This window comes from Lolium perenne, chromosome 7, assembly GCF_019359855.2.
Source record: "Lolium perenne isolate Kyuss_39 chromosome 7, Kyuss_2.0, whole genome shotgun sequence".
NCBI classification, from domain to species: domain Eukaryota; kingdom Viridiplantae; phylum Streptophyta; class Magnoliopsida; order Poales; family Poaceae; genus Lolium; species Lolium perenne.
The window spans coordinates 44,111,329-44,183,417 of NC_067250.2; the positions used below are offsets into that span (position 1 = coordinate 44,111,329).

The window sequence follows — 72,089 nt, forward strand, 5'->3', positions numbered from 1 at the left end:
CAGAGGCGTTGGGGACGAACGGAGGTGGCGGTGAAACACGGATCGGCACGGACCGAACGGTGCACCATCGTTCGGCCGTTCGATTGCGACCAAACTCGTCGCCGGCGATGGCCGGAGGCGGCCGGAAAATATCGGCGAAGACGGCGGCGACCACGGCGTCGCCAGAGCTCGTTAGGGTTAGGGTTCGGACATGAGCGAGAGAGAGAGGGAGAGAGTGAGTGGGTTGGGCCGGACCAGGTGGGTCGGCCAACCTAAACCGTTGGGCCACCCTGATAGGTGGGGCCCAAGGGCAATTTGGTCTTTTCACAATTTCATTAAAAATCAGAAACTTTGAAATCAAATAAAAAATTGATAAAGACTCTAAAAAAATAATTAAAAATATGAAAATTTATCAGCATAAAATTCTCTATCTAAATAAAATATCAAAGAGAAATTTTAAAGACAAATAAGTATAAGTCTTAATTTGATGATTTAAATAAGGATTTAAATCACACATATTATTTTCAACAAAGAAAATAAGTCCATTAATGGCATTGGATTTTAAAAACATCTTGACAATATTTCAAGATTGTATTTTACCCTAAATTAAGTATCTCCAAATTGTTCTTAGTATTAACCCTCACATGAAATAATAACGACATCGGAAGGGGGGAACAAACCCTAAAACTGGAATCATGCATAATTGCTTCTTTAACCATTGCCCTTATCGGACAATGATGCTATTTTTCAGAGACAGAGGACAAGGGTCAGTCCACACCATCCAACTACAAAACTTTGCAGTGTTCAGGCAAGTTCATCACTTGCTCATGTCATTTGTGTATTTCTATCAAATTACTTGCAAAGTACTATGGTTATCACTACTGCACAAAAAACCAAAACCACTATTTTCATAACTATGAATATGACTAAGTGGTTGGCAATGGAACCATGGATTGTGTTGATATGGTGGAGGTTCCATTGCAAAGGGTTTATATCCATCTAGGATTAACAACCAATGTCGCCAGTGATTCTTGTGCCGTAATACCCGTGTTAACCATAAGATCCGGAGTGGGACGGAGTAGTCAAAAGTGTTTCCACCTCTCGTTCATCAACGGACGCGCTTTACCGTAGTACACTTGTAATCCAAGGGGGCAAGCTGGTGAGGCTGGGGAGTCCTAAGTCCCCATGGCGTTGTCCGTAGTACACTTGTCGCCCGAAGGAGCAAGATGGTGAGGCTGGGGAGTCCTAAGTCCCCATGGTATTGCGGTCTATGATTGGTTGCAGCTACCGGCGAAGGAGTTTGGTTCGATCCCAGACTGTCGTCGTGGTCGGGGTCCACCCTGAAATATATGGGAATAATGGGACCGGCGAGGACCCAGGGTCGGGGCATGCAACAAAGGGTGGGTGTTCGAGGTAGCGGAGGAACATGATTGGCTAGACCTTATACCGGGCCTCACACCGAAGGAAGTGTGGACGGGAAAGCTGCCCGGTTGGCACCAAGGTTAAGATCTCTTATGGGTAAAGCAACACACCTCTGCAGAGTGTAAAGAACCGTGACCTGTCACTCCCTGTTCCGGGATATGGAACTGCGAACGCGGCCGGAAAGGAGCTCCATGAAGTTCTAGTAAACCGGTGAAGGCTGACGGACATAGCTCTTGGAAATAAAAGCAATCTCTTGAAGAAATGTTTATCAAAACTTGCATTGGTATTAGACTTTCTGGTCTAATATCGTAGCTAGTGCATTAAACACCTCTTCTCTATAATGAACTTGTTGAGTACGCTCGTACTCATCCCAATCTTAAATCCCTTGCTTAGATTGTCTGAATCGTCTGGAGGAGGACTACGACCACACTGAAGGAGCCGAGATCATCGGCTATGAAGAACCAGACCTCTCTGGAGGTGTTGAAGGCGTAGACTATCTCATAGTCTACGGAACCGGGGAGGCTTCCGGAGGAGATCAAGCCTAGAACATCAAGTAGTAGTAGTAGTAGTAGCCGAGCAGCCCGAACTCTTAGTATTTAGCTGCTCGAGAGAATAAATGTACAACTTAATGAGACATCTATATTGTAAGCTAAGTTGGGTTCGCCTCGAACCCAGGAGTATTCCTCTTAGGACCCAAGAGGAGCTCCGAGACGATATGTGTATGATATTTTTAATATTAAATGAATGAGTTATGGACCTGCTATGTTCTGTTGTACTATTCTGAGGGATGTAATATTTGCGGAATGGTACTTCGTGAATGTTATATCAACGACTGGCATACTACAACATGCAGTGGTATGCAGGGTCACCACATGGAGTCCCTCCGGGACTCCGCCTTCCTTAGTGGTTTCTTCCGGACTTTTCTAGAACCTTCTAGAACCTTCCATAGAACCTTCCGGATCATTTTAAATATTATAAAATGACTTCCTATATATGAATCTTATTCTCCGGACCATTCCGGGACTCCTCGTGATGTCCGGGATCTCATCCGGGACTCCGAACAAATATTCGAACTCCATTCCATATTCAAGTTCTACCATTTCAACATCCAACTTTAAGTGTGTCACCCTACGGTTCGCGAACTATGCGGACATGGTTGAGTACTCACTCCGACCAATAACCAATAGCGGGATCTGGAGATCCATAATGGTTCCCACATATTCAACGATGACTTTAGTGATCGAATGAACCATTCACATGCGATATTTTACTTGTCCGAGGTTTGATCATCGGTATCACTTTATACCTTGTTCAACCTCGTCTCCTGACAAGTACTCTTTACTCGTACCGTGGTATGTGGTCTCTTATGAACTCATTCATATGCTTGCAAGACATTAGACGACATTCCACCGAGAGGGCCCAGAGTATATCTATCCGTCATCGGGATGGACAAATCCCACTGTTGATCCATATGCCTCAACTCATACTTTCCGGATACTTAATCCCACCTTTATAACCACCCATTTACGCAGTGGCGTTTGGTGTAATCAAAGTACCTTTCCGGTATAAGTGATTTACATGATCTCATGGTCATAAGGACTAGGTAACTATGTATCGAAAGCTTATAGCAAATAACTTAATGACGAGATCTTATGCTATGCTTAATTGGGTGTGTCCATTACATCATTCATACAATGATATAACCTTGTTATTAATAACATCCAATGTTCATGATTATGAAACTAATCATCCATTAATCAACAAGCTAGTTAAGAGGCATACTAGGGACTCTTTGTTGTCTACATATCACACATGTACTAATATTTCGGTTAATACAATTATAGCATGATATATAAATATTTATCATAAACATAAAGATATATAATAACCACTTTTATTATTGCCTCTTGGGCATATCTCCTTCAGATATGAGATGAGAGAAATAAGGAAAGGATAAGATAGATGATATGAGAGGAAAGAGGAATCGTGGGCAACTTGTGCAAGGATCTAGGCATCAATTTTTAATTGGATAAAAAGCAATTGTGAACAATGTCGAAAACTCCAAAACGCTGAGATTTTAGCAGATGGGTTCACAATCAGAATCATTTCCATATGAGCCTATGTATGATGATACCATATGAAAAGTGCCGGCCAACATATATGAAATAATAGTATGAATAGAATCTGTAGTTGTGAAATCTAAAGAAAGACATTTCCAGCATGTCCACACAATCTCGTGTCTTAATTGTGAGTTGTTGCAAAATCCACATCTATTATCTTCCAAAAAAATATTCTAACACTGCAGCAGGCCTCATGTATTAATCCTATCAGTGAAAAAAGCTAGAACAACAACAGTTTAGATGACTGTATGATTTTCATAGAAAATGAAAACTTATGGGAGGATAGTGTCATGGGAGAACTTTATATATACCTTCGGGATGCTAAAACCTGAAGTTTTCTGAGACGAAGGCTTTGTTGAAAATAATAGAATAGGAGCATCGCAGGCCTCCTCTAAAAGAGGAACAGGCCTCCTCTAAAAGAGGAACATGGAAAATATCACAGGAGTTATCACAGTTGAAGACATGCTGGACTGAAAAAACATTAATCTTTCACAAAGTAAAATATGTTAGGGCACTATTTCTTGTTCTTAAGAAATCGCCGATCCAAATATCAAGACAGCTAATACCAGATTTCCCATTTTTTTCGATGCAAGTAGAGCTTCCAAGATAATAACTGAATCCCTCTCTCATAAGTAATAAGCGGCAGTGGTAGATTTTTGGCACCAGGAGGCTCCCAAATCAGATTCACCAAAGGTAAGCCATGATGATAAAATAAAATGAAGCAAGTTCTTCATAACCATGTCATTTTTCACTTTTGATAGCACCAGCAGGACTGTCAGCTGACTCACATTCCACCCAGAAGAGGAAAATTATCCACCAGAAAATGACCCAACAACTCTCCCATCAGAAGTACCATGGAAGCAGCAGACATACATCTTCCAAGCGGAGATGGAGCATGCAAAGCAGAAGATGGAACCACTGAGGAATGCCTCCCGGCCATGGCATCAACAGTGGCATGGCAACCTACAACATCAATCAATCAGTAAACAACATGACATTGCTGGTAAATTTCTATGATTAATATAAATTTCTATGAGTCTCCCGCTACACCGCCTTGGAAGCTTTCCCTCTTCATCCGACCATCGAGCACACAGAGCCAGCAAGGTCCATCACCACCAATCCCATCACCGCGAACAGCTCGCCTTCCAGAAGGATCTAGGGCAGCGCTGTGAGGTCTGGCCACGCATCACCGCGAACAGCTGGTCCTCCAGCGGAAGCCGAACGACGGTGAGAGGTCTGGCCGACGCTGAGGAATACCCAGGCAAAGCTGAAACTGCAGAGATCGATAGCATGGCCGGAAGGGTTGGAGGATCCTCCATGGCGGCAGGGAGAGAGGAGTCCGGTGGATGTAGATGTGAAGATCAGCCAAAGGGGTCGGTGGAGACATTCAATACTCCTCCTGGACATCAATGACCACAAGGTTTCTTCTGGATCCGGCGAGGTCTGACGGAGATGACATCGACAGAGAAGATGAGACCGGACCTCGTTCGCTGGCTCGCCGCTGCGTGCATCTACATGACGGTGCCGGAGGCCGTTGAGAACATCTTCAAACGAAACCCTCCATTATCGCGATGGTGCTGCACGCAGAGGGTGACCGATGCTCCTCCGTGCCGCTAGTCCCCTTGGGAAGGAGAGGAGGGGTCCGACCTTCTCGTCAGCCAGCCGCAGAGAGAAGGCCAGGCAGGGAGAGGAGATCGCCGGGAAGGATGTGGGCGGCGGCGTTGGGAAGGAGGAGAGCAGTCAATTCCTATTTTTTCTTGGCATGGCAAATTGGAGCGGTGGAGACGTGCAGATCGATGGTTGCTCGATGTGGGGTCTCCACGCCGCTTTGACCGTCGTGAACCGGGAAACCGGGGATTGTGAGTATAGAAGAGAGAGAAACCTGTAAGAAGGGATGGGCAACCCGAAACCATAAGGAGTAATACCAGAAGAAGCCGGTCAGATCTGATTTTTTCACGCGAGAAAAAGGGAAAGGAAGTCCCGCACGTCCAGAACTATCAGCTCGTGAATAGGGGAAAATGCAATCGTGCCAAAACCTGATTGGTGGAAACGGGACCATCAACATCAACAGTACCCAAAGTAATCTCCTTGCGGCAGAAAGGGTTAGCTTTGATATAGTTTATTATTATTATTATTATTTATTTATAATAACCTATATAAAAGACAATCAGTTTACCATGTCTCATATTAATTTAGCCCACTGTAGATGTGCTAATTTTGCTCACCTTCCTTTAGTAGCTGGGTGACACGTAGACATATTCACGTTCAATTCCTTGCCTATTTTGTTATTGAAATTTCACATTTTTTTCTTGACTGTTTATTGCTTTCGGTTGGTTTCCGGTTGCCGGTCATCCCAAATCCCCCATAAAAGCGAATCCCCTCCCTGGCAATCGAGCGCTCGAGCAATCACTTTCTGTGGCGCGGAAGCGCTCGCGCAGCGAGTCAATTCCCTTTTTATCACCTAGTGTTTAATTGCGTTCACATGTGTTCACACTAACAGCTTGTATTACTACTTTGCAAGTTGCATGCAGTAAAGAGCGTTCACACTGCATGCATGCACATGCACAGATCATCTCATTGATTTGCATTTAATGAGCTAACTTTTCAGCATGCTTTCGTAAGTTGTTGCATGCATACACATAGCATCTCACTTTTTTTCTTCAGCACGAGGCAGATTCTCAATTCTCTTTTTGCAATTCCCTTTTGGTTTTTTTTCGTACGGTAATTCATGTTTAAGGGGATCCTTTTGCAATTCCCTTTTTCGGGCCAGTGGTTTTTAAGGGGGGGAAAATAACGGGTGGGAAGATCCACTTGCAACTCAAATGAACTACCACTTGCTACTCAAATTAAGTATTATTTTTAAGCTGTAAGCTAACAAAAGTTGCTAAAATATTCTAAATGAAATTTACTTTTTTAGGGTTGCTGGGTATTTATATTTACCGTTGATAAATAACGGGGCACCGGGTTGATAACTTGTAAACAAAAAAAGTGTCGCTACATATTTTAAATTAAATAAAAAAATTAGGGTTGATATTTATTTATATTTACCATTGATAAATAGCGGATCATCGGGTTGATAGCTTGTAAACTAAAAAAGAGTCGCTAAAATATTTTAAATGAAATACTTTTTAGCGTTATTATTTATTTATATTTATAGTTGATAAATAACGAGGCACAAGGTTGATAGCTTGTAAAATAAAAAAATGTTCGCTAAAATATTTCTAAATGAAATACTTTTTAGGGTTGGTAGTTATTTATAATTATCATTGATAAATAACTAGGCTCAGGTTGATAACTTGTAAACTAAAAAGAGTCGCCAAAATATTTGAAATAAATTTAGATTTTTAGGGTTGGTAGTTATTCATATTTACTATTGATAAATATCGTAACACCTGGTTGATAGCTTCTAAACTAAAAAGATTCGCTAAAATGTTTAAAATAAAATTAACTTTGGGGTTGATAATTTTATACATTTACCGTTGATCACTCAAGTACGGAGGGGTTGATTATTCCAAACATAGAGGGTTGATAACTTTTAGTCCGAAAAAAAGTTGCTCGAAACATATCAACATGGGTGCTAGTTTTGAAGATCTCGTCAGAGACGGATTTATTGGTGAAAGCGAATCTTAATTTGGAGTTGTCGTTTGAAAGTTAAAACGTTTTGAATTTTCAAATTTGGAAAAGATTCCACGTGACATCAAGCAGATTCGTCGATTTGTGCATGTATGCGTAACTTTCCTCAATACCCTGCACCAGGTTGATAATTTTATACATTTACCGTTGATCACTCAAGTACGGAGGGGTTGTTTATTCAAATAGAGAGGGTTGATAACTTTTAGTCCGAAAAAAAGTTGCTCGAAACATATCAACATGGGTGCTAGTTTTGAAGATCTCGTCGAGACGGATTTATTGGTGAAAGCGAATCTTAATTTGGAGTTGTCGTTTGAAAGTTAAAACGTTTTGAATTTTCAAATTTGGAAAAGATTCCGCTGACATCAGCAGATTCGTCTATTTGTGCATGCATGCAGAACTTTCCCTCAATACCCTGCACCAGGTTGATAATTTTATACATTTACCGTTGATCACTCAAGTACGGAGGGGTTGGTTATTCAAATAGAGAGGCTTGATAACTTTTAGTCAGAAAAAAAGTTTGTCGAAACATATTAACATGGGTGCTAGTTTTGAAGATCTCGTCGAGACGGATTTATTGGTGAAAGCGGATCTTAATTTGGAGTTGTCGTTTGAAAGTTAAAACATTTTGAATTTTGAAATTTGGAAAAGATTCCGCTGATATCAGCAGATTCGTCTATTTGTGCATGCATGCAGAACTTTCCCTCAATACCCTGCACCAGGTTGATAATTTTATACCTTTGCCGTTGATCACTCAAGTACGGAGGGGTTGATTATTCAAATAGAGAGGGTTGATAACTTTTAGCCCGAAAAAAAAGTCGTCGAAACATATTAACATGGGTGCTAGTTTTGAAGATCTCGTCGAGACGGATTTATTGGTGAAAGCGGATCTTAATTTGGAGTTGTCGTTTGAAAGTTAAAACGTTTTAAACTTTTAAATTTTTTCTTTTTGCATGCATGCAAATGTACGGCAAGATAAAACACGTTTGCTCCTAATCATGTCTGAAACCGATCGCTCACTAATCTCCTAGCGATCGAGCGCCAGCTAAGGCAGCCCCCATAAAAGACAAAGAAAGAATACTCTGGTGATTCTTCCACCGCTTTGACTAGACCTCTCTAGAATAGACTGACTGGTTTATCTCCCCACGTCTTCTCAATTTCCGCCTGGCCTTCTCAAAGAAGATAAAATTCCACCGCCGCTCCTCCTCGGCACCTCCTTTCCTACTGAATTGCGGCCAGGTCGCCAGCCTCAGAACCTGAGATCAGAGATGAGAACGGCGATGGTCTGGGCTTCAGCAGTGCGAGAATCGACTGAGCGGCCGACCATGGCGCGAGGGGAGTGGCCAGGCCGCGAGTCGGAGCGTGGTGCCGGAGTCGGGCGGGCGCAACGAAGGGCCAGAGCTAGCGGGTTCTGGAGCTGGAGGGCGCAGAAAGATGGAGCAGCCGGCTGCGTCAAGGACGGCGCGGACGCGGAGTCGGCGGAGTGGCCGGGCCGCGAGCTGGAGCGTGACGCCGGAGCCGGGTGGACGCGGCGAAGGGGCGGAGCTGGCGAGTTCCGGAGCTGGAGGGGGTCAGGCGCATCAAGCGCGGTGCGGGCGCGGAGTCGACGGAGCGGCACGGTCAGCGCAGCCGACAAGGGCGTGGTCCGGCACGGCGCGAGCCAGAAGGGAGCGGCACGGAAGTCAGAGGCGCGAGTGGAGCGGTGGGGCTCGCCGGAGCCGGAGCTTGGCGTGGAGCATGTGGAGAGGCCGGAGGGCACGGGGGGAGGACGTCGTGGGAGCAGGACGACGGTAGGGCGATGGAACGCGAGCCGGCGCTGGCCGAGGAGCGAGCGGAGCGTCGGACTTGGGCGCATGCGTGGCCGGAGCGGCAGAGGTGCGGGACTCTCGAGCTGCAGACGTATTCCGGGAGCAGGGCGCCAACGGCGGGCGCGCGGCCATGCCGCACAGGGGAGGAGCATGGGTGTGGTATCAAGCACGGTGGCGCGCTGAGGGTGCGAAGGGCGTCGCGGGATGCAAATGGCGCGGGTCCGGAGGGGCGGCGCAGGCGGCGTCCTGACGGACACGTGCCGTGCGGGCCAACGCAGGTGAAGGAAGATGCATGATGACTTGATGAGGCTCGCTCGAGGGAGTGTCTGGCCGGGAGCCAGAGGAGGGTGCTCCAGGGGCGCACGCGGGAGCCGCCGGCGGGGTTGCGGCCTCGCGCAGGGCTAGAGGAGGTTGCGCAGAGCTACGCAGGGCGGCGGCCGGCGCGGGAAGAGCAGTTTCGCGGGTGCTGGCAGGCGCGCAGGAGAGGAGGGAGCCATCGATCGTGGCGTGGCTAATCCAGAGCGGAGCAGGGGAGGGAGGCGACCACCACACAGCCCCACGGCCCCCACGGGCGCCGGCCGCGTCGTGCTGCACCAGTGAGGCAAAATCCTCCTATTCTCTCTAAGTTGGTTCTCATTTCTGTGATTGAATTGGTTCTTTTGGGATGCATGCTTTAGGCTCCATTGTAGATATTTATTTCATATCGTCAATGGAATGGAGAGATGTATGGACCGCGAGTTGAATTAGCCAACTGGACCAAAAAAATCAGGTTTCAGTAATAACAAGATTTGTCCATTTGTACTCAATAGTTAAATTGAGGATAAAGGTTCTAAAATGCAAGCAAACCTCTATGATAATCACATCAACACCATGATTTTACTCCAATATCAATGTATAAACATGGACTGATACAGAGTAACTTACTAAATCCATTTTTATCCTGATTTGGGTTTGTCCAATTTTCTGGCCTGACTTTCATCTGCTACCATTTTTTAACCTTCTCATTCTATTTTACTCAAAGGTTACCTATTTGCTAAGTCGAAACACTTCCTATTGCTGTTAGCTGAACGCATTTCTAGGTGCTATGCAGGCATTCTAGGGCTTCATACAGCGAAGGTATGTTTTGTTTATTTCACGAGTCAGTTTAGATCCTTACTGTACATGTGCCAACATGCTTATTTCTTATAATTTCTGTAGAAAGCTTGCTATTTCTGTTTGGTATCAGAAAGCTCATCTATCTCAAATGGAATAGTTCATGAGAGGAACAAAGAACAAAAGGACGATAATATTTCTGTTTCATATCAGAAAGCTCATATATCTCAAATGGAATAGTTTATGAGAGGAACAAAGAACAAAAGGACGATGATATTTTTATTTTTTTGGTTTTGAATGGTCATTTGTATGCTTACAATATTATACCAAACGTGTTACAGGAGAATGAGAAATGACAGGGTTTATTCAAATCAGTAGTTTTTCATGTAATATTAGACTGAAAAAATGGTAAGCTACTATCGTATATACAACTGATGACTGATCTCTACATTTGCTCACAACATTACAGGGTCTGTGACTGAACCTGAAATGTGCTCACCGCATAGTTGATTTGCACGGACAACTTTTGTTACATCGGCTGCAAGCCATGTTGAGAGAGAGTAAACGTATCTAGACTTAAATACATTCTCTATGTCTGGATTAATTTGTTGAGACTTTCCAAGGTATGCTCCTACATAATAATATATGCATTGGCATTTCAATGAAAGACGTACCACAACCTGCAGTGTTTTTCTTTTTCTTGGCTATTCATTTTTTCGCATTATGCCAGACTCAGTTCGTACAGTTCACATTTGCCATAAAGTAGTTTGAAGATATTACCGACAAAGATGAATTGGTCCCTATGGCCAAAGCTAGGTTCGTTGAGCTGTCCACCAGTAAACTAAGTACGGAATATTTTTGCTTCCAGGTTCAGTCCTTTCAACCAAAGACAACCAAAGACCAGTGCAACAACGCGACAACCAAAATAACACCACTGATAAACATGCCAACATGCTCTCACCAATACAGCAGAGCAACCAACTAAAACTACACCTGTGATAGGCACACCAATATGATCCTTCACTCAACAGGACTGGAAAATATATGTTCTTCTTTAGCTTGGAGTTATATCGGAACTTTCTTCGCTTATAGTTATATCGTTTCTTCTTTCGCATGGAGAAATTTTGTAATATTAAACATGGTGACCACATAAGAATTCAGTTGATGAGTTCATAATATTTTGACCAAATCTGAGGCAGGGTGATTTTCTCTTATAAATTGATCTTCATGAGTTTATAAATTGACGTTTCTGTATTTAACTGAAAGGTTCATGGTGCTTAGTTTCCAGGTGGCCTTTTTGATTTGCCAAATTATTAACAGAAATATGTATACTTAAGGAGTCATCAATTGCATCGACCAAGATGCACTTCATCCGCTACCTTACTCTGGTCACAATATCGGAAACTAGGGTTCATTGTACATATTTACTTCCTGATGTAGCCATTTGGTAAAATAGTAGTAGCATAATATCATCTGTTTTACTTTTCCCTACTGAAAACAGTCTGTTGTTTTTACCAACCACTGTACATGTTCAGAACTTCACATGTTAAAACATGGATAGGCATTAAACCATTGTCTTGCTTAATTGAGGAAATTTCCCATTTTGCTTATCTAGCAATTTGCGTATTCATCTTGCTCTCTGAATTTCTTTAGTATGTCAGTGTTTTCTTTCAGATGTCCTTTATTTATCAAAGATCTCTGCCAATACATTTCAAAATTAGTACATTAATTGGTCGCATTGTTCACAAAGAACCTTGGTTCTTTTCCTTGGTCCAATTGTGTTGTGCTTGCTTAGCTGATCACTATTCTGCAGAACTAGGCCAAATATGGTTTGGGTCGCAACAAAAGAAGAGTCTGTTTGCACCTCACAATTTTCAAAGGATATGTCTTCAGATCTTTAAGCTCTGTTTTCCCAGATGACAAGATTCATCGAGCTCACCTGAAAATTTTCAAAGGATATGCCTTCAGATCTTTAAGCTATGTTTTCCCAGATGACAAGATTCATCGAGCTACCACATAATTTTCAAGTAACAATGATGAAATGGGGCAACAATACATATCAGGTCGTCCAGGCAGCAGCTGAAAACAGAAAAGGTAATTGTTTTAAGCAGATCACACAATAACTAAAAAGTTTGCATACTCGCCATTTTTTACTTCGTTTGGATAAATGGACTTGCTTCTTATTTATTACGATCATGTAATTAAAGCATTTAGGTATTTCGTAGAAAGGAATTGATTATTTTGGTCTGACAAGTAGTGAGTTAGTTATGGGTTACTAACTTTTTGCACAAAAACTTTAGGAGCATATGGGAATTGATTACCTCCTCCACACCTGAGGTTGTCTCCGTCAACAACGCTCTCGACCCATAAAGCCCTGGCGATGGCTGCGCCAAGCTCAACTTGCCCATCGACCTACTGCTCGACCTTTCACAGGGATGGAAGACTCAGACTATCAACGAAGCCGCAGGTGCCGTACAAGCACTGAAGGTCCCCACTCAAGCAAGGAGCAATGCCGTCCGCGGACCCAACACAAAATGCCTCCAAAGAAGACTGTAAGCATCCCCTCATCTGACAAAGAGGACAACAATGCATATTATTGATGAGCTTGACACCAACTATCCGCAACAAAGTATGGCTAATTTTGGTAATCAGCTGCACTGTCCTTCTGAACCACCAAGCTCTCCATCCTCTACGGAGCAACATACCTCTCCCGACTGATAGCCCATATATAGAGCAGGCTATGCTCTGCTTTTGTCATCTGAATTTTGCTACTCTATAGATAATCGGTAGATGGCACAAAGTACTATCGATGACTAGAAATCATGTAGTGTGTAAATGCAGAAAAACCCAAAGAATGTACTATGTAATGCATGTCTCTATCTTACGATGCTTTCTGTTTGTATCCATATCAATAAGCAATCTTCCGCAATGATCTGTCCATGTTACTGATACGTCCAAAACGTATCTACTTTTCCGAACACTTTTGCTATTGTTTTGTCTCTAATTTGTGTATTTTGGATACAACTAACACGGACTAACGCTGTTTTCAGTAGAATTGCTCTGGTGTCTCGTTTTTGTGCAGAAACTCAACTTTCAGGAAAATCCCCGGGATTAATTCCAATGGGCCTATTTTCACATAACATAGACGAAATCGCCAGAAGACATCCAGAACACCGCCGCCATCGCGAAACTCCGTCTCGGGACCAGAAACTCCGTTCTGGCACTCCGTCGGGACGGGGAATTGGAGGAGATCATCGCCATCATCACCACCGACGCCTCTCCATCGACCAGCCATGTTTCCCCCATCCATGTGTGAGTAATTCCCCCGCTGTAGGCTGAAGGGGATGGTAGGGATTGGATGAGATTGGTCATGTAATAGCATAAGATTGTTAGGGCATAGTGCCTAGTGTCCGTAATTGGTACTTTTATGATATTGTTGCAACTTGTTATGCTTAATGCTTGTCACTAGGGCCCGAGTGCCATGATCTCAGATCTGAACATGTTATCAATTCATGATGATATTCATTGCTTTATGATCTTACCTGCAAGTTGTATACACATATTGCTGTCCGGAACCCGAGGCCCCAAAGTGACAGAAATTGGGACAACCGGAGGGGAAGGCGGTGATATGAGGATCACATGTGTTCACGGAGTGTTAATGCTTTGCTCCGGTGCTCTATTAAAAGGAGTACCTTAATTTCCAGTAGATTCCCTAGAGGCCCGGCGGCCACCGGCTGGTAGGACAAAAGATTTTGTGCAAGTTTCTCATTGCGAGCACGTACGACTAAATATGGAACACATGCCTATGGATTGTTTAGTACTTGGATACTGTTTTATTACTATCTGCAAATGCCCTACCTTGATTGTTACATGAGTTTCTCTCATCCATGCAACGCCCGTTCATCCATCCCTGTGCCTACAATATTTTAATCCTGCTGTTTACTATAATCACTACTGCTGTCTTTGTTACACTGCTGCTGATATTTCACTACTGCTACTGCTATTAAACTGTTGCTACTGATAAACTCTTGCGAGCAAGTCTGGTGCAGCTGAATTGACAACTCCGCTGTTAAGGCTTACAAATATTCTTTGGCTCCCCTTGTGTCGAATCAATAAATTGGGTTTTACTTCCCTCAAAGATTGTTGCGATCCCCTATACTTGTGGGTCATCAAGACTATTTTTTGGCGCCGTTGCCGGGGAGCATAGCTTTATTTACAAGTTCACTTGGATTGATATTGTTCGCTGCAAATTCTCCATCATGGGTAAACCTCACGATACTAAAGTCGCCATATTACCATCCACTACAAGAAAAGGTACAACTCTGAGTACCTCTGCTGCTCTCACTACAAGAGATGTGATATTTGTTGACGAAAAGCCTGGTGATGAAGTTGCATACCGTCATGGATATGTCCTAATAGGTGACGAATTCATCTGGCGTCAAGCACTTAAGTTAATGCTTGACGGTTTGCTTTTTCGTCAACGAAAAATCGTCACCCATTACCAAACCCGGAAGGGCTGCCATCGTCTCTGTTAATAGGTGACGAAATGAAGATCGTGGTGTATGTAAACCGTCATTGAATATAATACGGATCCACATGTCAGGTTATAAATAATTTATTATAATTTTATTTAATTATTTCTTGTGGGACCCACTAGTCCAGAAAATATTAAATTTTATAAGTTTTCAATATCATGCGTGACCCACTTGACAGGAACAGAATTAATTCAATAAAAATCGTGGTTACAAAGAATCGAACCCATTTGTTTGGATTGAATGACGTGGACTGTTACCGCTGAGATGTTTCTGAACTAATTATTTATTTCCGTAACTAGGCTCAATAAAAATATTAGAAACCCACAATTACATGTAGGACCAGCCTGCCATATAGATAGCATTCATTTTGCATATTAAAAATCAAGTGCAGCAAGGAGGAATCGAACACAAGACCTCCACCAAGTAAGGGTGTTAAGAAACCAGTGCACCAATTGACACAATTTGATTTAGTTGGATACGGAATAATTTTCTAGTTTGTATGCAGCGAGGCAATTACTAGAAAATGGAATAAAAGTTAGAGAATTGGGGACTCGAACCCAAGATTTATTTCCGTATTAGCCTCAATAAAAATATTTCCCACTTGATCTCAGTTATTAGAAACCCACAATTACATGTAGGACCAGCCTGCCAAATATATAGCGTTTACTCGAACCCAGGACCTCGGCAAAGAAAGCATTACAGCTTAACCGCTAGACCACCGCACACTTCATGATTCAATAAAAGCGGGACATATAAGTAATATCTATGCAGCATGGCAATAAATAAAAAACAATAGATAAATCCCATTCTTTTGGCATAGTTTACGATAAAGTTCCCATATTTGACACATAGGTGTATCTTGACATGAGAAACAATGTTGCCAAAGTGAATTTTTATATTATTTATAGAAAATTCATTTTTTGCATTTTCTAAGTGCCAAAAATGACTTTTTTGTGAAGCAAGTACGAAAAACATGGCGCAAAATGGCACCAGTACAATTTTCACGGATATTAGTCCATATTTGAAGGATCATCCCGAATTATTAGGATTTTTCTCTCTTTCTACCTAATTTCGCTTATTTAAATGACTTTATGTCAATTTTTCAAAATTAATTCAAATTTGAACTACAAGCGTGTGATGGTTTCTCTTAATTTTTTGAAAAAATAATTTTAAGATACGCAAGTAGTGATTATATCACAGAACCATTGATAGTTTTGTAAAAATCGACCCTTTTCAATGAATAGTTATCCTAACCATTTTGACCATGCTTTCAAAAAAAAAAAGTGAAAACAAACTCAAAAAAAATAAATCCTTTGGCATGGGGTCCCTTTATGTGTAGTAGAAGCTAGGATAAATGATAAACATCAGTTTTGACAAACCTTTCAAAAATATTATTCACAAGAAGGAATATCATGTATAAACATCTATAGGTTTTAATCCAAATGACCAAGGTATGGCCATTCTTGTGGCATAGTTTGTGATAAAGTGCCCATATTTGGCACATAGGTGTATCTTGACATGAGAAACAATGTTGCCAAAGTGAATTTTCGTATTATTTATAGAAATTTCATTTTTTTTCATTTTCTAAGTGCCAAAAATGACTCTTTTGTGAAGCAAGTACAAAAAATGGTGCAAAATGGCACCAGTACAATTTTCAAGCAAAGTAGTCCATATTTTAAGGATCGTTCCTAGGATTTTTCTCTCTTTCTATCTAATTTCGCCTATATAAATGACTTTATGTCGATTTTATGAAAGTAATTCAAATTTGAACTACAAGTGTGTGATGGTTTGCTTTAAATTTTTTCCAAAAATCACTTTAAGGTACATAAGTATTGATTATATCACAGAACCATTGATAGTTTTGAAAAAATCGTCCCTTTTCAATGAATAGCCATCGTAACCATTTTGACCATGTTTAAAAAAAATCAAATAAAGTGAAAACTAACTCAAAAAAGAAATCCCTTGGCATGTGATCCTTTTATGTGTAGTTGCTAGTATAAATGATAAACTTAAATTTTGACAATGTTTCAAAAATATCATTCACAAAAATGACTATCACCTATAATCATCTATAGGTTTCAAACCAAATGATTAACGTATGGTCATTCCCGTGTCATAGTTTGTAATAAAGTGCTCATATTTGACACATATGTGTGTCTTGGCATGGAAAACAATTTTGCCAAACTGAATTTTCAAATTATTTGTTAAATCCTTGATCCAGCGTCATTGTGTCGGGCCAATCAGAACGCAATGATTTGCCTCCCACGGATTGCCCCCCAAATACGCCATCTGAACGTCCGCCCTAACGATCTTTGCGTCCCATCCGTCCGTACACATAGACGCAGTGCCGCACCTAAACCCTAAAGCCAACCACACCCACGATCCTTCTGCGCCACCACTCGTCTGTTCTCCCGCCGCCGCCACAACTGCCCCACTCTGCGTCCGCCTCCGCTCCTCCCCTCCAGAACTAGCCTCCCCCTTGCGCTCCTCGCCCCAGCTGCCTCCTTCCGTCCTCGTGTCTGAACACCAAACCATTGTCCTGGCTCAGCCTCCTCTCCGCCCCACTACTAGCCATCGAGACTGAGCTGCGTACATGCTGCCGATGAAAGCCTGCTACGAGGGGATCCAGGGCCGGTGGCTCATCCGGTCGTTGCCGGCCTCGCGTCCCTCAGATCTGGCAGCCCCGGGCCTCCCCAGATCTGATTGGATTTTTCTGGATCTCTCATCATCTCCTTCCTCCTCCCCACGCGAGTGATTGGATCGTTCTGCTCATGGTTTTTGTTGAAATCGTGCAGGGGTATGTGGCGTGGGAGTTTGTGAATCAGGGAGTGCAGCCAGGGGAGCTCACCATCATCCCCTTCCTCCTCATCTCTCTGCTGTAGTGAATTCCAGATTTATTTTGCGGTGTTCCCCTTTGTAATTCTAGGTATATTTTCTTGCTGACATGCTTTGGAGGTTCAGTACACTGTAAATTGTAAATTGCTAGCTAATGACTTTTCATATATATCAATACTAGACTAATTGTTTGCTAATTTGTCCACTGCATAATTTGAGACGTTGTTACCTAGTCAGTTTAGTAATCTGAATACTTACTACTACAATTGGTACTACTGCTATTGCCATATCTTGTGGACCTCTTTAGACTACTAGCTCGTCACCATCAAACCTATGTGATACAATAGAGGTATTGCTTTCCTAAGGTTTTCGTTCAGATTAATAGAAATAAGGTTACAAAGGTCGCTTACTAGAGTGCATTTGTACTCTAGCCTCTAGGCTAGATCCATATAAGGAAGCAATTTCCCCTTGGTATATCTTGATGTATATAAGTTCTGCCTGATTTGCCATTGGCAGGTCCTCATGCTGGCTGAGCGCATAAACAAGATGCACATCCCCATCCATCTGATGTCCTCAAAGTCAGGTATGCACAGGCCCCTCTTTATCTACTCTGTACAGAAGATGGAACAAACTGCAGCTTGTTTCGTATGCATGAGCTCCATCTTAAGCATGTTCATATACCTATTATAGCATGCGTTCGTGATATCTATCTGTAGAGTCACGAGGAATTAACCTCCTGATTTCTACTGTTTTGGTAACATCATTAAGTTCAAATACCTAGAGGCTGCTTATTGTACATAGTGTGTAGCATGGTCTAAAGAGAACTGCAAATCTGTAGAGTCATGAGGAATTGACTTCCTGATTTCACAGTGTTTTGGTTACATTAAGTTCAAATATCTAGTTGTTGCTTATCATACATAGTGTATAGCATGTTCGGAAGAGTACTGCAACTCCAAAGTAGATCATTTAAACATATGTTGTGCCTTTTTTTCTTGGTAAATATGTACTACTACATTTTTAGCTATTTGCAAGACAATTGTTTGAGTGAGACATGAACCTGCAGTTGCTACTAAGCTAACATACTACAGATTTAGACCTCGTGTAGTTTGTGGTTCACGAATGATAGCACTAGTATTCATTGAGTACATGAGTTGCATTATTATTTTTCCTTAGTTAGCATAGATTTCTTGACCACGTCTATGCATGCATCACTCGATCCTAGACACAGTAGTGCCAGGTTGTAGTAGCATTTTCCTGTCTGTCCAACTAGGGAACTACTTGACTGGTATTGTCATTCTGAATTATTGTGGGAGGGCGCTGCACGCCGGCCACCAGGGCATGATTGGGGTGAGTTTATAAGATTTCGCCGGATTGGCTGCACATTGGAGAAGACTATGGGTATTCGTTTCAAAATCTCACCAGGTACTAAATTGCAGTATCTCCGCCACATATGTTCAGTTTATTCTTGTCAACATAGAAAATGCCAGCAAGACTCATTATTTTCTTTCTTTCTGGAAATAAAAGAAGAGAGATATAATCTGTTTATTCTTGTGCATTATCTAATCTGGTAATGAATACGTGTGCAGGTACTAGCTAAATGTAAGGTTGCTGTCAAGAGGAATTTGTTGAGAGGATCATGGCTGCATGCAAGCAAGCTGATATTTTGTTGTTAGATGCTTAGATGCTTGAAATACTAGTATGATGTCAAGCGTTCATAAGTTTTGGGGACCTGATGTAGTCTCAGGCTGTAACTTTATGTGTTTGTAAATTTTTTTTGTGAATATCTGTCGGTTATATGTTGCATATTTGACTTCATATATTTCTAGATTTTCATTGCGTCAAAACATCTAGTTGGTTGAAAACAAATCCAAAAATACCAAAATAACGTCATGAATAAAATGCAATAAAATGCAATCTCGCACCGTGTGGGTCTCCAACATGACATAATGCCACGTCACTACCATTTGGACCCACATGCCAGCATCCACTTAAGTGATGTCGGACCCACGTTGTCAGCAGCCACATCAGCATGATGGGATCCACATGTAAGGCCATGTCAGATTTTTTGGACCAATCAGATTCTTCCTAGCATTTTGATATTGACGAAATTCCCAATTTTTAGTGACAAATCTGTCTGTCAACGATTAACACTAAACGTTGACGGATTTCTAAGTCGTCACAATCAAACGTTTGACGTTGACGAAAATGAGCATACCGTCACCCCCGATATTTTATGACGGAGCTTCTGTGACGAACCCCTTGACGATCAAAATTCGTCACCCCAATGTAATCGTTGACGAATTTTGGCTTATACATGACGAAATTGATTTGTCAAAAAATATATTTTCCTTTGTAGTGTCTTGATTCACCATCTGTGATAAGTCAACTTGTTTCACCACCACAAGCTTCACATGCTGGTACTTCTGCTGAATCTGAAAATTCTTATAATTTTGATGATGCTTCTGCTGTGCTTGATGATAGTGGTTCGTTAGGATCTTTTCTAGATGCTACAATTGCTATGTCTAGACAAATTGATAATACTGAAACTCCTAATGAAAATATTGTTACACCTGTTAATTCACCTGAGTCTGTTGAATACTCTAGTGATGATAAGATTATGTGGAACTTGATGATGATTTTATTGTTAAATGCAATGCTACTTCTGATGCAAGTAAAATTAAAAAGCTTCTTGCACAACATACTGTTAGATATAAACTGTCTCCTGATCCTAAATTTTCCACATCTCCTATAAACATTAAGGATAAGGATTATGATTTTTCTCTTGATTTATCTCATATATCCATTGTTGAGAAAACACCTTTTTGTGGTACTGAAAAAGAAAGTGTTGTAGAACACATGATTGAGCTGTCTACTCTAAGTAGCTTGTTTTCTGATGATGTCAAGAAGCGTACTTATTTTGTTGCTAAATTTTTTCCTTTCTCATTAAAGGATGATGCTAAAACTTGGTATAATAGTTTGCCTCCTGATTCTATTGATAGTCCAAGTGGTTTGCTTGATGTTTTCTTTCGGAAATACTTTCCTGCTAGTGCTCAACATATTGCTTTGCAGAAAATTTATAGTTTTGACCAGGAAGATGGAGAGAAATTGCCTGAACCTTGGGCAAGATTTTGCTCTCTTATCAGAGCTCGACCTGGACATGATCTGGAAAAACATGATTTACTTGATATATTTTATAGTGGACTAACCATTGAGTCTAGGGCATACCTGGATAGTTGTGCTGGTTGTGTTTTCAGGAAAAGAACTCCGGACGAAGCCGAAAAATTATTGGCTAGAATAGGCCGAAATCATGATGATTGGACTACACCTGAACCAACCCCGACACCAATATTGAAGAAGAGGGGTTTGATTAAATTAAATGATGAAGATATGACACTACAAGAAAAGTTGCCATGGCCGACGAAGTTGAAGTCGCGTCGTGGTTGCTGGTGTACCATGGCCGACGATTTTGGGTCTGTCCGTTGTGCATGTCAAAACGTTTTTTTTCTCGTTTTTGAGGCCACCTAGCCCGACGAAAACGGCGAAAACGTTGCGTATGGTGGCCCGGGACGTGGTGCATCTCGAATTCTCGGGTTCGCCGGCCGAGTCAACGCAAATCCGCACCGCCGAGGGATGTAGGGCCCAGATGGCAGCCTCTCTGGCATTGTTTTTTTTCTCGATCGCGCCATCTCGTTCAACGTTCTCCGATCGAGCCGTTTACGATGCAGGATCATGGGTCCCACATGTCATCCTCTATGAACCAAAATTCTTTATATTCTTGGATTTTTTTGACCCCCTAATTTCTGGCTACTTCCTTTTTCTTTTGATCCCTTGCCGCCTTGGAAACGTTGAGACCGCTACTGCTAATTGGGACCCGCATGTCATCCTATATGAGCAATCAACTTTCTTTTCTTGGAGATTTTTTGGCACCTCATATTTGGTCACTTGCCTTTTTCTTTCGATCCCCTGCCGCCTCTCAAACACTGATACCGCTGCTGCTAAATGGGACCCGCATGTCATCCTCTATGTACTATAAAACTTTCTTTTCTTGGATTTTTTTGGCACCTCATATTTGGTCACTTACCTTTTTCTTTCGATCCCCTGCCGCCTCTCAAACGGTGATACCGCTGCTGCTAAATGGGACCCGCATGTCATCCTCTATGTACTATAAAACTTTCTTTTCTTGGATTTTTTTGGCACATCATATTTGGTCACTTACCTTTTTCTTTCGATCCCCTGCCGCCTCTCAAACGGTGAGACCGCTGCTGCTAAATGGGACCCGCATGTCATCCCCTATGTACTATAAAACTTTATTTTCTTGAATTATTTTTGGATCCTGATATTTGGTCACTTGCCTTTTTCTTTCGATCCCGTGCAACCTCTCAAACGGTGATACCGCTGCTGCTAAATGGGACCCGCATGTCATCCTCTATGTACAATCAAGTTTCTTTTCTTGAATTATTTTTGGATCCTGATATTTGGTCACTTGCCTTTTTCTTTCGATCTCATGCCACGTTTGAAACGTTTAGGAACCTGCAGGCTCATGGGACCCGCATGTCATCCTCTATGTACTATAAAAGTTCATTTTCTTGGTTTTTTTCACCCTCTGATTTTTGGCTATTTCCTTTTTCTTTTGATCCCCTGCCGCCTTTGAAACGTTGAGGACTCTACTAGCTCATAGGTCCCACATGTCAGCCTGTATGAACAATAAAACTTTCCTTTCTTGGAGTTTTTTTACCCCCTAATTTCTGGCTACTTTCTTTTTTCTTTTGATCTCAAGCCGCATTTGAAACGTTGGGACCGCTGCTGCAAAATGGGACCTGCATGTCATTCTCTATGTACAATAAAGTTTCTTTTTTTGGATTATCTTTGTCTCCTGTTATTTTGTCACTTGCCTTTTTCTTTCGATCTCATGCCGCCTTTGAAACGTTGAGTAAGCTGCTGGCTCATGGGTCCCGCATGTCATCCTCTACGAACAATAAAAATTTCCTTTCTTGGAGTTATTTTTGACCCCTAATTTCTGGCTATTTGCCTTTTTTCTTTTGATCTCCTGCCCCCTTTGAAACGATTAGGACGCTGTTGGCAGGTCGGTCCCACATGTCATCCTCTATGAACAATAAAAGTTTCCATTGATGGATTTATTTTGAACCCCTAATTAATTTCTGGATATTTCCTTTTTTTTCTTTGATCCCCTACCGCCTTGGAATCGTTGAGGATGCTGCTGCCTCATGGGTCTCGCATGTCATCCTCTCAGAACGGTAAATGTTTCTTTTCTTGGATTTTGTTTACCAAATGATTTTTGGCTTATTTTTTCTTTCGATCTCCTGCCGCCTTTAAAACGTTGAGGACGCTGCTGGCTCACGGGTCCCACATGTCAGCCTCTATGAACAATAAACGATGAGGATGCTGCTGCCTCATGGGTCCCGCATGTCATCCTCTCAGAACGAAAATGTTTCTTTTCTTGGATTTTTTACCAACAAATTTTTGGTTTATTTTTTATTTCCATCCCCTGCCGCCTTTAAAACGTTGACGACGCTGCTGGCTCATGGGTCCCCGATGTCAGCCTCCCCGTACAAGAAACATGTGATATCTTGATTATTTTGCAGACAATAAACAGTGTATTGCGCTCTGAGCTATTTCAAACGGATAAATTAAATCTTTATTTTTACATAAACAAATTTATATGTTGAATCTCCTTGTTTTTTGTTTTTGCGAAGCATATGACTTTCCTGTTTTTTTTAGAAAAATCCGAACTTTCCTGTTTTGGAGTGGGCTGAAATTGTACGAGTCAAAAGGCCCAGCAGGATAGTTCGCAGGCCCAGATGTCCAGATGCAGCCCAATTGAAATATTCCTTTTCTTGGATTTTTTGACACCCTTATTTCTGGCTACTTCATTTTTCTTTTGGTCCTGTGCCGCCTTGGAAACGTTGAGACCGCTGCTGCAAAATGGGACCCGCATGTCATCCTCTATGTACAATAAAATTTCTTTTCTTGGATTATTTTTGGCTCCTGATATTTGGCACTTGCCTTTTTCTTTCCATCCCATGCCAAGTTTGAAACGTTTTGAGGAACCTGCTGGCTCATGGGACCCGCATGTCATCCTCTATGTGCTATAAAAGTTTATTTTCTTGGATTTTTTTCACCCTCTGATTTTTGGCTCCTGATATTTGGTCACTTGCCTTTTTCTTTCGATCTCATGCCACGTTTGAAACGTTTTGAGGAACCTGCTGGCTCATGGGACCCACATGTCATCCTCTATGTACTATAAAAGTTCATTTTCTTGGTTTTTTTTTCACCCTCTGATTTTTGGCTATTTCCTTTTTCTTTTGATCCCCTGCCGCCTTGAAAACGTTGAGTAAGCTGTTGGCTCATGGGACCCGCATGTCATCCTCTATATCCATCAACTTTATTTTCTTGGATTTTTTTACCCCCTAATTTCTGGCTACTTTCTTTTTCTTTTGATCTCAAGCCGCATTTGAAACGTTGGGACCGCTGCTGCAAAATGGGACCCACATGTCATCCTCTATATACAATAAAAGTTTCTTTTCTTGGATTATGTTTCACCCTCTGATTTTTGGTCACTTTCCTATTTCTTTCGATCTCATGCCGCCTTTGAAAACGTTGAGGAACCTGCTGGCTCATGGGACCCGCATGTCATCCTCTATGTACTATAAAAGTTCATTTTCTTGGTTTTTTTTCACCCTCTGATTTTTGGCTATTTCCTTTTTCTTTTGATCCCCTGCCGTCTTTGAAACGTTGAGGACTCTGCTGGCTCATAGGTCCCACATGTCAGCCTGTATGAACGATAAAACTTTCCTTTCTTGGAGTTTTTTTACCCCCTAATTTCTGGCTACTTTCTTTTTTCTTTTGATCTCAAGCCGCATTTGAAACGTTGGGACCGCTGCTGCAAAATGGGACCCGCATGTCATTCTCTATGTACAATAAAGTTTCTTTTCTTGGATTATCTTTGTCTCCTGATATTTTGTCACTTGCCTTTTTCTTTCGATCTCATGCCGCCTTTGAAACGTTGAGTAAGCTGCTGGCTCATGGGTCCCGCATGTCATCCTCTACGAACAATAAAAGTTTCATTTCTTGGAGTTATTTTTGACCCCTAATTTCTGGGCCGGCCCTTTAACAAGAAAGTGGGACCCACCTGTGTTTTTGGCCCGACCCACTTTCTTGTTGGGCCGGCCCACTTGCTATATGGTGGACCCCACATACTAAATGGGCTGGCCCTTTAAAAGGAAAGTGGGAGCCACCTGTGTTTTTGGCCCGGCCCACTGTCTTCTTGGGGTGGCCCACTAGCTATATGGTGGACCCCACATACTAAATGGGCCAGCCCATTAACAGGAAAGTGGGACCCACCAGTGTTTTGGGCCCGGCCCACTGGCTTGTTGGGCCAGCCCATTTGATCTATTGTGGACCCCACGTAATAAATGGGCCGGCCCGATAGCAGGAAAGCGGGTCCCACATGCTAATTGGGTCGGCCCAATAACTTCTTGGGCCGGCCCACTTGCTTTAAGGTGGACCCCACTTTGTAAATGGGCCGGCCCGATAACAGGAAAGTGGGTCCCACATGTCTTGTGGGCCGGCCCTTTTGCCTGTTGACCGGTCAAACGAGTGCATTCGGCCCATTTAGTTTTGACCAGTCAACCTGAGAGGTTAGGCCCGGCTGACTGCCCAGGACTGGCGCGTAGTTGACGAGGGAGGAAATGGTGTAGCTTTCCTTCGTTCCCCGGCAACGGCGCCAGAAAATAGCTTGATGTCTACGCACGGCTCTTTTCCTGTAGACAGTGTTGGGCCTCCAAGAGCAGAGGTTTGTAGAACAGCAGCAAGTTTTCCCTTAAGTAGATCACCCAAGGTTTATCGAACTCAGGGAGGAAGAGGTCAAAGATATCCCTCTCATGCAACCCTGCAACCACAAAGCAAGAAGTCTCTTGTGTCCCCAACACACCTAATACACTTGTCAGATGTATAGATGCACTAGTTCGGCGAAGAGATAGTGAAATACAGGTGGTATGAATATATATGAGCAGTAGTAACGGCACCAGAAAATAGCTTGATGCTACAACTGGCGTTTGGTTGATGGTGGTAATATTGCAGGCAGTACAGATGCAGTAGAATAGTAAACAAGCGATGATTGCAGTATTTGGGAACAAGGCCTAGGGATTATACTTTCACTAGTGGACACTCTCAACATTGATCACATAACATAATAGATAAATGCTATACTCTACACTCTCTTGTTGGATGATGAACACCACTAATTGTGTAGGATTACACGAACCCTCAATGCCGGAGTTAACAAGCTCCACAATATTCGATATTCATATTTAAATAACCTTAGAGTGCATGATAGATCATTGCAATTACACCAAGTACTAACATAGCATGCACACTGTCACCATCACACTATGAAGGAGGAATAGATCACATCAATACTATCATAGCAATAATTAACTTCATAATCTACAAGAGATTACAATCATAACCTACGCCAAGTACTACACGATGCACACACTGTCACCATTACACCGTGGAGGAGGAATAGACTACTTTAATAACATCACTAGAGTAACACATAGATGAATAGTGATACAAAACTCATATGAATCTCAATCATGTAAGGCAGCTCATGAGATCATTGTATTGAAGTACATAGGGAGAGAGATTAACCACATAGCTACCGTACAGCCCTTAGCCTCGATGGAGAATGATACGTCTCCAACGTATCGATAATTTCTTATGTTCCATGCTACTTTATTGATGATACCTATATGTTTTATGCATACTTTATGTCATATTTATGCATTTTCCGGCACTAACCTATTAACAAGATGCCGAAGAGCCAGTTGCTGTTTTCTACTATTTTTGGTTTCAGAAATCCTAGTACGGAAAAACCACGGTACGAGAAACCTTCCAGAGCCGCCGCCATCGCGAAGCCAAGATCTGGGGGACAGGAGTCTCTGTTTCGGCACGCCGCCGGGACGGGGAAGTGCCCCCGGAAGGCATCTCCATCGACACCACCGCCATCTTCATCGCCGCTGCTGTCTCCCATGAGGAGGGAGTAGTTCTCCATCGAGGCTAAGGGCTGTACCGGTAGCTATGTGGTTAATCTCTCTCCCTATGTACTTCAATACAATGATCTCATGAGCTGCCTTACATGATTGAGATTCATATGAGTTTTGTATCACTATTCATCTATGTGTTACTCTAGTGATGTTATTAAAGTAGTATATTCCTCCTCCACGGTGTAATGGTGACAGTGTGTGCATCGTGTAGTACTTGGCGTAGGTTATGATTGTAATCTCTTGTAGATTATGAAGTTAATTATTGCTATGATAGTATTGATGTGATCTATTCCTCCGTCATAGTGTGATGGTGACAGTGTGCATGCTATGTTAGTACTTGGTGTAATTGTGTTGATCTATCATGCACTCTAAGGTTATTTAAACATGAATATCGAATATTGTGGAGCTTGTTAACTCCGGCATTGAGGGTTCGTGTAATCCTACACAATTAGTGGTGTTCATCATCCAACAAGAGAGTGTAGAGTAGAGCATATATCTATTTATTCTGTTATGTGATCAATGTTGAGAGTGTCCACTAGTGAAAGTATTATCCCTAGGCCTTGTTCCCAAATACTGCTATCACTGCTTGTTTACTGTTTCTTTGCATCCGTATCGCCTGCAATATTACCACCATCAACCACACGCCGATTGTAGCATCAAGTATTTTCTCGCTCGTATTCTTGCTGCTCATATATTCATACCACCTGTATTTCACTATCTCTTCGCCGAACTAGTGCACCTATACATCTGACAAGTGTATTAGGTGTGTTGGGGACACAAGAGACTTCTTGCTTTGTGGTTGCAGGGTTGCTTGAGAGGGATATCTTTGACCTCTTCCTCCCTGAGTTCGATAAACCTTGGGTGATCCACTTAAGGGAAAACTTGCTGCTGTTCTACAAACCTCTGCTCTTGGAGGCCCAACACTGTCTACAGGAAAAGGAGTGTGCGTAGACATCAAGCTATTTTCTGGCGCCGTTGCCGGGGATCTGAAGAAAAGTTAAACCACAAAGATCTCTAACTCCCATGTCAACTACACGCCAGCAACTGTTTTCTGGCGCCGTTACCGGGGAGATCAAGACACGCTGCAAGGGGAGTCTCCACTTCCAATCTCTTTACTTTGTTTTTGTCTTGCTTTACTTTTATTTAGTACTTTGTTTGCTGCACTAAAACAAAACACAAAAAAATTAGTTGCTAGTTTTACTTTATTTGCTATCTTGTTTGCTATATTAAAAACACAAAAAAATTAGTTACTTGCATTTACTTTATCTAGTTTGCTTTATTTACTATTGCTAAAATGAGTAATCCTGAAGTTGAAGTCCGTTCGTTTAAGCAACACGGGGAGAATGTTTAAAAGATGCTTGGTATAGAATTAGTTATGCCCATAATAGGTGCACTAAGAAACACTCCACCACTATCCTACTCAGGAATCTTTATGTTGGTATCTCTAGCTGGAATAGGTATGTTCTTGATCGTCTCGCGGGAGGTAACTTTCTAAGTACTCCTGCCTTAGAAGCTAGTTGCATTATTGAGAGTCTATTTGGAATACCACCTGTTAATAAAGTTAAAATTGAAATCTCTCTTGAAGATGTCATGAAAAAGTTGGAGACCATAGAGCAAAATCTTCCAAGTATTGAGACTAATTTGGGAGCATTACTTGATAGCACTGATAAACTTGATAAATCTCTAGGTGGAATTAATGAGAGAATTGCCATCTTAGAAGCTTGTGCTATTCATGATAATCAAACCCAAAGGATTAGTGAACTTGAAGAGGCTATGGGAACATTGGGTTCAACCTTTTCATCTATTAAGTTTAGAGAGAAAGCTTATGTGGGTAAGGAGCAAAAGTTCATGTATGTCTCTAAGGTGCCTAAACCAAAAAACCATTATAGGCCTAAAATTGACAAAGCTCTCAATACCACTATTGATAATGGAGCATCCAATGCTTCGTCTCTTGATAATACTTGATACACACTTTCTGCGCCTAGCTGAAAGGCGTTAAAGAAAAGCGCTTATGGGAGACAACCCATGATTTTACTACTGCACTTTTGTTTTATATTTGAGTATTGGAAGTTGTTACTACTGTAGCAACCTCTCCTTATCTTAGTTTTGTTGCATTGTTGTGCCAAGTAAAGTCTTTGATAGTAAGGTTCATACTAGAATTGGATTACTGCGCAGAAACAGATTTCTTGCTGACACGAATCTGGGCCTAATTCTTGGTAACTCAGAAAATTATGCCAATTTACGTGAGTGATCCTCAGATATGTACGCAACTTTCATTCAATTTGAGCATTTTCATTTGAGCAAGTCTGGTGCCTCTTAGAAATTCGTCTTTACGGACTGTTCTGTTTTGACAGATTCTGCCTTTTATTTCGCATTGCCTGTTTTGCTATGCTTGATGGATTTTTCTATTCCATTAACTTTCAGTAGCTTTGTGCAATGTCCAGAAGTGTTAAGAATGATTATGTCACCTCTGAACATGTGAATTTTGATTGTGCACTAACCCTCTAATGAGTTGTTTTGAGTTTGGTGTGGAGGAAGTTTTCAAGGATCAAGAGAGGAGGATGATACAATATGATCAAGGAGAGTGAAAGCTCTAAGCTTGGTGATGCCCCAGTGGTTCACCCCTGCATATTTCAAGAATACTCAAGCGTCTAAGCTTGGGGATGCCCAAGGCATCCCCTTTTCATCGACAACATTATCAGGTTCCTCTAGTGAAACTATATTTTTATTCCATCACATCTTATGTACTTTGCTTGGAGCGTCTGTTTGTTTTTGTTTTTGTTTTGTTTGAATAAAGTTGGATCCTAGCATTCATTGTGTGGGAGAGAGACACGCTCCGCTGTTGCATATGGACAAATATGTCCTTAGGCTTTACTCATAATATTCATGGCGAAGGTTGAATCTGCTTCGTTAAATTGTTATATGGTTGGAAACGGGAAATGCTACATGTAGTAATTGGTAGAATGTCTTGAATAATGTGATACTTGGCAATTGTTGTGCTCATGTTTAAGCTCTTGCATCATATACTTTGCACCTATTAATGAAGAAATACATAGAGCTTGCTAAAATTTGGTTTGCATAATTGGTCTCTCTAAGGTCTAGATATTTTCTAGTAAGGGTCGAACAACAAGGAAGACGGTATAGAGTCTTATAATACTTACAATATGTCTTTTATGTGAGTTTTGCTGTACCGCTTCATACTTGTGTTTGTTTCAAATAGCCTTGCTAGCCTAAGCCTTGTATCGAGAGGGAATACTTCTCATGCATCCCAAATCCTTGAGCCAAACACTATGCCATTTGTGTCCACCATACCTACCTACTACATGGTATTTCTCCGCCATTTCAAAGTAAATTGCTTGAGTGCTACCTTTAAATTTCTATCCTTTATCTTTGCAATATATAGCTCATGGGACAAATAGCCTAAAAACTATTGTGGTATTGAATATGTACTTATGCATTTTATCTCTTATAAGTTGCTTGTTGTGCGATAACCATGTTCCTGGGGACGCCATCAACTACTCTTTGTTGAATATCATGTGAGTTGCTATGCATGTCCGTCTTGTCTGAAGTAAGGGCGATTTACCATGAGTTGAATGGTTTGAGCATGCATATTGTTAGAGAAGAACATTGGGCCGCTAACTAAAGCCATGATCCATGGTGGAAGTTTCTGTTTTGGACAAATATCCTCAATCTCATATGAGAAAATTAATTGTTGTTGAATGCTTATGCATTAAAGAGGAGTCCATTATCTGTTGTCTATGTTGTCCCGGTGTGGATGTCTAAGTTGAGAATAATCAAAAGCGAGAAATCCAATGCGAGCTTTCTCCTTAGACCTTTGTACAGGCGGCATAGAGGTACCCCTTTGTGACACTTGGTTAAAACATATGTATTGCGGTGATAATCCAGGTAATCCGAGCTAATTAGGACAAGGTGCGGGCATGATACGTCTCCGACGTATCGATAATTTCTTATGTTCCATGCCACATTATTGATGATATCTACATGTTTTATGCATACTTTATGTCATATTTATGCGTTTTCCGGAACTAACCTATTGACGAGATGCCAAAGGGCCGATTCTTTGTTTCTGCTGTTTTTGGTTTCAGAAATCCTAGTAAGGAAATATTCTCGGAATCGGACGAAATCAACGCCCAGCATCCTATTTTTCCACGAAGCTTCCAGAACACCCGAGAGTTGCCAGAGGGGAGCCCTGGTGGGCCCAGGAGGTAGGCCGGCGCGGCCCAGGCCCTGGCCGCGCCGCCCTATCATCTCACCGCCTCTTCGACCCTCTGACGCCGCCTCTTCGCCTATTTAAGCCCCCTCGACCTAAAACCTCGAGACGGAAAAGCCACGGTACGAGAAACCATCCAGAGCCGCCGCCATCGCGAAGCCAAGATCTGGGGGACAGGAGTCTCTGTTCCGGCACGCCGCCGGGACGGGGAAGTGCCCCCGGAAGGCTTCTCCATCGACACCACCGCCATCTTCATCACCGCTGCTGTCTCCCATGAGGAGGGAGTAGTTCTCCATCGAGGCTCGGGGCTGTACCGGTAGCTATGTGGTAAATCTCTCTCCTATGTACTTCAATACAATGAGCTCATGAGCTGCCTTACATGATTGAGATTCATATGAGTTTTGTATCACTATTCATCTATGTGCTACTCTAGTGATGTTATTAAAGTATTCTATTCCTACTGCATGGTGTAAAGGTGGCAGTGTGTGCATCATGTAGTACTTGGCGTAGTTTATGATTGTGATCTCTTGTAGATTATGAAGTTAACTATTACTATGATGGTATTGATGTGATCTATTTGGTTATGTTGATCTATCTTGCACTCTAAGGTTATTTAAATATGAACATTGAATATTGTGGAGCTTGTTAACTCCGGCATTGAGGGTTCGTGTAATCCTACACAATTAGTGTTCATCATCCAACAAGAGTGTAGAGTCTAGCATTTATCTATTCTATTATGTGATCAATGTTGAGAGTGTCCACTAGTGAAAGTATGATCCCTAGGCCTTGTTTCCAATACTGCTATCGCTGCTTGTTTACTGTTTTACTGTGTTTTTACTGCCTGCAATATTACCACCATCAACCACACGCCAGTCCTGGGCAGCAAAGCACTTTTCTGGCGCCGTTACTACTGCTCATACTTATTCATACCACCTGTATTTCACTATCTCTTCGCCGAACTAGTGCACCTATTAGGTGTGTTGGGGACACAAGAGACTTCTTGCTTTGTGGTTGCAGGGTTGCATGAGAGGGATATCTTTGACCTCTTCCTCCCTGAGATCGATAAACCTTGGGTGATCCACTTAAGGGAAACTTGCTGCTGTTCTACAAACCTCTGCTCTTGGAGGCCCAACACTGTCTACAAGAATAGAAGCTCCCGTAGACATCAAGCACTTTTCTGGCGCCGTTGCCGGGGAGGAAAGGTAAAAGGCACTCATACTCCGGTTCCGTAACAAGATGCTTTTCTGGCGCCATTGTGTTTGTGCTCGAAGCTATTTCCTTTATATCCTGCAATTGCATCTTTTTGTTTCTTGTTTACACTAGTTAGGCATAATGGAAAACAACAAAAATATGAGAGATCTTTATGAACTTTATCTTGAATTAGGACATGATGTGTTTGAACAGAGAATTTAAAAACCCATGGAACTTTATATGCATGCTAATGGTAATGTTATTAATATGAATTCTTTGAACACTATTGTTGCTAATGCTATGGAAAATTCTAAGCTTGGGGAAGCTGGTTTTGATGAGCATGATCTTTTTAGTCCCCCGGGCATTGAGGAGAAAATTTTCTTTGATGATACTTTGCCTCCTATTTATGATGATTATACTGATAGTAATCTTATGTTACCGCCTGTTATGGAGGATAAATTTGATTATGATTACAATATACCTCCTATATTTGATGATGAGAATAATAATGATAGCTACTTTGTTGAATTTGCTCCCACTACAACTAATAAAATTGAGTATGCTTATGTGGAGAGTAATAATTTTATGCATGAGACTCATGATAAGAATGCTTTATGTGATAGTTATATTGTTGAGTTTGCTCATGACACTACTGAAAGTTATTATGAGAGAGGAAAATATGGGTGTAGAAATTTTCATGTTACTAAAACACCTCTCTATGTGCTGAAATTTTTGAAGCTATACTTGTTTTATCTTCCTATGCTTGTTACTTTGCTCTTCATGAACTTGTTTATTTACAAGATTCCTTTTCATAGGAAGCATGTTAGACTTAAATTTGTTTTGAATTTGCCTCTTGATGCTCTCTTTTGCTTCAAATACTATTTCTTGCGAGTGCATCATTAAAACTGCTGAGCCCATCTTAATTGCTATAAAGAAAGCACTTCTTGGGAGATAACCCATGTGTTTATTTTGCTACAGTAATTTTGTTTTTTATTTGTGTCTTGGAAGTTGTTACTTCTGTAGCAACCTCTCCTTATCTTACTTTATTGCATTGTTGTGCCAAGTAAAGTCTTTGATAGTAAGGTTCATACTAGATTTGGATTACTGCGCAGAAACAGATTTCTTGCTGTCACGAATCTGGGCCTCATTCTCTGTAGGTAACTCAGAAAATTATGCCAATTTACGTGAGTGATCCTCAGATATGTACGCAACTTTCATTCAATTTGAGCATTTTCATTTGAGCAAGTCTGGTGCCTCAATAAAATTCGTATTTACGGACTGTTCTGTTTTGACAGATTCTGCCTTTTATTTCGCATTGCTTCTTTTGCTATGTGGGATGGATTTCTTTGTTCTATTGACTTCCAGTAGCTTTGGGCAATGTTCAGAAGTGTTAAGAATGATTGTGTCACCTCTGAACATGTGAATTTTTGATTATGCACTAACCCTCTAATGAGTTTGTTTCGAGTTTGGTGTGAAGGAAGTTTTCAAGGGTCAGGAGACGAGGATGATATACTACGATCAAGAAGAGTGAAAAGTCTAAGCTTGGGGATGCCCCGGTGGTTCATCCCTGCAAATTCAAGAAGACTCAAGCATCTAAGCTTGGGGATGCCCAAGGCATCCCCTTCTTCATCGACAAATTATCAGGTTCCTTCTCTTGAAACTATATTTTTATTCGGTCACATCCTATGTACTTTGCTTGGAGCGTCTGTGTGCTTTTGTTTTAGTTTTTGTTTGAATAAATGCTTGTGTGGGAGAGAGACACGCTCCGCTGGTTCATATGAACACATGTGTTCTTAGCTTTTAATTTTCATGGCGAAGGTTGAAACTGCTTCGTTAATTGTTATATGGTTGGAAACGGAAAATGCTACATGTAGTAATTGGTATGATGTCTTGAATAACTTGATACTTGGCAATTGTTGTGCTCATGTTTAAGCTCTTGCATCATATACTTTGCACCTATTAATGAATAAATACATAGAGCTTGCTAAAATTTGGTTTGCATAATTGGTCTCTCTAAGGTCTAGATAATTTCTAGTATTGAGTTTGAACAACAAGGAAGACAGTGTAGAGTCTTATAATGTTTACAATATGTCTTTTATGTGAGTTTTGCTGCACCGCTTCATCCTTGTGTTTGTTTCAAATAGCCTTGCTAGCCTAAGCCTTGTATCGAGAGGGAATACTTCTCATGCATCCAAAATACTTGAGCCAACCACTATGCCATTTGTGTCCACCATACCTACCTACTACATGGTATTTCTCCGCCATTCCAAAGTAAATTGCTTGAGTGCTACCTTTAAACAATTCAAAATTTATCACCTCTGATTTGTGTCAATGTTTTATAGCTCATGAGGAAGTATGTGGTGTTTATCTTTCAATCTTGTTGGGCAGCTTTCACCAATGGACTAGTGGCTTCATCCGCTTATCCAATAATTTTGCAAAAAGAGCTGGCAATGGGATTCCCAGTCCCAAATTAATTAACAAAAATAGACACTCCTCCATGGTATGTGATTGTTGGACGGCACCCGAAGGATTCGGTTAGCCATGGCTTGAGAAAGCAAAGGTGGGGAGGAGTGTCATCATAATAAAACTAAAATAAAAAGGCACTCCTTCATGGTATGAGATTGTTGGCAGGCACCCGAGGATTCGGTTAGCCATGGTTTGTGAAAGAAAGGTTGGAAGGAGTGCCACACAAAAATAAAATAAAATGGGAGCCGCTCTTTGAAGGTTTGTCTGGCAAGGGGGTTAGAATGCCCACTACCATTCGTTGACAACAACAAACACCTCTCAAAATTTTACTTTTATGATCTCTATATGTTTTCAAAATCAAAGCTCTAGCACAAATATAGCAATCGATGCTTTCCTCTTTGAAGGACCATTCTTTTACTTTTATGTTGAGTCAGTTCACCTATTTCTCTCCATCTTAAGAAGCAAACACTTGTGTGAACTGTGCATTGATTCCTACGTACTTGCATATTGCACTTATTATATTACTTTGCATTGACAACTATCCATGAGATATACATGTTATAAGTTGAAAGCAACCGCTGAAACTTCATCTTCCTTTGTGTTGCTTCAATACCTTTACTTTGAATTATTGCTTTATGAGTTAACTCTTATGCAAGACTTATTGATGCTTGTCTTCAAGTACTATTCATGAAAAGTCTTTGCTTTATGATTCATTTGTTTACTCATGTCATTTACATTGTTTCGATCGCTGCATTCATTACATGTGCTTACAATAGTATGATCGAGGTTATGATGGCATGTCACTCCAGAAATTATCTTTGTTATCGTTTACCTGCTCGGGACGAGCAGAAACTAAGCTTGGGGATGCTGATACGTCTCCGACGTATCGATAATTTCTTATGTTCCATGCCACATTATTGATGATATCTACATGTTTTATGCATACTTTATGTCATATTTATGCGTTTTCCGGAACTAACCTATTGACGAGATGCCGAAGGGCCGCTTCTTTGTTTTCTGCTATTTTTGGTTTCAGAAATCCTAGTAAGGAAATATTCTCGGAATCGGACGAAATCAACGCCCAGCATCCTATTTTTCCACGAAGCTTCCAGAACACCCGAGAGTCGCCAGAGGGGAGCCCTGGTGGGCCCAGGAGGTAGGCCGGCGCGGCCCAGGCCCTGGCCGCGCCGCCCTATCATCTCACCGCCTCTTCGACCCTCTGACGCCGCCTCTTCGCCTATTTAAGCCCCCTCAACCTAAAACCTCGAGACGGAAAAGCCACGGTACGAGAAACCATCCAGAGCCGCCGCCATCGCGAAGCCAAGATCTGGGGGACAGGAGTCTCTGTTCCGGCATGCCGCCAGGACGGGGAAGTGCCCCCGGAAGGCTTCTCCATCGACACCACCGCCATCTTCATCACCGCTACTGTCTCCCATGAGGAGGGAGTAGTTCTCCATCGAGGCTCGGGGCTGTACCGGTAGCTATGTGGTTAATCTCTCTCCTATGTACTTCAATACAATGTTCTCATGAGCTGCCTTACATGATTGAGATTCATATGAGTTTTGTATCACTATTCATCTATGTGCTACTCTAGTGATGTTATTAAAGTATTCTATTCCTCCTGCATGGTGTAAAGGTGGCAGTGTGTGCATCATGTAGTACTTGGCGTAGTTTATGATTGTGATCTCTTGTAGATTATGAAGTTAACTATTACTATGATGGTATTGATGTGATCTATTTGGTTATGTTGATCTATCTTGCACTCTAAGGTTATTTAAATATTAACATTGAATATTGTGGAGCTTGTTAACTCCGGCATTGAGGGTTCGTGTAATCCTACACAATTAGTGTTCATCATCCAACAAGAGTGTAGAGTCTAGCATTTATCTATTCTATTATGTGATCAATGTTGAGAGTGTCCACTAGTGAAAGTATGATCCCTAGGCCTTTTTTCCAATACTGCTATCGCTGCTTGTTTACTGTTTTACTGTGTTTCTACTGCCTGCAATATTACCACCATCAACCACACGCCAGTCCTGGGCAGCAAAGCACTTTTCTGGCGCCGTTACTACTGCTCATACTTATTCATACCACCTGTATTTCACTATCTCTTCGCCGAACTAGTGCACCTATTAGGTGTGTTGGGGACACAAGAGACTTCTTGCTTTGTGGTTGCAGGGTTGCATGAGAGGGATATCTTTGACCTCTTCCTCCCTGAGATCGATAAACCTTGGGTGATCCACTTAAGGGAAACTTGCTGCTGTTCTACAAACCTCTGCTCTTGGAGGCCTAACACTGTCTACAAGAATAGAAGCTCCCGTAGACATCAGGGCACTATTATTATACTATGCATGAGGCTTGCAACTTGTAGGATATAATTTATATGATGCATATGCTTTATTACTACCGTTGACAAAATTGTTTCTTGTTTTCAAAATCAAAGCTCTAGCACAAACATAGCAATCGATGCTTCCCTCTGCGAAGGGCCTTTCTTCTACTTTTATGTTGAGTCAGTTCACGTATTTCCTTCCACCTCAAGAAGCAAACACTTGTGTGAACTTTGCATTGATTCCTACATACTTGCATATTGCACTTGTTATATTACTTTATGTTGACAATATCCGTGAGATATACATGTTATAAGTTGAAAGCAACCGCTGAAACTTAATCTTCCTTTGTGTTGCTTCAATACCTCTACTATGAATTTATTGCTTTATGAGTTAACTCTTATGCAAGACTTACTGATGCTTATCTTGAAAGTACTATTCATGAAAAGTCTTTGCTATATGATTCAGTTGTTTACTCATTACATTTACCATTGTCTCGAATCGCTGCATTCAGTACATGTGCTTACAATAGTATGATCAAGATTATGATGGCATGTCACTTCAGAAATTATCTTTGTTATCGTTTACCTACTCGGGACGAGCAGGAACTAAGCTTGGGGATGCTGATACGTCTCCAACGTATCGATAATTTCTTATGTTCCATGCTACTTTATTGATGATACCTACATGTTTTATGCATACTTTATGTCATATTTATAAAAATGATATAAAGTGTGAACAAAACATGTAGGTATTGTCATAAAACAAGCATGGAACATAAGAAATTATCGATACGTCGGAGACGTATCAGCATCCCCAAGCTTAGTTCCTACTCGTCCCGAGTAGGTAAACGATAACAAAGATAATTTCTGAAGTGACATGCTACCAACATAATCTTGATCATACTATTGTAAAGCACATGAGATGAATGAAATGATTCAAAGCAATGGTAAAGACAATGATTAAACAACTGAATCATATAGCAAAGACTTTTCATGAATAGTACTTTCAAGACAAGCATCAATAAGACTTGCATAAGAGTTAACTCATAAAGCAATAAATTCAAAGTAAAGGCATTGAAACAACACAAAGGAAGATTAAGTTTCAGCGGTTGCTTTCAACTTTCAACATGCATATCTCATGGATAATTGTCAATGCAAAGTAATATGATGAATGCAAATATGCAAGTATGTAAGAATCAATGCACAGTTAACACAAGTGTTTGCCTATAAGATAGAAGGAAGTAGGTAAACTGACTCAACATAAAAGTAAAAGAATGGCCCTTCAAAGAGGGAAGCATTGATTGCTATGTTTGTGCTAGAGCTTTGATTTTGAAAACATAAAGAGAGCATAAAAGTAAAATTTTGAGAGGTGTTTGTTGTTGTCAACGAATGGTAGTGGGCACTCTAACCCCCTTGCCAGACAAACCTTCAAAGAGCGGCTCCCATGAAACATTTTTATTTTTGGGTGGCACTCCTTCCAACCTTTACTTTCACAAACCATGGCTAACCGAATCCTCGGGTGCCTGCCAACAATCTCATACCATGAAGGAGTGCCTTTTTATTTTAGTTTTATTTAGATGACACTCCTCCCCACCTTTGTTTTCTCAAGCCATGGCTAACCGAATCCTCGGGTGCCGTCCAACAATCACATACCATGGAGGAGTGTCTTTTTTTTGTAAAATCATGGAGGTTAATTAATTTGGGACTGGGAATCCCATTGCCAGCTCTTTTTGCAAAATTATTGGATAAGCGGATGAAGCCACTAGTCCATTGGTGAAAGTTGCCCAAGAAGATTGAAAGATAAACACCACATACTTCCTCATGAGCTATAAAACATTGACACAAATAAGTGGTAATAACTTTTGAATTGTTTAAAGGTAGCACTCAAGCAATTTACTTTGGAATGGCAGAGAAATGCCATGTAGTAGGTAGGTATGGTGGACACAAATGGCATAGTGTTTGGCTCAAGGATTTGGATGCACGAGAAGTAATCCCTCTCGGTACAAGGCTTAGGCTAGCAAGGTTATTTGAAACAAACACAAGTATGAACCAGTACAGCAAAACTTACATAAGAACATATTGCAAGCATTATAAGACTCTACATTGTCTTCCTTGTTGCTCAAACCCTACTAGAAAATATCTAGACTCTAGAGAGACCAATCATGCAAACCAAATTTTAGCAAGCTCTATGTATTTCTTCACTAATTGGTGCAAAGTATATGATGCAAGAGCTTAATCATAATCTATATGAGCACAACAATTGCCAAGTATCAAGTTATTCAAGACATCATACCAATTACTACATGTAGCATTTCCCGTTTCCAACCATATAACAATTAACGAAGCAGTTTCAACCTTCACCATGAACATTAAAAGCTAAGAACACATGTGTTCATATGAACCAGCGGAGCGTGTCTCTCTCCCACACAAGCATTTATTCAAACAAAACAAAAATAAAAACAAACAGACGCTCCAAGTAAAGTACATAAGATGTGACCGAATAAAAATATAGTTTCAAGAGAAGGAACCTGATAATTTGTCGATGAAGAAGGGGATGCCTTGGCCATCCCCAAGCTTAGATGCTTGAGTCTTCTTGAAATATGCAGGGGTGAACCACCGGGGCATCCCCAAGCTTAGAGCTTTCACTCTTCTTGATCATATTGTATCATCCTCCTCTCTTGACCCTTGAAAACTTCCTCCACACCAAACTCAAAACAAACTCATTAGAGGGTTAGTGAATAATCAAAAATTCACATGTTCAGAAGTGACACAATCATTCTTAACACTTCTGGACATTGCTCAAAGCTTCTGAAAGTCAATGGAACAAAGAAATCCATCCAACATAGCAAAAGAAGCAATGCGAAATAAAAGGCAGAATCTGTCAAAACAGAACAGTCCGTAAAGACGAATTTTAAAGAGGCACCAGACTTGCTCAAATGAAAATGCTCAAATTTAATGAAAGTTGCGTACATATCTGAGGATCACTCACAAAAATTGGCAGATTTTTCTGAGTTACATACAGAGAACCCTGCCCAAATTCGTGACAGACAGAAATCTGTTTCTGCGCAGTAATCCAAATCTAGTATCAACCTTACTATCAAAGACTTTACTTGGCACAACAATGCAATAAAACTAAGATAAGGAGAGGTTGCTACTGTAGTAACAACTTCCAAGACACAAATATAAAACAAAATTGCTGTAGCAAAATAAACACGTGGGTTATCTCCCAAGAAGTTCTTTCTTTATAGCCATTAAGATGGGCTCAGTAATTTTAATGATGCACTCGCAAGAAATAGTATTTGAAGCAAAAGAGAGCATCAAGAGGCAAATTCAAAACAAATTTAAGCCTAACATGCTTCCTATGCAAAGGAATCTTGTAAATAAACAAATTCATGAAGCATAATGCAACAAGCATAGAAAGATAAAACAAGTGCAGCTTCAAGATTTTCAGCAAAAAGAGAGGTGTTTTAGTAACATGAAAATTTCTACAACCATATGTTCCTCTCTCATAATAACTTCCAGTAGCATCATGAGCAAACTCAACAATATAACTATCACATAAAGCATTCTTATCATGAGTCTCATGCATAAAATTATTACTCTCCACATAAGCATAATCAATTTTATTAGTTGTAGTGGGAGCAAATTCAACAAAGTAGCTATCATTATTATTCTCATCATCAAATATAGGAGGCATATTGTAATCATAATCAGATTTATCCTCCATAACAGGTGGCACCAAAAGACTACTATCATTATAATCATCATAAATAGGAGGCAAAGTATCATCAAAGTAAATTTCCTCCTCAATGCTTGGGGGACTAAAAATATCATGCTCATCAAAACCAGCTTCCCCAAGCTTAGAATTTTCCATATCATTAGCAACAATGGTGTTCAAAGTATTCATACTAATATGTTCCATGGGTTTTTTAATTTTCGCATCAAACCATCCATGTCTTAACTCAGGAAATAATTTTAAAAGCTCACTGTTTCTTTCCATTATGCCAAAATAGTGTAAAACAAGAAACAAAAGATGCAATTGCAGGATCTAAAGGAAATAGCTTCGAGCACTTACAACGGCGCCGGAAAATAGCTTAGTAGCCGAGATCCGGAGTGTGAGTACCTTTTACCTTTCCTCCCCGGCAACGGCGCCAGAAAATACTTGACTGCCCAGGACTGGCGCGTAGTTGACGAGGGAGGAAATGGTGTAGCTTTCCTTCGTTCCCCGGCAACGGCGCCAGAAAATAGCTTGATGTTTACGCACGGCTCTTTTCCTGTAGACAGTGTTGGGCCTCCAAGAGCAGAGGTTTGTAGAACAGTAGCAAGTTTTCCCTTAAGTAGATCACCCAAGGTTTATCGAACTCAGGGAGGAAGAGGTCAAAGATATCCCTCTCATGCAACCCTGCAACCACAAAGCAAGAAGTCTCTTGTGTCCCCAACACACCTAATACACTTGTCAGATGTATAGGTGCACTAGTTCGGCGAAGAGATAGTGAAATACAGGTGGTATGAATATATATGAGCAGTAGTAACGGCACCAGAAAATAGCTTGATGCTACAACTGGCGTGTGGTTGATGGTGGTAATATTGCAGGCAGTACAGATGAAGTAGAACAGTAAACAAGCGATGATTGCAGTATTTGGGAACAAGGCCTAGGGATTATACTTTCACTAGTGGACACTCTCAACATTGATCACATAACAGAATAGATAAATGCTATACTCTACACTCTCTTGTTGGATGATGAACACCACTAATTGTGTAGGATTACACGAACCCTCAATACCGGAGTTAACAAGCTCCACAATATTCGATATTCATATTTAAATAACCTTAGAGTGCATGATAGATCATTGCAATTACACCAAGTACTAACATAGCATGCACACTGTCACCATCACACTATGAAGGAGGAATAGATCACATCAATACTATCATAGCAATAATTAACTTCATAATCTACAAGAGATTACAATCATAACCTACGCCAAGTACTACACGATGCACACACTGTCACCATTACACCGTGGAGGAGGAATAGACTACTTTAATAACATCACTAGAGTAACACATAGATGAATAGTGATACAAAACTCATATGAATCTCAATCATGTAAGGCAGCTCATGAGATCATTGTATTGAAGTACATAGGGAGAGAGATTAACCACATAGCTACCGTACAACCCTTAGCCTCGATGGAGAACTACTCCCTCCTCATGGGAGACAGCAGCGGTGATGAAGATGGTGGTGGTGTCGATGGAGAAGCCTTCCAGGGGCACTTCCCCGTCTCGGCGGCGTGCCGGAACAGAGACTCCTGTCCCCCAGATCTTGGCATCGCGATGGCGGCGGCTCTGGAAGGTTTCTCGTACCGTGGCTTTTTTTCGTATCGAAGATTTAGGTCAGGGACCTTTAAATAGGCGAAGAGGCGGAGTCGGAGGGCTGACGAGGCGGTGACACCATAGGGGGGCGCGGCCCACCCCTGGCCGCGCCAGCCTGGTGTGTGGGGCCCCCAGGGCTCCCCTCTGGTGGCTCTCAGGTGTTCTGGAAGCTTTGTGGGATTTTAAGATTCTGGGCGTTGATTTCGTCCAATTCCGAGAATATTTCCTTACTAGGATTTCTGAAACCAAAAACAGCAGAAAACAGGAACTGGCACTTCGGCATCTCGTCAATAGGTTAGTTCCGGAAAACGCATAAAAATGATATAAAGTGTGAACAAAACATGTAGGTATTGTCATAAAACAAGCATGGAACATAAGAAATTATCGATACGTCGGAGACGTATCACCGGCCCACGTAACTAATGGACCAGCCCAGCTATATAGTTGACCGGTCAAACTAAGTCAGCTGGCCTGGCCCGCAAACTTAATGGGCCAGCCCGCTTAAGACGTGGCAGGCCTCGTGTGGGCCTACCATCTACCACAGGGTTTAGCCGGTTAACGCCGTTAACTGCCAGTTAACGGCGTCTGCCACGTGTCAGTTTGCATGACGTCAGCAGTCAACGGGCTCCCGGAAACACTTCTGCAATGGTCCGATTTTCCGTGGCGGAAGGGCGCCCAAGCGCGACGGACCGAAAAAAACGTGGTAGGACTTTGCCTGACGCAGTTTCGACAACAGAACCCATATCGTTGGGTTAGGCCCATAGGCGACGAAAAATACCCCTTAGCGGACGATTTTGGGACGTTGTCTATCAGAACTTTTCTTGTAGTGTGAGGGAAGCCAAGAAATCTCTTAAGGAGAAAGGTATTAAATCTGAAGATGTGAAGAATTTACCTACCATAGAAGATTTATGTAAGATAACTCCCCCTTCATCCATGATTGAGGTACACTCTCTTCAACGCTTTACTAGGGAAGATATTCCTTATTCAAAACCTCCTGCTCAATGACTTAGATGAGTTTGATAATTATATTGTTAAGCAAGATAATCTTAATATGAGAGTAGTAATGGAAAATTCTCAAGCTATTAGTAAATTGCATGATATTGTGGAGAGAACCTCCAATGATGTTAAGATGCTTGTCAAACATTTTCATATGGTTCAAACTCAAATTGATCAACTCACTAAAGTGCAAAATGACTTGTTAAAAAATAGTTCTAAAGAAAAACATGCTTATGAAGTAACAACTAGAGGCAGTGTTTCTACTCAGGATCCTCTATATCCTGAGGGGCATCCCAAAAGAGTTGAACAAGATTCTCAACGAATTGAACCTAGTGCTCCTTCTAAGAAAAAGAAGAAGAAATATAAAATTGTTGTAGAATCCTCTGAGCCTGTTAATGATCCTAATAGTATTTCTATTTCTGATGCTGAAACTGAAAGTGGTAATGAACATGATAAAGATAATGATAAGAATGATGCTTCTGATAAAGAAGAGATTGAAGATGAACCTGAAAAGCATGCTAAAAATAAAAAGTATACTAAAGAAGATTTTATTGCTAAGAAACATGGTAATGAAAGAGAACCTTGGGTTCAAAAGCAAATGCCTTTTCCTGCTAAGAAACTAAAATACAAAGGAGAAGAACACTATAATAAATTTTGTGATTGGATGAAACCTTTGTTCTTGCAAATCCCTTTGACTGATGCTATTAAATTGCCTCCTTATTCAAAGTATATGAAAGATATTGTCTCTAACAAAAGGAAAATTCCTAATGAGGAGATTTCCACTATGCTTGCTAATTACTCTTTCAATGGCAAAGTTCCAAAGAAGCTGGGTGACCCAGGTATACCGACTATTCCTTGTTCCATCAAGAATAATTATGTTAGAACTTCTCTATGTGATTTGGGAGCAGGTGTTAGTGTTATGCCTTTTTCTCTTTATAAGAGACTTTATTTGGATAAGTTGATACCAACTGATATATCTTTGCAAATGGCTGATAAATCTACTGCTATTCCTGTTGGTATATGTGGGGATGTTCCTGTTCAAGTTACTAATAACTGTTTAATATTAACTGATTTTGTTGTGTTGGAAATGCCCGAAGATGATAATATGTCTATTATTCTTGGGAGACCTTTTCTTAACACCGCAGGGGCTGTTATCGATTGCAATAAAGGAAAAGTTACTTTCAATGTTGATGACAAGGAGCATACTGTTTATTTTCCCAAGAGGATTGATAAAGTATGTGGAGTTAATACAATTTTTCATGTGAGAACTATCAAAGTGGGAGTTATTGATTGTCCTATATATGAGTGATACGTCTCCGACGTATCGATAATTTCTTATGTTCCATGCCACATTATTGATGATATCTACATGTTTTATGCACACTTTATGTCACATTTGTGCATTTTCTGGAACTAACCTATTAACAAGATGCCGAAGTGCCAGTTGCTGTTTTCTGCTGTTTTTGGTTTCAGAAATCCTAGTAAGGAAATATTCTCGGCATTGGACGAAATCAACGCCCAGGGTCCTATTTTGCCACGAAGCTTCCAGAAGACCGAAGAGGAGACGAAGTGGGGCCACGAGGTGGCCAGACTATAGGGCGGCGCGGCCCAAGCCCTGGCCGCGCCGACCTGTAGTGTGGGCCCCTCGTGACGCCCCTTGACCTGCCCTCCCGCCTACAAATAGCCTTCATCGCGAAACCCCCAGTACCGAGAGCCACGATACGGAAAACCTTCCAGAGACGCCGCCGCCACCAATCCCATCTCGGGGGATTCAGGAGATCACCTCCGGCACCCTGCCGGAGAGGGGAATCATCTCCCGGAGGACTCTACGCCGCCATGGTCGCCTCCGGAGTGATGTGTGAGTAGTCTACCCCTGGACTATGGGTCCATAGCAGTAGCTAGATGGTTGTCTTCTCCCCATTGTGCTTAATTGTCGGGTCTTGTGAGCTGCCGAACGTGATCAAGATCATCTATCTGTAATTCTATATGTTGCGTTTGTTGGGATCCAATGAATAGAGAATACTATGTTATGTTGATTATCAATTCATGTCTATGTGTTGTTTATGATCTTGCATGCTCTCCGTTATTAGTAGATGCTCTGGCCAAGTTGATGCTAGTAACTCCAAGAGGGAGTATTTATGCTCGATAGTGGGTTCATGTCTCCGTGAATCTGGGGGAGTGAGAGAAACCTCTAAGATTATGGATGTGCTGTTGCCACTAGGGATAAAACATTGGTGCTATGTTCGAGGATGTAGTTACTGATTACATTACGTGCAATACTTAATGCAATTGTCTGTTGTTAGCAACTTAATACTGGAGGGGGTTCGGATGATAACCTGAAGGTGGACTTTTTAGGCATAGATGCATGCTGGATAGCGGTCTATGTACTTTGTCGTAATGCCCAATTAAATCTCACAATACTCATCATAATATGTATGTGCATGGTCATGCCCTCTTTATTTGTCAATTGCCCAACTGTAATTTTTTCACCCAACATGCTGTTTATCTTATGGGAGAGACACCTCTAGTGAACTGTGGACCCCGGTCCAATTCTCTATACTGAAATACAATCTACTGCAATACTGTTCTACTGTTTTCTGCAAACAATCATCATCCACACTATACATCTAATCCTTTGTTACAGCAAGCCGGTGAGATTGACAACCTCGCTGTTTCGTTGGGGCAAAGTACTTGGTTTGTGTTGTGCAGGTTCCACGTTGGCGCCGGAATCCCTGGTGTTGCGCCGCACTACATCTCGCCGCCATCAACCTTCAACGTGCTTCTTGGCTCCTACTGGTTCGATAAACCTTGGTTTCATACTGAGGGAAAACTTGCCGCTGTACGCATCACACCTTCCTCTTGGGGTTCCCAACGGACGCGTGCTGTACGCATATCAAGCTCTTTTTCTGGCGCCATTGCCGGGGAGATCAAGACACGCTGCAAGGGGAGTCTCCACATCGCAATCTCTTTACTTTGTTTTTGTCTTGCTTAGTTTTATTTATTACTTTGTTTGCTGCACTAAATCAAAATACAAAAAAATTAGTTGCTAGTTTTACTTTATTTACTGTCTTGCACCCTATATCAAAAACACAAAAAAATTAGTTACTTGCGTTTACTTTATCTAGTTTGCTTTATTTACTGTTGCTAAAATGTGTACTCCTGAAAATACTAAGTTGTGTGACTTCACAACCACAAATAATAATGATTTCTTATGCACACCTATTGCTCCACCTGCTACTACAGCAGAATTCTTTGAAATTAAACCTGCTTTACTAAATCTTGTTATGCGAGAGCAATTTTCTGGTGTTAGTTCTGATGATGCTGCTGCCCATCTTAATAATTTTGTTGAACTATGTGAAATGCAAAAGTATAAAGATGTAGATGGTGACATTATAAAATTAAAATTGTTCCCTTTTTCATTAAGAGGAAGAGCTAAAGATTGATTGCTATCTCTGCCTAGAATAGTATTGATTCATGGACTAAATGCAAGGATGCTTTTATTGGTAGATATTATCCCCCTGCTAAAATTATATCTTTGAGGAGTAGCATAATGAATTTTAAACAATTAGATACTGAGCATGTTGCACAAGCATGGGAAAGAATGAAATCTTTGGTTAAAAATTGCCCAACCCATGGACTGACTACTTGGATGATCATCCAAACCTTTTATGCAGGACTGAATTTTTCTTCGTGGAACCTATTGGATTCAGCTACTGGAGGTACCTTTATGTCCATCACTCTTGGTGAAGAAACAAAGCTTCTTGATAATATGATGATCAACTACTCTGAATGGCACACGGAAAGAGTTCCACAAGGTAAGAAGGTAAATTCTGTTGAAGAAACCTCTTCCTTGAGTGATAAGATTGATGCTATTATGTCTATGCTTGTGAATGATAGGACTAATATTGATCCTAATAATGTTCCGTTAGCTTCATTGGTTGCACAAGAAGAACATGTTGATGTAAACTTCATTAAAAATAATAATTTCAACAACAATGCTTACCGGAACAATTCTAGTAACAACTATAGGCCATATCCTTATAATAATGGCAACGGCTATGGTAATTCTTATGGGAATTCTTACAACAATAATAGGAACACACCCCCTGGACTTGAAGCCATGCTTAAGGAATTTATTAGTACACAAACTGCTTTTAACAAATCTGTTGAAGAAAAACTTGGGAAAATTGATATACTTGCTTCTAAAGTCGATAGTCTTGCTGCTGTTGTTGATCTTTTGAAATCGAAAGTTATGACTAATGAAAATCTTAATAATAAAATTGTTACTACAGCAAATGCCATCCAAGTTAGAATTAATGAGAATATAAGATTGATGGCCGAATTGCGTGCTAGGTGGGAGAAAGAAGAAAATGAAAAAGAAGATAATATAGCTAAAGTTTGGACTATTACCACCACTAGTAATGCTAATGCTACACATGTTGCTGCACCTCCTACTATTAATAATAAAAGAATTGGTGTTGGCAATGTTTCCACTTCTAATGCAAAGCGCGAGAAACTGCCTGAAACTGCTAAAACTGCTGAAACTGCCTGTGATAAAACTGCTAAATTTTTTTCCAACATTGGGGATGATGATCCCATTGCTTTAGATTATAATGGTTTGAATTTTGATGATTGCCACATCTCTGAAGTTATAAAGTTCTTGCAAAAACTTGCTAAAAGTCCTAATGCTAGTGCTATAAATTTGGCTTTCACAAAACATATTACAAATGCTCTCATAAAAGCTAGAGAAGAGAAATTAGAGCGCGAAGCCTCTATTCCTAGGAAGCTAGAGGATGGTTGGGAGCCCATCATTAAGATGAAGGTTAAAGATTTTGATTGTAATGCTTTATGTGATCTTGGTGCAAGTATTTCCGTTATGCCTAAGAAAATCTATAATATGCTTGACTTGCCACCGCTGAAAAATTGTTATTTGGATGTTAATCTTGCTGATCATTCTACAAAGAAACCTTTAGGGAAAGTTGATAATGTTCGCATTACCTATAACAATAACCTTGTCCCCGTTGATTTTGTTGTCTTGGATATTGAATGCAATGCATCTTGTCCCATTATATTGGGAAGACCTTTTCTTCGAACTGTTGGTGCTATCATTGATATGAAGGAAGGTAATATTAAATATCAATTTCCTCTCAAGAAAGGTATGGAACACTTCCCTAGAAAGAGAATTAAGTTACCTTTTGATTCTATTATTAGAACAAATTATGATGTTGACACTTCGTCTCTTGATAATACTTGATACACACTTTCTGCGCCTAGCTGAAAGGCGTTAAAGAAAAGCGCTTATGGGAGACAACCCATGTGTTTTTACTACAGTACTTTGTTTTTATTTTGTGTCTTGGAAGTTGTTTACTACTGTAGCAACCTCTCCTTATCTTAGTTTAGTGTTTTGTTGTGCCAAGTAAAGTCGTTGATAGTAAAGTTCATACCAGATTTGGATTACTGCGCAGAAACAGATTTCTTTGCTGTCACGAATCTGGGCAAAATTCTATGTAGGTAATTCAGAAAATTATGCCAATTTACGTGAGTGATCCTCAGATATGTATGCAACTTTCATTAAATTTGAGAATTTTCATTTGAGCAAGTCTGGTGCCTCGATAAAATTCGTCAATACGAACTGTTCTGTTTTGACAGATTCTGCCTTTTATTTCGCATTGCCAGTTTTGTTATGTTCGATGGATATTTCAATTCCATTGACTTTCAGTAGCTTTGTGCAATGTCCAAAAGTGTTAAGAATGATTATGTCACCTCTGAACATGTATATTTTGATTGTGCACTAACCCTCTAATGAGTTGTTCTAAGTTTGGTGTGGAGGAAGTTTTCAAGGATCAAGAGAGGGAGATGATACAACATGATCAAGGAGAGTGAAAGCTCTAAGCTTGGGGATGCCCCGGTGGTTCACCCCTGCATATATCAAGAAGACTCAAGCGTCTAAGCTTGCGGATGCCCAAGGCATCCCCTTCTTCATCGACAACATTATCAGGTTCCTCCCCTGAAACTATATTTTTATTCCATCACATCTTATGTGCTTTTCTTGGAGCGTCGGTTTGTTTTCGTTTTTGTTTTTGTTTGAATAAAATGGATCCTAGCATTCTTTGTGTGGGAGAGAGACACGCTCCACTGTAGCATATGGACAAGTATGTCCTTAGGCTCTACTCATAGTATTCATGGCGAAGTTTCTTCTTCGTTAAATTGTTATATGGTTGGAATTGGAAAATGATACATGTAGTAAATTGCTAAAATGTCTTGGATAATGTGATACTTGGCAATTGTTGTGCTCATGTTTAAGCTCTTGCATCATATACTTTGCACCCATTAATGAAGAAATACATAGAGCATGCTAAAATTTGGTTTGCATATTTGGTCTCTCTAAGGTCTAGATAATTTCTAGTATTGAGTTTGAACAACAAGGAAGACGGTGTAGAGTCTTATAATGTTTTCAATGTGTCTTTTATGTGAGTTTTGCTGCACCGCTTCATCCTTGTGTTTGTTTCAAATAGCCTTGCTAGCCTAAACCTTGTATCGAGAGGGATTACTTCTCATGCATCCAAAATACTTGAGCCAACCACTATGCCATTTGTGTCCACCATACCTACCTACTACATGGTATTTCTCTGCCATTCCAAAGTAAATTGCTTGAGTGCTACCTTTAAATTTCTATCCTCTACCTTTACAATATATAGCTCATGGGACAAATAGCTTAAAAACTATTGTTGTATTCAATATGTACTTATGCACTTTATCTCTTATTAAGTTGCTCGTTGTGCGATAACCATGTTCACTGGGGACGCCATCAACTACTCTGAAGTAAGGGCGATCTACCACCTTATGGTTAGAGCATGCATATTGTTAGAGAAGAACATTGGGCCGCTAACTAAAGCCATGATCCATGGTGGAAGTTTCAGTTTTGGACATATATCCTCAATCTCAAATGAGAAAATTAATTGTTGTTACATGCTTATGCATAAAAGAGGAGTCCATTATCTGTTGTCTATGTTGTCCCGGTATGGATGTCTAAGTTGAGAATAATCAATAGCGAGAAATCCGATGCGAGCTTTCTCCTTAGACCTTTGTACAGGCGGCATAGAGGTACCCCTTTGTGACACTTGGTTAAAACATGTGCATTGCGATAATCCCGGTAGTCCAAGCTAATTAGGACAAGGTGCGGGCACTATTAGTATACTATGCATGAGGCTTGCAACTTGTAAGATATAATTTACATGATACATATGCTTTATTACTACCGTTGACAAAATTGTTTCTTGTTTTCAAAATCAAAGCTCTAGCACAAATATAGCAATCGATGCTTTCCTCTTCGAAGGACCATTCTTTTACTTTTATTGTTGAGTCAGTTCACCTATTTCTCTCCATCTCAAGAAGCAAACACTTGTGTGAACTGTGCATTGATTCCTACATACTTGCATATTGCACTTATTATATTACTCTATGTTGACAATATCCATGAGATATACATGTTACAAGTTGAAAGCAACTGCTGAAACTTCATCTTCCTTTGTGTTGCTTCAATGCTTCTACTTTGAATTATTGCTTTATGAGTTAACTCTTATGCAAGACTTATTGATGCTTGTCTTGAAGTACTATTCATGAAAAGTCTTTGCTATATGATTCAGTTGTTTACTCATGTCATATACATTGTTTTGATCGCTGCATTCATTACATATGCTTTACAATAGTATGATCAAGATTATGATGGCATGTCACTCCAGAAATTATCTTTGTTTATCGTTTACCTGCTCGGGACGAGCAGGAACTAAGCTTGGGGATGCTGATACGTCTCCGACGTATCGATAATTTCTTATGTTCCATGCCACATTATTGATGATATCTACATGTTTTATGCATACTTTATGTCACATTTGTGCATTTTCTGGAACTAACCTATTAACAAGATGCCGAAGTGCCAGTTGCTGTTTTCTGCTGTTTTTGGTTTCAGAAATCCTAGTAAGGAAATATTCTCGGAATTGGACGAAATCAACGCCCAGGGTCCTATTTTGCCACGAAGCTTCCAGAAGACCGAAGAGGAGACGAAGTGGGGCCACGAGGTGGCCAGACTATAGGGCGGCGCGGCCCAAGCCCTGGCTGCGCTGACCTGTAGTGTGGGCCCCTCGTGACGCCCCTTGACCTGCCCTTCCGCCTCCAAATAGCCTTCATCGCGAAACCCCCAGTACCGAGAGCCACGATACGGAAAACCTTCCAGAGACGCCGCCGCCGCCAATCCCATCTCGGGGGATTCAGGAGATCGCCTCCGGCACCCTGCCGGAGAGGGGAATCATCTCCCGGAGGACTCTACGCCGCCATGGTCGCCTCCGGAGTGATGTGTGAGTAGTCTACCCCTGGACTATGGGTCCATAGCAGTTGCTAGATGGTTGTCTTCTCCCCATTGTGCTTAATTGTCGGGTCTTGTGAGCTGCCGAACATGATCAAGATCATCTATCTGTAATTCTATATGTTGCGTTTGTTGGGATCCGATGAATAGAGAATACTATGTTATGTTGATTATCAATTCATGTCTATGTGTTGTTTATGATCTTGCATGCTCTCCGTTATTAGTAGATGCTCTGGCCAAGTTGATGCTAGTAACTCCAAGAGGGAGTATTTATGCTCGATAGTGGGTTCATGTCTCCGCGAATCTGGGGGAGTGAGAGAAACCTCTAAGATTATGGATGTGCTGTTGTCACTAGGGATAAAACATTGGTGCTATGTTCGAGGATGTAGTTACTGATTACATTACGCGCAATACTTAATGCAATTGTCTGTTGTTAGCAACTTAATACTGGAGGGGGTTCGGATGATAACCTGAAGGTGGACTTTTTAGGCATAGATGCATGCTGTATAGCGGTCTATGTACTTTGTCGTAATGCCCAATTAAATCTCACAATAATCATCATAATATGTATGTGCATGGTCATGCCCTCTTTATTTGTCAATTGCCCAACTGTAATTTTTTCACCCAACATGCTGTTTATCTTATGGGAGAGACACCTCTAGTGAACTGTGGACCCCGTTCCAATTCTCTATACTGAAATACAATCTACTGCAATACTGTTCTACTGTTTTCTGCAAACAATCATCATCCACACTATACATCTAATCCTTTGTTACAGCAAGCCGGTGAGATTGACAACCTCGCTGTTTCGTTGGGGCAAAGTACTTGGTTTGTGTTGTGCAGGTTCCACGTTGGCGCCGGAATCCCTGGTGTTGCGCCGCACTACATCTCGCCGCCATCAACCTTCAATGTGCTTCTTGGCTCCTACTGGTTCGATAAACCTTGGTTTCATACTGAGGGAAAACTTGCCGCTGTACGCATCACACCTTCCTCTTGGGGTTCCCAACGGACGCGTGTTGTACGCGTATCAATGAGCCTAAAGAAGGATATCAAAATATTATGATTGGATCCATATCAATACAATACAAGGTAACATGATTGATTTGAGGTTTATTTCTTCTTATGTTATGTAAAATTTATTTGGTGGCAAGACTTGATCAACCTTGTTAACAAGTACATTTTATATGCATAGAGGAGCTAAACAACATTTCTTTCTTCCTCCACTTATTTTACTCGCTGTAGCACTATTTGTTTTGCAAGGTTCTTTAATTGTTTAGAAATTTCAAAATCTTTTTCTGCCCAGTAATAATAATTTTAACACCCAGAAATGTGCATTTTTCAAAGTTTTCAAAAATTTACAAAAATTATACCGTTGGTCTTATTTTTTGAAGAGCTACCTGGGAGCACCTGGGGCTGACCAGTGGGGCACCCCAGGGCTGCCCCCCATGTGCCGGCGCGGCCAAGGAGGGCGGCGCGCCACCCGGTGGTGTGGGCCCCTCCTTGCCCCACTAACTCATCTCTTCCTCCCATCTCACTCTCTCTCCCGAAAAAACTCATACCAACTTTCTCTCACTCGCGTTTTTGCTCAAGAACTCGGGATTCTTCGATCTCTTTGCTCAGCCCAGATTTCTGTCTGAAATTTGGCACATTTGCTCTCCAGTTTGTGACTCCTCCGATTATCCAAATAGAATTTTGTTTGGTTGAGTATATCTTGAATATTTTGCTGCTGTAGGTAACATGTTAAGTGAGCTTGCATGCTTGTTCTAAGTTGTAAAAAATTAGTTTTGATGCATGTTTAGTACTCTACCAAGTTCCTATAGTAGTTTCCCTCAATTATATGTCTCCAAATCAACTTTTATAATGTTTGTTGAAAAATTTCAGAAAATGGAGTGGAATAGGCACCAACTGAACCAACAAGAATTGGAAGTGCAAGAATTTATGAGAGTTCACCGCGAAGAGGGAGTATACCCCTCTTACTACCCATGCGTTGATTTTATGAGGAGTGCAGGAATCTTGCGGGATGTTCAAAATCTGATTTCCAATGCAGGGTTGGAAGGTTTTGTTGTTGGTGAACCTTACCAATATGCAAAACTAACCATGTCAGTGGTGCAGGATTTTGAATTAAATTGGTCCCAAACTAACCCCATGGTTCGATACAAAATTTATAATAAAACTGTCAACTTGCCCTTTGATGATTTTTGTGCAGCAATTAGAGTGCCACAATGGGGATCATGCGAGAAGGTTAGGGGACTGCCACAGGAGCTCTTGAGTCTCTACAAGATGATTTGTCAAGGGAGAAGCTTCTCAGATGATAGTGGTAAAATCAGTAGTATTCAACTCCCAGCTATTCGCTACTTTGCTTATTTCATCACCAAGTGCGTTCTTGCTAGAAAGAATGCAAATAAGTTATCTATCCAGGATTTGGCTTTCCTAGCTGCTGCATTGCAATGTGATAGGACTTATAATTTGGGTGCTTTGATAGCCTATAGACTTGCTACTAACCGTGAGAAGGGAGGAATTTGTGGAGGTCTCATCGCCTCTCGTTTATTAGCTATGCATGGTGTAGAACCTCACCATCTTGATATTCAGCTCTCCATGGAGAAACTTGACATTGTTTCCATGATTGAACATGACTTTGTTTCTGATTTGTCTAATTTGAGTAACCTATCTTACAAGATAATATTTTACAAGAAAAATTGGAGAACAACTAAGAAAACTGAAAGGCTAGTAGGATTGCCTGCACCTGTTTTGTTTAACCTTGATTCCAGGAAAAATTGGTCAGTCACGGAAGATGAACTGAATGCATACATAGAGGGGGATGACCATCATGCAGGGGACGGCACGGAGGAGGCCGAGGAACACCTCGACTTATCATCCGATGCAGCGAGCTCTTCGCATCAACATTTTGGGCATGTGGAGCCTTCACCCTTTTCTTCTGCACAGGGACCTTATTATGACCACACCATGTATGATCCACCGGCGTGGAACCCTGACCCTCGCTGGGGTTGAACTCCACTTAGGCCAAAAGCCTAAGCTTGGGGGAGGTATACCGGCATCACTCATTCATTGCATATTATAATTGCTGGATACTTGTACAAACTTATTTAGCTTCTTAAAGTGGTTTCTAATAAGAGGGAGATGATATTTGGAGAAGTGCTGTTTGAAAACAGATTCTGTACTGATACCAAAAAAATTATCAAAAACAGCCAGAACGTTATTTTGCGAAGCCAATTTTTGTGCATGTTCCCCAGGTTATTATCTAACTTTAATTAGTTGGGCACTTTTCGAGTTGAGCAGCGGAAGATTTTCTTAAAAATCGATTACTGTACTGCTGTCAAGTTTGACGAATTTCTGCTGCTTTGTGTTTATGTGACTCTTTTAGTTTTTATTTTCTTGTTTTTGCTTTGTTTCTTTCCTAAAACACAAAAAGACCAAAAATATTTCTGTTGTTTCTCTTTACCATTTGTTTATTTTGGTTTCTTGCTCCTATTTTGCTTTATTTGCTATCGTTGGTTTGCTATAAGAAAATCCAAAAAGATTTTGATTTGTTTGCTTGCTTCCATTTATTCTTGTTTCCAATTCGAAAACACCAAAAATATTTGTTGTTCTTCTTTGGTTTTGTAAAGTTCATTATGGAGTTCAGCGGTCTTCGGTGGCTGGAGCTTGGTTTTCATTCCATATTATTCAAGCTACACAAGTGAAAGGCAATAACGACGATCTACGACAATTCGACTGTGGTGAGAGGCTGGTCTGAACTTTATTTGTTTTCATTTTTGTACATATACTCATCCATGTGAGCATGCTTAGTTGGTTCATGTGAGGTATATGTCATTTAAGAAAGTCTGGTAGTTCATGATCTCTCATGTTTAGCTCCAATTTATTAATATGAGTAGCATGTCATGAATATTTGCTTGCATTGTTTTATTCATAAATAGGTATGACATTGTGGTATCCTCCTCTGAATAATTCACTTGAATTGACTTGGCACATGCTCACGCATGCATATGACTGAACAAAAGTCAATTAAGCCTCGATGATTTACTTTGCCTCAGAGTTCTTGTATCACTTTTATGTCTCTGTTAATTTATTTTGTCGCAAGCATGATTATGACAGTTATTGCTCTCTTGATTGTCGCTTACCAGTCTATTGCTAGTCTTCACTTGTACTGAGCGGGAACGCTGCTCGTGCTTCCAAACCCCTGAAAACCAAGTTATTCCAAAGTATCCACCATAAATACCTATGCATGGCATTTCAAACCATTCCAAGTAAATTCTCATGTGCTACCTTTAAATCTTCAAAATACTTCTCAATTTGTGTCAATGTTTTATAGCTCATGAGGAAGTATGTGGTGTTTATCTTTCAACCTTGTCATTTACTCCTGACAGACTTTCATCAATGGACTAGTGGCACATCCGCTTATCCACTGATGACCCACAAGTATAGGGGATCGCAACAGTCTTCGAGGGAAGTAAAACTCAATTTATTGATTCGACACAAGGGGAGACAAAGAACACTTGGAAGCCTTAACAGCGGAGTTGTCAATTCAGCTGCACCTGGAAACAGACTTGCTCGCAAGGGTTTATCAGTAGTAACAGTTTTATAGCAGTAGCAGTAGAGAAATAACAGCAGCAGAGTAACAGAGACAGCAGTAGTGATTTTAGTAAACAGCAGGATTAAAATACTGTAGGCACGGGGACGGATGACGGGCGTTGCATGGATGAGAGAAACTCATGTAACAATCATAGCAGGGCATTTGCAGATAATAATAAAACGGTGTCCAAGTACAAAGCAATCAATAGGCATGTGTTCCATATATAGTCGTGCGTGCTCGCAATGAGAAACTTGCACAACATCTTTTGTCCTACCAGCCGGTGGCAGCCGGGCCTCAAGGGAAACTACTGGATATTAAGGTACTCCTTTTAATAGAGTACCGGAGCAAAGCATTAACATTCCGTGAACACATGTGATCCTCACATCACTACCATTCCCTCCGGTTGTCCCGATTTCTGTCACTTCGGGGCCATCGGTTCCGGACAGCGACATGTGTATACAACTTATAGGTAAGACCATAAACAATGAATATCATGATGAAACAATAACATGTTCAGATCTGAGATCATGGCACTCGGGCCCTAGTGACAAGCATTAAGCATAACAAGTTGCAACAATATCATCAAAGTACCAATTACGGACACTAGGCACTATGCCCTAACAATCTTATGCTATTACATGACCAATCTCATCCAATCCCTACCATCCCCTTCGGCCTACAGCGGGGGAATTACTCACACATGGATGGGGAAACATGGCTGGTTGATGTAGAGGCGTTGGCGGTGATGGCGGCGATGATCTCCTCCAATTCCTGTCCCGGCGGAGTGCCGTAACGGAGACTTCGGCTCCCGCGACGGAGTTTCGCGATGTGGCGGCGTTACGGAGGGTTTCGGCGACTTCGACTTCTCTCCGGGCGTTTTTAGGTCGAGGCCGATAAGTAGTCCGAAGGAGGGCGTCGGGAGGCCGGCCGACGGCGCCACCCCAGCGGGCCGCGCGGCCCCCCCTCGGCCGCGCCGCCCTATGGTGTGGGGCCCTCGGGCCTCCACCTCAATTGTCCTTCTGGCTCCGTTAGTTTCCTGAGAAAATAGGGCCTTCTGCATAAATTCCGAGGATTTTCCCGAAAGTTGGATTTCTGCACAAAAACGAGACACCAGAGCAGTTCTGCTGAAAACAGCGTTAGTCCGTGTTAGTTGCATCCAAAATACACAAATTAGAGGCAAAACAATAGCAAAAGTGTTCGGGAAAGTAGATACGTTTTGGACGTATCAACTCCCCCAAGCTTAGCTTATTGCTTGTCCTCAAGCAATTCAGTTAACAACTGAGCGATAAAAGAACTTTCACGAACACATTTGCTCATATGATGTATATATTCTCATGCAATGGCTAATACTTAAGCAGTTCATAATGAGATACATGCAAATAAGATCATCTAACAGCTATGTCAATCATGGAGAGGTACCAACAATTAATAAGAAGCATCATGAATCATGTATATAAGCAAGATTGCAATGTTCATAAGAGAGTATGATAAAGTGGTATCTCGCTTTTCGTATTTGATTGGCAAAACATAAATGCCCGGGCACCTGGAGTTCATAGAAAGACTAGAAGTAGTGATTGTCAAAAGATAAATGCATCAAAGTTATACCACAATCAATCATATTTTGAGACAAGCATATTATACTAAGAATGACAGTTGTGCTCTCAAGATAGTGCTCAAAGAAATAATGGAGACACAACATAAAAGTAAAAGATTGACCCTTCGCAGAGGGAAACAGGATTAACATGCGCTAGAGCTTTTTATTTTTATAAAGACAGGAGTAAAATTATTTTGAGAGGTGTTTGTTGTTGTCAACGAATGGTAATGGGTACACTAACTACCTCGCCAACCGGACTTTCAAGAGCGGCTCCCATGAATTATTGCATATTTATTTGGCACTCCTTCCAACCTTTCTTGCACAAACCATGGCTAACCGAATCCTCGGGTGCCTGCCAACAATCTCATACCATGAAGGAGTGCCTTTTTATTTTAGTTTTATTATGATGATGACACTCCCCCCAACCTTTGCTTACACAAGCCATGGCTAACCGAATCCTTCGGGTGCCGTCCAACAATCACAAACCATGGAGGAGTGTCTTTTTAAGTTAATTAATTCGGAGTAGGGAATCCCATTGCCAGCTCTTTTTGCAAAATTATTGGATAAGCGGATGTGCCACTAGTCCATATGAGAGTCCGTCAAAAGTAAATGACAAGGTTGAAAGCTAAACACCACATACTTCCTCATGAGCTATGAAACATAAACACAAATTGAGAAGCATTTTGAAGGTTTTAAAGGTAGCGCACGAGAATTTACTTGGAATGGTTTGAAATGCCATGCATAGGTATTTATGGTGGACACTCTGGAATAACTTGGTTTTCAGGTGTTTGGAAGCACGAGCAGCGTTCCCGCTCAGTACAAGTGAAGGCTAGCAATAGACTAGGGAGCGACAAATCAAGAGAGCAAAGAATCGTCATAATCATGCTTGCGGCAAAATAAATTAACGGAGGCATAAAAGTGATACAAGAACTCTGAAGCAATATAGATCATCGAGGCTTAATTGACTTTTTGTTTAGTCATATGCATGCGTGAGCATGTGCCAAGTCGATATAAATGAATTATTCAGAGGAGGATACCACAATGCCATACTTACTTATGAATAAAACAATGCAAACAAACATACATGACATGCTACTCATATTAATAAATTGGAGCTAAACATGAGAGATCATGAACTACTAGACTTTCTCAAATAACATATACCTCACATGAACCAACTAAGCATGCTCACATGGATGAGTATATGTACAAAAATGAAAACAAATAGAGTTCATACCAGCCTCTCACCACAATCAGATTGTCGTAGATCGTCATTATTGCCTTTTCACTTGTGCAGCTTGGATAATATGAAATGAAAACCACGCTCCAGCCACCGAAGACCATTGAACTCATAAAGAACTTTACAAACCAGAGAAGAACAGCAAATATTTTTGGTGTTTTCAAATTAGAAACAAGAACAAAAAGAAACAAACAAACAAAGCAAAATCTTTTTGGGTTTTCTTATAGCAAACTAGCAATAGCAAATAAAGTGAAACAAATGCAAGAAACCAAAGCAAACAAATGGTGAAGAGAAACAACAGAATTATTTTGGTCTTTTTGTGTTTTGGGAAAGAAACAAAACGAAAACAAGAAATAGCAAATTAAAAGAAACACAGAAAAGAGAGATGACAGAAATCTGCCAAAACCTGACAGCAGTACAGAAATCGATTTTTACAAAAATCTTACGTTGCTCAGATCGAAAAGTGTTCAACTAATGAAAGTTAGAAAACAACCTGGGGAACCTGCACAAAAATTGGCAGCTTAAAATGACGCCCTGGCTATTTTTAAGAATTTTTACGGTAACGCTCCAGAATCTGTTTTCAGGCAGCACTTCCCCAAATATCATCTTCCTCTCATTAGAAAACCACTCAAACGAACAAAACAAGTATGTGCAAGTATCCAGCAACCATAATATGCAAAGAATGAGTGATGCCGGTATACCTCCCCCCAAGCTTAGGCTTTTGGCCTAAGTGGAGTTCAATCCCATCGATCCCATGAAGTAGTGTCTCCGTAGTATGACGAAGATGGATCGTATTCCGGGTATGTGCTAGAAGAAGCACCGGGATATGTGACGGTGTAATCATAGGAGGGCTCGACGTCCTCGGAGTCATGCTGCTGGTGGAAATCTTGTATCTTCATATGTTCATCCACCTCCTCCTTAGTGCACGACCATGACTGCCTGTCAATACTGAACAAACCTGGTTGGGGAAGAGGGATTTCCTTCTCCTCCCCGTCAGAAAACAACATTCTATACACCATATTATCTAAAGTAGAGTCAATGGTAACAAAATGATGACTCTTCATAGCAGTAATATCGAGTCTCCTAGGGGCCAATGGCACATCATTAGGATCAATAGGAAGATTAAGAAATGTTAAAATGCGCAGTGCAATGGTTCCTCCAAAAATAGGCCCCCTGGTAGTCAGGCGGCGAGCAATAAGAGCACCAAGGTGATAGGATGTTTGACCAGTAAGTGCAATATTCAGGAAAGCAAGATGGTAGCTAGAGATATTACTAGTGTTCTCCCTACCAAGAATGCTAGTAGCAATGTAGTATGCAAAATACTTAATGGCGGGGAGTTGGATGTTCCTTATCTTGCCCCGCTGAATGGTGCGACAATCATCATCGGTGATCCCTCGGTAGAGCTCCAACAAGTCCCGGGGGTTGTCATCAATCCTACTTGCTGTACCTACAGGGGCAATATCCAAGGCACGACAAAAATCCTTCAATGGCATAGTAACAGGATTACCATAGATCCTGAATGCAACCGTTGGCTCATATTGTTTGTTGTTGAACTGGAAACTCTTGACGAAGATTTTGGTGAGCAAGTAGTATTGCTCCCTTTCATCTCCCATATAAGTGGTTAACCCTGCCCTGTTGACAAGGGTTAGGAAATCCTCCAATATCCCTGCATTCCTTAGAAAATCATAACATGGAAAAGTAGAAGCATTAGGAGGCCCGTTGTCCTCTTCGGGCGCGAAGCTAGGCGCGATGATGTCTTCATTATATGATCGCCTAATCCGGGTGGCGGCCCTAGAAGGCCTCCCGGTGCTGGTTGTCCCTTTCTTGAACAACTCTCCAAAGCTAAACTTCTTCATAGCTTCTCTGAAATTTTCAACAAATGACATAAAAATTTGATTTGGTGACATATAATTGAGGGAAACTACCATAGGAACTTGCTAGAGTACTAATCATGCATCAAAACTAGTTTCTACCACTTAGAACAAGCATGCAAGCTCACTAAACATGTTACCTACAGCAGCAAAATATTCAAGATATACTCAACCAAACGAAATTCTACTTGGATGGGTGGAGGAGTCACATACCGAAGAGCAAATGTGCCAAATTTCAGACAGAAATCTGGGCTGAGCAAAGAGATCGAGAAATCTGGAGCTCTGGAGCAAAAACACGAGAGAGAGGAACTTGGTACGAGTTTTTTCGGGAGAGAGAAGGTGCTGGGAGGAAGAGATGTCAAAGTGGGGCAAAGGGGGGCCCACACCACATGGTGGCGCGGCCACCTCCTTGGCCGCGCCGGCCTGTGGTTTGGTGCCCTCTGGTGCCCCACAGGTCATCCTCTGGTGCTCCCAGGTGCCTCGTCGAAAAATAGGACCAACGGTATAATTTTTGTGAATTTTTGAAAACTTTGAAAAACGCACATTTCTGGGTATTTAGTTTATTATTACTGGCCAGGAAAAATTTCGAAATCTTCAAATAACTAAAGAACTTTGCAAATTAAAAGTGCTACAGCAACTAGAGCAAATGGAGGAAGAAAGATATGTTGTTTACCTCCTCTATGCATATAAAAAGTATCCGTTAACAAGGTTGATCAAGTCTTGCCACCAAATAAATTTTCATAGCATAAGAAGAAATAAACCTCAAATCAATCATGTTACCTTGAATTGTATTGATATGGATCCAATCACGAGAGTTTGATATTCTTCTTTAGGCTCATATATAGGACAATCAATAGTTCCCACTTTGATAGTTCTCACATTAGAAATAGTATTAACTCCACATGCTTTCTCAATCCTCTTGGGAAAATAAACGGTATGCTCCCTATCATCAACATTGAAAATAACCTTTCCTTTGTTGCAATCAATAACAGCCCCTGCGGTGTTAAGAAAAGGTCTCCCAAGAATAATAGACATATTATCATCTTCAGGCATTTCCAACACAACAAAATCAGTTAATATCAAGCAGTTAGTAGTAACTTGAACAGGAACATTCTCACATATACCAACAGGAATAGCAGTAGATTTATCGGCCATTTGCAAAGATATATCAGTAGGTATCAACTTATCTAAGTAAAGTCTCTTATAAAGAGAAAAAGGCATAACACTAACACCGGCTCCCAAGTCACATAGGGCAGTTTTAACATAATTATTCTTAATAGAACAAGGAATAGTAGGTATACCTGGGTCGCCCAACTTCTTTGGAATTTTGCCATTGAAAGAGTAATTAGCAAGCATAGTGGAAATTTCCTCATTGGGGATTTTCCTTTTGTTAGTAACAATATCTTTCATATACTTTGAATAAGGAGGCAATTTAATAGCATCAGTCAAAGGGATTTGCAAGAATAAAGGTTTCATCCAATCGCAAAATTTATTATAGTGTTTTTCTTCCTTTGATTTTAGTTTCTTAGCAGGAAAAGGCATTTGCTTTTGCACCCAAGGTTCTCTTTCATTACCATGTTTCTCAGCAATAAAGTCTTCTTTAGTGTACTTTTTATTTTTAGCATGCTTTTCAGGTTCTTCTTCAACCTCTTCTTTATCAGGAGTATCATTCTTATCCTTATCTTTATCATTATCATGTTCATTACCACTTTCAGTTTCAGCATCAGAAATAGAAATACTATTAGGATCATTAACAGGTTCAGAGGATTCTACAACATTTTTATGCTTCTTCTTCTTTTTCTTCCTAGAATGAGCACTAGGTTCAATGCGTTGAGAATCTTGTTCAATTCTTTTGGGATGCCCTTCAGGATATAGAGGATCCTGGGTAGAGACACCACCTCTAGTTGTTACTTCATAAGCATGTTTCTCTTTAGAATTATTCCCTAACAAGTCATTTTGCACTTTAGTGAGTTGATCAATTTGAGTTTGAATCATATGAAAATGTTTAACAAGCATCTTAACATCATTGGAGGTTCTCTCCACAATATCATGCAATTCACTAATAGCTCGAGAATTTTCCATTAAATGATTCTCTACTCTCATATTAAAATTTTCTTGCTTAACAATATAATTATCAAACTCATCTAAGCATTGTGCAGGAGGTTTCGAATACGGAATATCTTCCCTAGTAAAGCGTTGAAGGGAGTTTACCTCAATCATGGATGAAGGGGGAATTATCTCACATATATCTTCTATAGGAGGTAGATTCTTCACATCTTCAGATTTAATACCTTTCTCCTTGAGAGACTTCTTGGCTTCCCTCATATCTTCATCATTCAATTTAATCATACCCCTCTTCTTCAATATTGGCGTTGGAGTTGGTTCAGGCGTAGTCCAATCATCATGATTCCGGCTTATTTTAGCCAATAATTCTTCAGCGTGCCCTGGAGTTCTTTTCCTGAAAACACAACCAGCACAACTATCCAGGTATGCCCTAGACTCAATGGTTAGTCCACTATAAAATATATCAAGTAAATCATGCTTTTCCAGATCATGCTCAGGTCGAGCTCTAATAAGAGAGCAAAATCTCGCCCAAGCCTCAGGCAATTTCTCTTCATCTCCCTGGTCAAAATTATAAATTTTCTGCAAGGCAATATGTTGAGCACTAGCAGGAAAGTATTTGCGGAAGAAAACATCAAGCAATTCTTTCGGACTTTTAATAGAATTTGGTGGCAAATTATTATACCAAGTTTTAGCGTCATCCTTTAATGAGAATGGAAATATTTTAGCAACAAAGTAAGTACGCATCTTGACATCATCAGAAAACAAGCTACTTAGAGTAGATAACTCAGTCATGTGTTCAACAGCACTTTCTTTTTCAGTTCCACAAAAGGGTGTTTTCTCAACAATAGCTATATGAGATAGATCAAGAGAAAAATCATAATCTTTATCCCTAATGTTTATAGGAGATGTGGCAAACTTAGGATCAGGAGACAGTTTATATCTAACAGCATGTTCTGCAAGCAACTTTTTAATTTTTCTTGCATCAGTAGTAGCATTGCATTTTTCAATAAAATCATCATTAAGCTCCACATAATCTTCCTCAGGATCATCACTAAAATAATCAAGTTCAGGTGAACTAACAGGTGTAGTAGCATTAGGAGTTTCAGTATTTTCAATTTGTCTAGACCTAGCAATTGTAGCATCTAGAAAAGATCCCAATGAACCACTATCATCAAGCACAGTAGAAATATTATCAATATTATGAGAGTGTTCAGATTCAGCAGATGTACCCACATGCGAAGCATGTGGTGGTGAAACAAGTTTATCAATCACAGATGGTGAATCAAGAGCAGCAGAGGTATTCAGAATTGTACCTTTTCTTGTAGTGGATGGTAATATGGCGATCTTAGTGTTGCGAGGTTTACCCATGATGGAGAATTTGCAGCGAACAATATTAATCCAAGTGAACTTCCAAATAAAGCTATGCTCCCCGGCAATGGCGCCAGAAAATAGTCTTGATGACCCACAAGTATAGGGGATCGCAACAGTCTTCGAGGGAAGTAAAACCCAATTTATTGATTCGACACAAGGGGAGACAAAGAACACTTGGAAGCCTTAACAGCGGAGTTGTCAATTCAGCTGCACTGAAACAGACTTGCTCGCAAGGGTTTATCAGTAGTAACAGTTTTATAGCGATGAGAGAAATAACAGCAGAGTAACAGAGACAGCAGTAGTGATTTTAGTAAACAGCAGGATTAAAATACTGTAGGCACGGGGACGGATGACGGGCGTTGCATGGATGAGAGAAACTCATGTAACAATCATAGCAGGGCATTTGCAGATAATAATAAAACGGTGTCCAAGTACAAAGCAATCAATAGGCATGTGTTCCATATATAGTCGTGCGTGCTCGCAATGAGAAACTTGCACAACATCTTTTGTCCTACCAGCCGGTGGCAGCCGGGCCTCAAGGGAAACTACTGGATATTAAGGTACTCCTTTTAATAGAGTACCGGAGCAAAGCATTAACATTCCGTGAACACATGTGATCCTCACATCACTACCATTCCCTCCGGTTGTCCCGATTTCTGTCACTTCGGGGCCATCGGTTCCGGACAGCGACATGTGTATACAACTTATAGGTAAGACCATAAACAATGAATATCATGATGAAACAATAACATGTTCAGATCTGAGATCATGGCACTCGGGCCCTAGTGACAAGCATTAAGCATAACAAGTTGCAACAATATCATCAAAGTACCAATTACGGACACTAGGCACTATGCCCTAACAATCTTATGCTATTACATGACCAATCTCATCCAATCCCTACCATCCCCTTCGGCCTACAGCGGGGGAATTACTCACACATGGATGGGGGAAACATGGCTGGTTGATGTAGAGGCGTTGGCGGTGATGGCGGCGATGATCTCCTCCAATTCCCCGTCCCGGCGGAGTGCCAGAACGGAGACTTCTGGCTCCCGCGACGGAGTTTCGCGATGTGGCGGCGTTCTGGAGGGTTTCTGGCGACTTCGACTTCTCTCCAGGCGTTTTTAGGTCGAGGCCGATAAGTAGTCCGAAGGAGGGCGTCGGAGGCCGGCCGAGGGGGCCACACCACAGGGCCGCGCGGGCCCCCCCTGGGCCGCGCCGCCCTATGGTGTGGGGCCCTCGGGCCTCCACCTCAATTGTCCTTCTGGCTCCGTTAGTTTCCTGAGAAAATAGGGCCTTCTGCATAAATTCCGAGGATTTTCCCGAAAGTTGGATTTCTGCACAAAAACGAGACACCAGAGCAGTTCTGCTGAAAACAGCGTTAGTCCGTGTTAGTTGCATCCAAAATACACAAATTAGAGGCAAAACAATAGCAAAAGTGTTCGGGAAAGTAGATACGTTTTGGACGTATCATCCACCAATTTTGCAAAAGAGCTGGCAACGGGGTTCTCAGCCCCAATTAATTAACTTTCATCAATAATTCTCTTCACATGTTTTGCCCTGATTTATCAGTAAGCAACTTAATTTGCAAATAGTGTTGGAGATATGCCCAAGAGGCAATAATAAAAATGGTTATTATATATCTTTATGTTTATGATAAATGTTTATATACCATGCTATAATTGTATTAACCGAAACATTGATACATGTGTGTTATGTAAACAACAATGAGTCCCTAGTAAGCCTCTTAACTAGCTTGTTGATTAATAAATGATTATAGTTTCATAATCATGAACATTGAATGTTATTAATAAAAAGTTTATATCATTATATGAATGATGTAATGGACACACCCAATTAAGCGTAGCATAAGATCACGTCATTAAGTTATTTGCTATAAGCTTTCGATACATAGTTACCTAGTCCTTTCGACCATGAGATCATGTAAATCACTTATACCAGAAAGGTACTTTGATTACATCAAACACCACTGCGTAAATGGATGGTTATAAAGGTGGGATTAAGTATCCGGAAAGTATGAGTTGAGGCATATGGATCAACAGTGGGATTTGTCCATCCCGATGACGGATAGATATACTCTGGGCCCTCTCGGTGGAATGTCGTCTAAATAGCTTGCAAGCATATGAATAGTTCATAAGAGACCACATACAACGGTACGAGTAAAGAGTACTTGTCAGGAGACGAGGTTGAACAAGGTATAGAGAGATACCGATGATCAAACCTCGGACAAGTAAAATATCGCGTGACAAAGGGAATTGGCATCGTATGTGAATGGTTCATTCGATCACTAAGTCATCGTTGAATATGTGGGAGCCATTATGGATCTCCAGATCCTGCTATTGGTTATTGGTCGGAGAGAGTTCTCAACCATGTCTACATAGTTCGCGAACCGTAGGGTGACACACTTAAGGTTTGATGTTTTATTAGTAGAACTTGAATATGGAATGGAGTTCTAAGTATTGTTCGAAGTCTCGGATGGGATCCCGGACATCACGAGGAGTTCCGGAATGGTCCAGAGAATAAGATTCATATATAGGAAGTCATTTTATAAGTTTGAAAATGATCCGGTGTATTTATGGAAGGTTCTAGAAGGTTCTAGAAAAGTCCGGAAGAAATCACTTTGGAAGGCGGAGTCCCGAAGGGACTCCACCACCCATGGCCGGCAAACCCTAGAGGGGGGAGTCCAAGGTGGACTCCACCAAGGGGGCCGGCCACCCCCCCTCATGGAAGGGTGGGAGTCCCACTTGAGGTGGGAATCCCACCTTGGGTAGGTTTCCCTACACATGGAAGGTTTTGGGTTGGGGTCTTATTCGAAGACTTGTAGTCCAACACTTGGGGGTTCCACCTATATAATGAGGGGCCAAGGGGAGGGGGCCGGCCACCACAACACCACCACCTTGGCCGCACCCCAAGGAGGCCGGCCACCCCCTCCCCAAACCCTAGCCGCCCTACTCCTCCCCCTCTCCCGCAACACTTAGCGAAGCTCCGCCGGAGATCTCCATCGCCACCGCCTCCACGCCGTCGTGCTACCGGATTCAAGGAGGAGCTACTACTTCCGCTGCCCGCTGGAACGGGTAGAAGGACGTCGTCTTCATCAACACCGAACGTGTGACCGAGTACGGAGGTGCTGCCCGATTGTGGCACCATCAAGATCTTCTACGCGCTTTTGAAAGCGGCAAGTGATCGTCTACCGCAGCAACAAGAGCCTCATCTTGTAGGCTTTGGAAATCTTCAAGGGTGAGTCTCGTTCATCCCCTCGTTGCTCCCGTCTTCTAGATTGCATCTTGGCTTGGATTGCGTTCCCGCGGTAGGAAATTTTTTGTTTTCTATGCAACGAATCCCTATAGTGGTATCAGAGCCGTGTCTATGCATAGATGGTTGCACGAGTAGAACACAATGGTTTTGTGGGCGTTGATGCTTATGTTGTCTTTAGTTTGAGTACTTTGCATCTTTGTGGCATAGTGGGATGAAGCGGCTCGGGCTAACTTTACATGACCGCGTTCATGAGATTTGCTCCACGCTCGACATGCAACTTGTATTGCATAAGTGGCTTTGCGGGTGTCTGTCTCACCTACTATAGTGAAGATTAAATTTACTCTTCTATTGACAACACTAGTATCACCGTTGTGGTTCATGTTCGTAGGTAGATTAGATCTCTCTCGAAAACCCTAAACCACGTAAAATATGCAAACCAAATTAGAGACATCTAACTTGTTTTTGCAGGGTTTGGTGATGTGATATGGCCATAAAGTGATGATGAATATGTATGAGATGATCATTATTGTATTGTGGCAACCGGCAGGAGCCTTATGGTTGTCTTTAAATTTCATGTTGAGTAGTATTTCAAAGAAGTTGTAATAGTTGCTACATGGGAGAACAATCATGAAGACGACGCCATTGACCTTGACGCTACGCCGACGATGATGGAGATCATGCCCGTTGATGATGGAGATCATGTCCGTGCTTTGGAGATGAAGATCAAAGTCGCAAAGACAAAAGGGCCATATCATATCACATATGAACTGCATGTGATGTTAATCCTTTTTATGCATCTTATTTTGCTTAGATCGCGACGGTAGCATTATAAGATGATCCCTCTCACTAAAATATCAAGATAATAAAGTGTTCATCCTTAGTAGCACCGTTACTAACACTTGTCGTTTTGAAACATCTCGTGATGATCGGGTGATAGATTCAACAAGTGCATACAACGGGTGCAAGCCAGTTTTGCACACGCGGATACTAAGGTTGCCTTGACGAGCCTAGCATGTACAGACATGGTCTCGGAACACGTGATACCGAAAGGTAGAGCATGAATCATATGATTGATATGATGAACACTTTGAGTGTTCGCCATTGAAGTTACATCTTGTCACGTGATGATCGGACTTGGTGTGGTGGATTTGGTTCGTGTGATCACTAAGACAATTCGAGGGATATTGTTTTGAGTGGGAGTTCACCTAGTTTTTAATTTTGTTGAATTAAAATTTGAACTCAATTTGTCATAAACATTAGTCTAAACTATTGCAAATATATGTTGTAGATATGGCATCCCCAATCAATTTTAACCAGTTCCCAGAGAAAGAAAAGCTTAAGAGCAACGGTAGCAACTTCACCGACAGGTTCCGTCATGTGAGGATCTTCCTCGCTGGTGGAAACCTGCAATATGTGCTTGATGCACCGCTAGGTGACCCTCCTGCAGAAACTGAAACCAATGAAGTAAAGAATGTTTACGCGACTCAGAAAACTCGGTACTCTCAAGTTCAGTGTGCCATCATATGCAGTCTGGAAGCCGATCTTCAAAAACATTTTGAGCACCACGATCCTCATGAGTTGGTCAATGAGTTGAAATCTATCTTTGAAACTCATGCGGCCATGGAATGCTATGAAGCATCGAAACACTTCTTCAGCTCCATGATGGAAGAAGGCAGCTCCGTTAGTGAGCACATGCTCGCCATGACCGGGCATGCGAAGAAACTCAGTGACTTGGGAATAGTGATTCCTAACATACTCGGGATTAATCGTGTCCTTCAATCACTGCCACCTAGTTACAAGAACTTTGTGATGAACTACAATATGCAGAACATGAACAAAGAGTTACCTGAACTCTTCGCCATGCTGAAATCTGCTGAGATTGAGATCAAGAAAGAGAACCAAGTGTTGATGGTCAACAAGACCACCAGTTTCAAGAAACAGGGCAAGTCTAAGGGAAAATTCAAGAAGGGTGGCAAGAAAGCTGTCACGCCTCCTATGAAACCTAATAACGGCCCTAAGCCTGATGCTGAGTGTTATTACTGCAAGGAGAAGGGACACTGGAAGCGTAATTGCTCCAAGTATTTGGCTGATCTGAAGAGCGGCCTTGTCAAGAAGAAGAAAGAAGGTATATCTGATATACATGTTATAGATGTTTATCTTACTGGTTCTCGTACTAGTACCTGGGTATTTGATACTGGTTCGGTTGCTCATATTTGTAACTCGAAACAGGAACTAAAGAATAAACGAAGACTATTGAAGGATGAAGTGACGATGCGCGTTGGAAATGGATCCAAGGTCAATGTGATCGCAGTCGGCACACTCCCTCTACATCTACCTTCGGGATTAGTTTTAAACCTCCATAATTGATATTTTGTACCTGCGTTGAGCATGAACATTATATCTGGATCTTGTTTAATGCAAGACGGTTATTCATTCAAGTCTGAGAATAAAGGTTGTTCTATTTTTATGAATAATATCTTTTATGGTCGAGCACCTGAAAAGAATGGTTTATTTCTATTAGATCTCGATAGTAGTGATACACATATTAATAACATTGATGCTAAGCGAATTAAATTGAATGATAATTCTACTTATATGTGGCACTGTCATCTTGGTCATATTGGAGTGAAACGCATGAAGAAACTCCATACCGATGGATTACTAGAATCACTTGACTTTGAGTCACTTGATAGATGCGAAGCATGTCTGATGGGAAAAATGACTAAGACTCCATTCTCTGGTATTATGGAGTGAGCTACAGACTTATTGGAAATCATACATACCGATGTGTGCGGACCAATGAGTGTAGCCTCGCGCGGTGGTTATCGTTATGTTCTAACCTTCACAGATGATCTGAGTAGATATGGGTATATCTATTTCATGAAACATAAATCCAAAACTTTCGAGAAGTTTAAGGAATTTCAAAGTGAAGTAGAAAATCAACGTAACAAGAAGATTAAATTTCTATGATCTGATCGCGGAGGTGAATATCTGAGTTATGAGTTTGGCATGCATTTGAAGAAATGCGGAATACTTTCACAATTGACACCGCCGGGAACACCACAACGAAACGGTGTGTCCGAACGTCGTAATCGAACTCTCTTAGATATGGTTCGTTCTATGATGTCTCTTACTGATTTGCCGTTATCATTTTGGAGTTATGCATTAGAGACAGCTGCATTCACTTTAAATAGGACACCATCTAAATCCGTTGAAACGACACCGTATGAATTATGGTTTAATAAGAAACCTAAGCTGTCGTTCCTTAAAGTTTGGGGTTGCGAAGCCTATGTAAAAAAGTTACAACCGGACAAGCTAGAACCCAAAGCGGAGAAATGCGTCTTCATAGGATACCCTAAGGAAACTATAGGGTACACTTTCTATCACAGATCCGAAGGCAAAATCTTTGTTGCTAAGAACGGAACCTTTCTTGAGAAAGAATTTCTCACTAAAGAAGTGACTGGAAGAAAAGTAGAACTCGACGAGATTACTGAATCTTCACTCGTTGATCAGAGTAGCGCAGTACCGGAAGTTGTTCCTGTACCACCTACACCGGCAACAGAGGAAGCTAATGATAATGATCATGAAACTTCCAACGAGATAGCTACTGAACCTCGCAGATCGACAAGGGAACGTGCCACTCCTGATTGGTATGATCCTTTGTCTAAATGTCATGATTGTGGACAACAATGATGAAGACCCTGCGACGTATGAAGAAGCGATGATGAGCCCAGATTCCAACAAATGGCAAGAAGCCATGAAATCCGAAATGGGATCCATGTATGATAACAAAGTGTGGACTTTGGTAGACTTACCTGATAGCCGCAAGGCTGTCGAGAATAAATGGATATTCAAAAGAAAAATAGATGCTGATGGTAATATTACTGTCTATAAGGTTTTCGACAAATTCAAGGTGTTGACTACGATGAGACTTTCTCACCAGTAGCGAAGCTAAAATCTGTGAGGATTTTGTTAGCAATAGCTGCATTTTTCGATTATGAGATTTGGCAGATGGATGTCAAAACAGCGTTCCTTAATGGAGACATTGAGGAAGAGTTGTATATGGTACAACCCAAAGGTTTTGTCGATCCTAAAAATGCTGACAAGGTATGCAAACTTCAGCGTTCAATTTATGGACTGAAGCAAGCATCAAGAAGTTGGAACCGACGTTTTGATAAGGTGATCAAAGACTTCGGGTTTATACAGTGTCATGGAGAGGCCTGTATTTACAAGAAAGTGAGTGGGAGCTCTGTAGCGTTCCTGATATTATATGTAGATGACATATTATTGATTGGGAATGATATAGAACTATTAAGCAGTGTAAAAGGTTATTTGAATAATAGTTTTTCAATGAAAGACCTTGGTGAAGCATCGTATATATTAGGTATCAAGATTTATAGAGATAGATCAAGACGCCTAATAGGGCTATCACAGAGTACATACCTGGACAAGATTCTAAAGAAGTTTAGAATGGACGAAAGTAAGAAAGGATTCTTACCTATGTTATCAGGCAAGGTCTTGAGTAAGACTCAAGGTCCGGCTACGGCAGAAGAAAGAGAAAGGATGAGTCAGATCCCCTATGCCTCGGCAGTAGGCTCTATCATGTATGCCATGCTATGTACTAGACCGGATATAGCAC

General features: G+C 41.1%; 2 long non-coding RNA genes across 3 annotated transcripts; both read left to right on the forward strand.

Annotated features, from left to right (window-relative positions):
- Positions 1-8,324: 8,324 nt before the first annotated feature.
- On the forward strand, positions 8,325-13,031 carry LOC127317671 (uncharacterized). 2 transcript variants are annotated; one of them, XR_007861393.2, is made up of 3 exons: positions 8,325-10,075; positions 10,521-12,145; positions 12,352-13,031. It is a non-coding gene; the product is annotated as an uncharacterized lncRNA (long non-coding RNA). The 2 variants fall into 2 exon arrangements; XR_007861392.2 differs by having other exon boundaries at positions 8,325-12,145.
- Positions 13,032-16,969: 3,938 nt separating this feature from the next.
- On the forward strand, positions 16,970-19,236 carry LOC127317670 (uncharacterized). Its single transcript, XR_007861391.2, has 3 exons — positions 16,970-17,512; positions 17,938-18,843; positions 19,008-19,236. It is a non-coding gene; the product is annotated as an uncharacterized lncRNA (long non-coding RNA).
- Positions 19,237-72,089: the final 52,853 nt, after the last annotated feature.